This window comes from Lolium perenne, chromosome 7 (genome assembly GCF_019359855.2).
Source record: "Lolium perenne isolate Kyuss_39 chromosome 7, Kyuss_2.0, whole genome shotgun sequence".
NCBI classification, from domain to species: Eukaryota; Viridiplantae; Streptophyta; class Magnoliopsida; order Poales; family Poaceae; genus Lolium; species Lolium perenne.
The window spans coordinates 16,775,492-16,847,580 of NC_067250.2; the positions used below are offsets into that span (position 1 = coordinate 16,775,492).

At 45.3% G+C, this 72,089-nt stretch overlaps 1 protein-coding gene and 3 long non-coding RNA genes across 6 annotated transcripts; 3 read left to right on the forward strand and 1 right to left on the reverse strand.

Moving 5' to 3' along the window:
* The first annotated feature begins 31,172 nt into the window (after positions 1–31,172).
* Positions 31,173–36,758, forward strand: LOC127311316 (RNA-binding protein involved in heterochromatin assembly dri1). 2 transcript variants are annotated; one of them, XM_051341724.2, is made up of 5 exons: positions 31,173–31,504; positions 34,634–34,840; positions 35,536–35,879; positions 36,104–36,174; positions 36,433–36,758. In XM_051341724.2, exons 3-5 carry the CDS (start codon positions 35,548–35,550, stop codon positions 36,444–36,446), a joined length of 417 nt encoding a protein of 138 aa, XP_051197684.1. In that variant the 5' UTR covers positions 31,173–31,504; positions 34,634–34,840; positions 35,536–35,547; the 3' UTR covers positions 36,447–36,758. The 2 variants fall into 2 exon arrangements, with proteins under 2 accessions (XP_051197684.1, XP_051197683.1); XM_051341723.2 differs by having other exon boundaries at positions 34,639–34,840.
* Positions 36,759–38,233: 1,475 nt separating this feature from the next.
* On the reverse strand, positions 38,234–42,739 carry LOC127311315 (uncharacterized). Of its 2 annotated transcripts, XR_007857647.2 has the most exons (4): positions 42,073–42,739; positions 41,144–41,218; positions 39,112–39,250; positions 38,234–39,021 (listed from the first exon to the last, which is right to left on the reverse strand). It is a non-coding gene; the product is annotated as an uncharacterized lncRNA (long non-coding RNA). The 2 variants fall into 2 exon arrangements; XR_007857648.2 differs by lacking the exon at positions 41,144–41,218 and having other exon boundaries at positions 42,073–42,734.
* Positions 42,740–43,823: 1,084 nt separating this feature from the next.
* Positions 43,824–44,478, forward strand: LOC127313718 (uncharacterized). Its single transcript, XR_011749402.1, has 3 exons — positions 43,824–43,929; positions 44,005–44,153; positions 44,238–44,478. It is a non-coding gene; the product is annotated as an uncharacterized lncRNA (long non-coding RNA).
* A 1,414-nt stretch (positions 44,479–45,892) lies between these two features.
* Positions 45,893–46,544, forward strand: LOC127313717 (uncharacterized). The gene is made up of 3 exons (XR_007859182.2): positions 45,893–46,139; positions 46,217–46,292; positions 46,366–46,544. It is a non-coding gene; the product is annotated as an uncharacterized lncRNA (long non-coding RNA).
* Positions 46,545–72,089: the final 25,545 nt, after the last annotated feature.

Sequence of the window (72,089 nt, forward strand, 5' to 3'; positions counted from 1 at the left end):
TTGAGACGTATCAGTTGTCAATCTCACCGGCTTGCTGTAAACAAAGGATTAAATGTATAGTGTGGAAGATGATGTTTGTTTGCGAAGAACAGTAAAGAACAAGTATTGCAGTAGATTGTATTTCAGATGTAAAAGAATGGACCGGGGTCCACAGTTCACTAGTGGTGTCTCTCCGATAAGAAATAGCATGTTGGGTGAACAAATTACAGTTGGGCAATTGACAAATAGAGAGGGCATAACAATGCACATACATATCACGATGACTACTATGAGATTTAATCAGGGCATTACGACAAAGTACATAGACCGCTATCCAGCATGCATCTATGCCTAAAAATTCCACCTTCAGGTTAGCATCCGCACCCCTTCCAGTATTAAGTTGCAAACAACAGACAATTGCATTAAGTATGGTGCGTAATGTAATCAACACAAATATCCTTAGACAAAGCATTGATGTTTTATCCCTAGTGGCAACAGCACATCCACAACCTTAGAACTTTTTGTCACTGTCCCAGATTCAATGGAGGCATGAACCCACTATCGAGTATAAATACTCCCTCTTGGAGTTACAAGTATCAACTTGGCCAGAGCCTCTACTAGCAACGGAGAGCATGCAAGAACATAAACAACACATGTATGATAGATTAATAATCAACTTGACATAGTATTCCATATTCATCGGATCCCAACAAACACAACATGTAGCATTACAAATAGATGATCTTGATCATGATAGGCATCTCACAAGATCTAACATGATAGCACAATGAGGAGAAGACAACCATCTAGCTACTGCTATGGACCCATAGTCCAAGGGTGAACTACTCACACATCAATCCGGAGGCGATCATGGTGATGAAGAGTCCTCCGGGAGATGATTCCCCTCTCCGGCAGGGTGCCGGAGGCGATCTCCTGAATCCCCCGAGATGGGATTGGCGGCGGCGGCTCTGGAAGGTTTTCCGTATCGTGGCTCTCGGTACAGGGGTTTTCACGACGAAGGCTATAAGTAGGCGAAAGGGTAGGGTTGGAGGCGGCGCGGGGGCCCCACACCATAGGGCGGCGCGGGCCCCACCCAGGCCGTGCGGCCCTGTGGTGTCGGCGCCTCGTCGCCCCACTTCGTATCCCCTTCGGTCTTCTGGAAACTCCGTGGAAAAATAAGATCCTGGGCGTTGATTTCGTCCAATTCCGAGAATATTTCCTTTGTAGGATTTCCGAAACCAAAAACAGCAGAAAACAACAACTGGCTCTTAGGCATCTCGTCAATAGGTTAGTGCTGGAAAATGCATAATAATGACATAAAGTGTGTATAAAACATGTGAGTATCATCATAAAAGTAGCATGGAACATAAGAAATTATAGATACGTTTGAGACGTATCAATTGTGTAGGGCTACAAAAGCACACCTCAAGCCGGAGTTAACAAGCTCCACAACTTCATAAAGGAAACACACACGATGCACACAGTCACCATTACACCGTGGAGAGTGAATCTGGAGTTCATATTAAAGTAACCTCTAGAGTGCATAGTAATAGTTAACTTCATAATCTACAAGAGATCACAATCATAACCTACGCCAAGTACTACATGATGCACACACTGTCAACATTACATCATGAAGGAGGAATAGACTACTTTAATAACATCACTAGAGTAGCACATAGATTAATAGTGATACAAAGCTCATGATCACATAAAGATCACATGGGAGAGAGAGATGAACCACATAGCTACCGGTACAGCCCTTAGCCTCGAGGGAGAACTACTCCCTCCTCATCATGGGAGACAGCAACGGCGATGAAGATGGCGGTGGTGTCGATGGAGATGCCTTCCGGGGGCACTTCCCCGTCCCGGCGGCATGCCGGAACAGAGACTTCTGTCCCCCGAACTTGGCTTCGCGATGGCGGCGGCTGCGTAACTTTTCTCGTCCCGTGGCTTATCTCTTTAGGGTTTTCGCGACGGAGAGACTTTATAGGCGGAAGGGCAGAGTTGGAGGCGGCGCAGGGGCCCCACACCATAGGCTGGCGCGGGCCCCATGCTGGCCACGCCGCCCTATGGTTACGGCCCCTCGTGGCCCCACTTCGTAAGCTCTTCGGTCTTCTGGAAGCTCCGTGGAAAAATAAGACCCTGGGCGTTGATTTCGTCCAATTCCGAGAATATTTCCTTTGTAGGATTTCTGAAACCAAAAACAGCAGAAAACAGGAACTGACGCTTCGGCATCTCGTTAATAGGTTAGTGCCGGCAAATGCATCAAAACGATATAAAGTATGAATAAAACATGTAGGTATTGTCATAAAACTAGCATGGAACATAAGAAATTATAGATACGTTGGAGACGTATTAGCCGCCATCCCCCCGGCTGCTCAACAAGCTTCTTTCAGAGAATACGTGATGGTGAGTTCTAGGCCGGACGCAGAGGCGAGCGATAGGGGAGGCTGCACGCCGAGAGCTGTGGTAGCGAGGCTGTCGATCGATATGGTGGTCATGGCTGTTGTGCTTGCCCCTGTTCATCCAGATATCGCCATCGAAAGGGTCGGGTGGAAGAGTAGATGGGGTCAATCGACGGTGTGTAGGTATTGGTAGTTTCCATGGTGTTCGATCTTACCTCACCGGCTTTCAAAAAAAAAGATCTTACCTCATCGTATATGTACAAGGAAAGACTAAACGTGCTCGACGTGGAGTTGTTATCTTCACGATACGTGCGGGACGAGGAGGTTTGCTCCATCCGGTTTGTTCTCGCTCGGGAGAAGGAACGCTAACTCCTCCGGTTTTCCGTAGTTTCTTTGTTGGGCTTGTTTTCCGTGAGCGAGGGGCCAGGAGCGAGGGTGTGGCCCATATGTGCGATGCGCGACAGGATCGGCCCGGCCCATTATGAAGATGGACGCGCGAGCGAGGGGACGGGACGGGACGACGTACCATGGCCGTATTGACATTTAATAGTAAAGATATCAGGGGGCCTCCATGGGTAGAGTTGTATCTAATCTAGTTCTAATCTACGGGTTGCGCGATGTCTAGGCGTATCGCGTGTATGTTTTTCTAAATCTGAATCTATCTTCTAAGGGGTGCCCCTGCCTAGCTTTATATATCAACCATGCTAGGGTTTACAAGAGTCCTAGTGGAATTCATATTGGAGTCTTCTTTCTTGTAGTCTAAATTGATATTCCTTCTGGGTCCAGCTTGTCGAGTCGTTGCGTAGGTCCATCTTCATAATTTGTATCGGATATAGCAATGTCGGGTACCCGAAGGTAATGCCCACATCAGTAGCCTCCGAGTGTCTGGCCGAAGTAAAGCTTCGGGCAGGGACTAAATTTGTCATCGTCCAAATATCTTGATCATCCAAAGAATGTTGAATCTTGCGCTTGATGTAAAGTCGAACTTGTTTTGTATCGGGTGCGTGAAGCGCTTCCGATGGGAGTAGCCCCCGAGTCTATGGACGGGTGCTTGCAACTGTGCGTAGACTCAAGTTGTACTACTCGAAGAGCTTGATTGATGTGTTGATGACAACTTATTCAAATTATTCCTTCATTCGATACTTTTAATCTACCGGGTCTTCAAAACGGTGCAAGCTAAAGGAGCCAAAGAGCTGGATTATCAGAACCTTTGAGTTCGTTCTTAGGGAAGAAACTTAGGGTTTTCGGCGCTCGCCGACGAGGTTCTTAGGGCTAGGGTGCAGGGTTCGCCTGATACTAGGAGGTGGGGGAGGGGTTAGAGGGAGGTTTGAAGCGCCATCAGACCAGTGGAGGGCGGTGCAGTAAGAATATGCGAGAGCAGCGCAGACACGGGTGATGAAGGTGAAGTGACCGTACTTGAAGAAGACGATTGAGATGCACAACAAGAAGATGGAGTTGCGATGGTGGGCCTCGGCCCACTGTGGTGTTCGTGCGTGCGTTTAGTCGCTTCTCGATGCTAAACACGTTGAATAGGAGAACCCCCCTGTCGTGACCGCAAGATGAGTTTCCACGCCGAAACCGGCCTCAAATCCATTTTAAGATATCCATATCCGATTTTAAAGAATTCGACGGATAAGGATATCTGATTACGAAGTGGTCTTCGGTTTCGATGTAGGATATGGTATAGAAAATATCATGTAGATATGGATTATTTAAAATTTAATTAGAATAATTCAAAGATTTAAAACCAGATAATCTGATTACTAAGTCAAAAGCCAAGGCTAGTTATTGAGTTACTAAATTTATTTTTAGCTGTAAATTTCTAGGAATGCTTCAATTTTAGCATAAATTGTGTCTCTTTTTTTTAACTACACAAGACTGAATGTCTAAATCCCTCTTAAAATTTACAAGAACTATAACTATCTACCAATGGGAGCATATATCTGATTGTTTTTATTTTCGGTTCAAGTTTGCCCCATTTCCGATTAGAAATCGCAGTCCGGTGTATCCACATTCAAATACGAAACCGGTTAACATCTACTTGATCTGCATCCTGATGCGTGCAGTTAACACACATCCGTTGGGAACCCCAATAGGAAGGTATGATGCGTATAGTAGCAAGTTTTCCCTTAGTAAGAAACCAAGGTTATCGAACCAGTAGGAGTCAAGGAACACGTGAAGGTTGTTGGTGACGGAGTGTAGTGCGGCGCAACACCAGGGATTCCGGCGCCAACGTGGAACCTGCACAACACAATCAAAGTACTTTGCCCCAACGTAACAGTGAGGTTGTCAATCTCACCGGCTTGCTGAAAACAAAGGATTAACCGTATAGTGTGGAAGATGATGTTTATTTGCGAAGAACAGTAAAGAACAAGTATTGCAGTAGATTGTATTTCAGATGTAAAGAATGGACCGGGGTCCACAGTTCACTAGTGGTGTCTCTCCCATAAGATAAATAGCATGTTGGGTGAACAAATTACAGTTGGGCAATTGACAAATAGAGAGGGCATAACAATGCACATACATGTCACGATGACTACTATGAGATTTAATCAGGGCATTACGATAAAGTACATAGACCGCTATCCAGCATGCATCTATGCCTAAAAAGTCCACTTTCAGGTTATCATCCGAACCCCTTCCAGTATTAAGTTGCAAACAACAGACAATTGCATTAAGTATGGTGCGTAATGTAATCAACACAAATATCCTTAGACAAAGCATTGATGTTTTATCCCTAGTGGCAACAGCACATCCACAACCTTAGAACTTTCTGTCATTGTCCCAGATTCAATGGAGGCATGAACCCACTATCGAGCATAAATACTTCCTCTTGGAGTTACAAGTATCAACTTGGCCAGAGCCTCTACTAGCAACGGAGAGCATGCAAGAACATAAACAACATATATGATAGATTGATAATCAACTTGACATAGTATTCCATATTCATCGGATCCCAACAAACACAACATGTAGAATTACAAATAGATGATCTTGATCATGATAGGCAGCTCACAAGATCTAACATGATAGCACAATGAGGAGAAGACAACCATCTAGCTACTGATATGGACCCATAGTCCAGGGGTGAACTACTCACTCATCAATCCGGAGGCGATCATGGCGATGAAGAGTCCTCCGGGAGATGATTCCTCTCTCCGGCAGGGTGCCGGAGGCGATCTTCTGAATCCCCCGAGATGGGATTGGCGGCGGCTGCGTCTCTGGAAGGTTTTCCGTATCGTGGCTCTCGGTACAGGGGGTTTCGCGACGAAGACTTTAAGTAGGCGGAAGGGTAGGGTTGGAGGCGGCGCGAGGGACCCACACCATAGGGCGGCGCGGGCCCCCCTCTGGCCGCGCTGCCCTATGGTGGCGGCGCCTCGTCGCCCCACTTCGTAACCCTTTCGGTCTTCTGGAAGCTTCGTGGAAATATAAGACCCTGGACGTTGATTTCGTCCAATTCCGAGAATATTTCCTTTGTAGGATTTCTGAAACCAAAAACAGCGGAAAACAGCAACTGGCTCTTCGGCATCTCGTCAATAGGTTAGTGCCGGAAAATGCATAATAATGACATAAAGTGTGTATAAAACATGTGAGTATCATCATAAAAGTAGCATGGAACATAAGAAATTATGGATACGTTTGAGACGTATCACATCCGAAAAAAATTATGGTAAAGAAAATGGTATGAGCAAAATCTGATCCAATTCGTTTACTCCCTAGTTGCACTGAATGAATTGTTTTTTTAGCAAATACTACTAATTTATTTTTTAGTCTAGTATGAAGGGTAGGCCTAGGTATGAAGTGTTCTGGCCCAAAATATATTGAGTCTGGATGGAATCATGGAAGAGCGACTCTGGTGTTATCAGCCATTACAGCATCACTAGCGGTACCCTCAAACTGGTCAAACCCTCAAATTAACTATTTTTTTGAGGATTGAGAAAGTTAGCGTGGAACAGAGTGATGGCGCATGAAGCACATGTCCGTTGGGAACCCCAAGAGGAAGGTGTGATGCGTACAACAGCAAGTTTTCCCTCAGTAAGAAACCAAGGTTATCGAACCAGTAGGAGATGAAGGCCACGTGAAGGTTGTTGGTGAAGGAGTGTAGTGCGGTGCAACACCAGGGATTCCGGCGCCAACGTGGAATCTGCACAACACAATCAAAATACTTTGCCCCAACTTAACAGTGAGGTTGTCAATCTCACCAGCTTGTTGTAAACAAAGGATTAAACGTATGGTGTGGAGAATGATGTTTGCTTGCAAAGAACAACAGAGAACAATGATTGCAGTAGGTTGTATTTCAGATGTAAAAGAATGGACCGGGGTCCACAGTTCACTAGCGGTGTCTCTCCAATAAGATAAATAACATGTTGGGTGAACAAATTACAGTTGGGCAATTGACAAATAGAGAGGGTATAACAATGCACATATATATCATGATGACTACTATGAGATTTACTTAGAGCATTACGACAAAGAACATAGATCGCTATCCAGCATACATCTATGCCTAAATAGTACACTTTCAGGTTATCATCCGAACCCCTTCCGGTATTAAGTTGTAAACAACAGACAATTGCATTAAGTATGGTGCGTAATGTAATCAACACAAATATCCTTAGACAAAGCATCGATGTTTTATCCCTAGTAGCAACAACACATCCACAACCTTAGAACTTTCTGTCACTGTCCCAGATTCAATGGAGGCATGAACCCACTATCGAGCATAAATACTCCCTCTTGGAGTCACAAGTATCAACTTGGCCAGAGCCTCTACAAGCGACGGAGAGCATGCAAGATCATAAACAACACATATATGATAGATCGATAATCAACTTGACATAGTATTCCATATTCATCGGATCCCAACAAACACAACATGTAGCATTACAAATAGATGATCTTGATCATGATAGGCAGCTCACAAGATCTAAACATGATAGCACAAGAGGAGAAGACAACCATCTAGCTACTGCTATGGACCCATAGTCCAAGGATGAACTACTCACGCATCAGTCCGGAGGCTGGCATGGTGATGTAGAGCCCTCCGGTGATGATTCCCCTCTTCGGCAGGGTGCCGGAGGCGATCTTCAGTGTTCTGGAAGGCTCCGTGGAAAATAAGACCGTGGGCTTTTGTTTCATCCAATTCCAAGAATATTTCCTGTGTAGGATTTCTGAAACCAAGAACAGCAGAAAACAGGAACTGGCGCTTCGGCATCTTGTTAATAGGTTAGTACCGGAAAATGCATCAAAATGATGTAAAGTGTATGTAAAACATGTGAGTATTGTCATAAAACTAGCATGGAACATAAGAAATTATAGATACGTTTGAGACGTATCAAGCATCCCCAAGCTTAGTTCCTACTCTCCCTCGAGTAGGTAAACGATAACAAGGATAATTTCTGAAGTGACATGCTACTATCATAATCTTGATCAATACTATTGTAAAGCATATGAGATGAATGAAGTGATTCGAAGCAATGGTCTATAGTTTGTTAACAAATAGATAATGACTAAACAACTGAATCATATAGCAAAGACTTTTCATGAATAGTACTTTCAAGACAAGTGATACGTCTCAAACGTATCTATAATTTCTTATGTTCCATGCTAGTTTTATGACAATACCTGCATGTTTTGTTCACACTTTATGATGATTTTATGCATTTTCCGGAACTAACCTATTGACGAGATGTCGAAGGGCCAGTTGTTGTTTTCTGCTGTTTTTGGTTTCAGAAATCCTAGTAAGGAAATATTCTCGGAATCGGACGAAATCAATGCCCAGCATCCTATTTTTCCACGAAGCTTCCAGAACACCCGAGAGGAACCAGAGGGGGGCCACAGGGCCACCAGACGCCAGGGCGGCGCGGCCCATGGGGGGGCCGCGCCCCCCTACTGTGTGACCGCCTCGTCAGCCCTCCGACTCCGCCTCTTCGCCTATTTAAAGCTCCCTGACCTAAATCTTCGGGACGGAAAAACCACGGTACGAGAAACCTTCCAGAGCCGCCGCCATCGTGAAGCCAAGATCTGGGGGACAGGAGTCTCTGTTCCGGCACGCCGCCGGGACGGGGAAGTGCCCCCGGAAGGCTTCTCCATCGACACCACCGCCATCTTCATCAACGCTGCTGTCTCCCATGAGGAGGGAGTAGTTCTCCCTCGAGGCTAAGGGCTGTATCGGTAGCTATGTGGTTAATCTCTCTCCTATGTACTTCAATACAATGATCTCATGAGCTGCCTTACATGATTGAGATTCATATGAGCTTTGTATCACTATTAGTCTATGTGCTACTCTTGTGATGTTATTAAAGTAGTTTATTCCTCCTTCACGGTGTAATGGTGACAGTGTGTGCATCGTGTAGTACTTGGCGTAGGTTATGATCATAATCTCTTGTAGGTTATGGAGTTAATTATTACTATGATAGTATTGATGTGATTTATTCCCCCTTCATAGTGTAAAGGTGACAGTGTGTATGCTATGTTAGTACTCGGTTTAAATTGCAAAGATCTATTATGCTCTAAAGGTTACTTAAATATGAATGCCGAATGTTGTGGAGCTTGTTAACTCCGGCATTGAGGTGCTCTTGTAGCCCTACACAACGAATGGTGTTCATTATCAAACAAGAGTATATGTAGCACAAAGGAAGAGAATTTATTTATTTATGTGATCAATGTTGAGAGTGTTCACTACTGAAAGTATGATCCCTAGGCCTTGTTTCCAAATACTGCAATCATCGCTTGTTTACTGTTTTACTGCATCTTTACTTCCTGCAATATTACTACCATCAACTGCACGCCAGCAAGCACTTTTCTGGCGCCGTTACTACTGCTCATATTCATTCATACCACTTGTATTTCACTATCTCTTCGCCGAACTAGTGCACCTATACATCTGACAAGTGTATTAGGTGTGTTGGGGACACAAGAGACTTCTTGTATCGTGATTGCAGGGTTGCTTGAGAGGGATATCTTTGACCTCTTCCTCCCTGAGTTCGATAAACCTTGGGTGATCCACTTAAGGGAAACTTGCTGCTGTTCTACAAACCTCTGCTCTTGGAGGCCCAACACTGTCTACAAGAATAGAAGCACCCGTAGACATCAAGCACTTTTCTGGCGCCGTTGCCGGGGAGGAAAGGTAAAAGGCACTCATACTCCGGTCCCAGGTAACTAAGTACTTTTCTGTTGCCGTTGTGTGTGTGTGCTCGAAGCTATTTCCTTTAGATCCTGCAATTGCATCTTTTTGTTTCTTGTTTACACTAGTAAGGCATAATGGAAAACAACAACACAATGAGAGATCTTTATGAACTTTATCTTGAGTTAGGACATGATGTGTTTGAAGAGAGAATTAAAAAACCCATGGAACTTTATATGCATGCTAATGGGAATGTTATTAGTATGAATGCTTTGAACACCATTGTTGCTAATGCTATGGAAAATTCTAAGCTTGGGGAGGTCGGTTTTGATGAAAATGATCTCTTTAGCCCTCCGGGTATTGAGGAGAAAGTTTATGTTGATTATGATATGCCTCCCATATATGATGATTATAATGATAGTGGTCTTCTGGTGCCGCCTACTATGGAGGATAAAGTTTATTATGATGATACTATACCTCCTATATTTGATGATGAGAATAATAATGATAGCTACTTTGTTGAATTTGCTCCCACTACAACTAATAAAATTGATTATGCTTATGTGGAGAGTAGTAATTTTATGCATATAGCTCATTATAAGAATGTTTTATGTGATACTTATATTGTTGAGTTTGTTCATGATGCCTCTGAAAGTTATTATGAGAGAGGAAAATATGGTTGTAGAAATTTTCATGTTACTAAAACACCTCTCAATATGCTGAAATTTTTGAAGTTACACTGGTTTTATCTTCCTATGCTTGTTACTTTGCTCTTCATGAACTTGTTTATTTACAAGATTCCTATGCATAGGAAGCATGTTAGACTTAAATGTGTTTTGAATTTGCTTTCTGATGCTCTCTTTTGCTTCAACTCTTATTTCTTGGTAGTGCATCATTGAAATTACTGAGCCCATCTTAATGGCTATAAAGAAAGCACTTCTTGGGAGATAACCCATGTGTTTATTTTACTACAGTACTTTCATTTTATATTTGAGTCTTGGAAGTTGTTACTACTGTAGCAACCTCTCCTTATCTTATTTTATTGCATTTTTGTGCCAAGTAAAGTCTTTGATAGCAAGGTTCATACTAGATTTGGATTACTGCGCAGAAACAGATTTCTGTCTGTCACGAATTTGGGCAGGGTTCTCTGTAGGTAACTCAGAAAAATCTGCCAATTTACGTGCGTGATCCTCAGATATGTACGCAACTTTCATTCAATTTGAGCATTTTCATCTGAGCAAGTCTAGTGCCTCTAAAAAATTCGTCTTTACGGACTGTTCTGTTTTGACAGATTCTACCTTTTATTTCGCATTGCCTCTTTTGCTGTGTTGGATGGATTTCTTTGTTCCATTGACTTCCAGTAGCTTTGGGCAATGTCCAGAAGTGTTAAGAATGATTGTGTCACCTCTGAACATGTGAAATTTTGATTATGCACTAACCCTCTAATGAGTTGTTTCGAGTTTGGTGTGAAGGAAGTTTTCAAGGGTCAAGAGAGGGAGATGATATATGATTAAGAAGAGTGAAAAGTCTAAGCTTGGGGATGCCCCCGTGGTTAATCCCTGCATATTTCAAGAAGACTCAAGCGTCTAAGCTTGGGGATGCCCAAGGCATCCCCTTCTTCATCAACTTATCAGGTTTCTTCTATTGAAACTATATTTTTATTCGGTCACATCTTATGTACTTTACTTGGAGCGTCTGTGTGCTTTTATTTTCGTTTTGTTATTTTCATTCTCTGAATAAATGCTTGTGCGGAGAGAGACACGCTCCGCTGGTTCATATGAACACATGTGTTCTTAGCTTTTAATGTTCATGACGGAGTTGAAAACCGCTTCGTTAATTGCTATATGGTTGGAAACAGAAAATGCTGCATGTGGTAATTGGTATAATGTCTTGAATAATTTGATACTTGGCAATTGTTGTGCTCATATGGATCATGTTTAGGCTCATGCATCATGTACTTTGTACCCATTAATGAAGAACTGCATAGAGCTTGTTAAAATTTGGTTTGCATGATTGTTCTCTAAAGTCTAGATATTTTCTGGTTAAGGTGTTTGAACAACAAGGAAGACGATGTAAAGTCTTATAATGCTTACAATATGTTCATATGTGAGTCTTGCTGCACCGGTTTATACTTGATTTTGCTTCAAACAACCTTGCTAGCCTAGCCTTGTATTGAGAGGAATTCTTCTCGTGCATCCAAATCCTTGAGCCAAAAACCATGCCATTTGTGTCCACCATACCTACCTACCACATGGTATGTCTCTGCCATTCCAAAGTAAATTACTTGAGTGCTACCTTTAAAATTCTATTCTTTGCCTTTACAATACATAGCTCATGGGAAAATAGCCTTAAAAACTATTGTGGTGAAGAATATATACTTATGTATCTTATTTCTTAATAAGTTACTTGTTGAGCGGTAACCATGTTTATGGGGACGCCATCAACTTTTACCTTTGTTCAATATCATGTGAGTTGCTATGCATGTTTGTCTTGTCTGAAGTAAGGGCGATTTTCATGATCAAATGGTTTGAGTATGCATATTGATAGAGAAGAACATTGGGCCGCTAACTAAAGACATGAATCATGGTGGAAGTTTCAGTTTGGACACAAATCCTCAATCTCTTATGAGAATATTAACTGTTGTTGAATGCTTAAGCATTAAAAGAGGAGTCCATTATCTGTTGTCTATGTTGTCCCGGTATGGATGTCTAAGTTGAGAATAATCAAAAGCGAGAAATCCAATGCGAACTTTCTCCTTAGACCTCTCAGACAAAGTGCATAGAGGTACCCCTTTGTGACACTTGGTTGAAACATATGTTATGCAATGATAATCCGTGTTAATCCAAGCTAATTAGGACAAGGTGCGAGCACTATTAGTATACTATGCATGAGGCTTGCAACTTATAGGATGTCTTATACATAACACATATGATTTATTACTACTGTTGACAAAATTGTTTCTATGTTTTCAAAATGAAAAGCTCTAGCACAAAAATAGTAATCCATGCTTCCCTCTGCGAAGGGCCATTCTTTTACTTTATGTTGAGTCAGTTTACCTACTTCTTTCTATCTTAGAAGCAAACACTTGTGTCAACTGTGCATTGATTCTTACATGTTTACTTATTGCACTTGTTATATTGCTTTATGTTGACAACTATCCATGAGATATACATGTTACAAGTTGAAAGCAATTGCTGAAACTTAATCATCCTTTGTGTTGCTTCAATACCTTCTACTTTGAATCTATTGCTTTATGAGTTAACTCTTATGCAAGACTTATTGATGCTTGTCTTGAAAGTACTATTCATGAAAAGTATTTGCTATATGATTCAGTTGTTTAGTCATTGTCTTTACCATTGCTTTGAATCACTTCATTCATCTCATATGTTTTACAATAGTATTGATCAAGATCATGTTGGTAGCATGTCACTTAAGAAATTATCATTGTTATCGTTTACCTACTCGAGGGCGAGTAGGAACTAAGCTTGGGGATGCTTGATACGTCTCAAACGTATCTATAATTTCTTATGTTCCATGCTAGTTTTATGACAATACCTACATGTTTTGTTCACACTTTATGATGATTTTATGCATTTTCCGGAACTAACCTATTGACGAGATGCCGAAGGGCCAGTTGATGTTTTCTGCTGTTTTTGGTTTCAGAAATCCTAGTAAGGAAATATTCTCGGAATCAGACGAAATCAATGCCCAACATCCTATTTTTCCACGAAGCTTCCAGAACACCCGAGAGGAACCAGAGGGGGGCCACAGGGCCACCAGACGCCAGGGCGGCGCGGCCCAAAGGGGGACGCGCCCCCCTACTGTGGCACCGCCTCGTCAGCCCTCCGACTCCGCCTCTTCGCCTATTTAAAGCTCCCTGACCTAAATCTTCGGGACGGAAAAACCACGATACGAGAAACCTTCCAGAGCCGCCGCCATCGCGAAGCCAAGATCTGGGGGACAGGAGTCTCTGTTCCGGCACGCCGCCGGGACGGGGAAGTGCCCCCGGAAGGCTTCTCCATCGACACCACCGCCATCTTCATCAACGCTGATGTCTCCCATGAGGAGGGAGCAGTTCTCCCTCGAGGCTAAGGGTTGTACCGGTAGCTATGTGGTTAATCTCTCTCCTTTGTACTTCAATACAATGATCTCATGAGCTGCCTTACATGATTGAGATTCATATGAGCTTTGTATCACTATTAGTCTATGTGCTACTCTTGTGATGTTATTAAAGTAGTTTATTCCTCCTTCACGGTGTAATGGTGACAGTGTGTGCATCGTGTAGTACTTGGCGTAGGTTATGATCATAATCTCTTGTAGGTTATGGAGTTAATTATTACTATGATAGTATTGATGTGATTTATTCCCCCCTCATAGTGTAAAGGTGACAGTGTGTATGCTATGTTAGTACTCGGTTTTAATTGCAAAGATCTATTATGCTCTAAAGGTTACTTAAATATGAATGCCGAATGTTGTGGAGCTTGTTAACTCCGGCATTGAGGTGCTCTTGTAGCCCTACACAACGAATGGTGTTCATTATCAAACAAGAGTATATGTAGCACAAAGGAAGAGAACTTATTTATTTATGTGATCAATGTTGAGAGTGTTCACTAGTGAAAGTATGATCCCTAGGCCTTGTTTCCAAATACTGCAATCATCGCTTGTTTACTGTTTTACTGCATCTTTACTTCCTGCAATATTACTACCATCAACTGCACGACAGCAAGCACTTTTCTGGCGCCGTTACTACTGCTCATATTCATTCATACCACTTGTATTTCACTATCTCTTCGCCGAACTAGTGCACCTATACATCTGACAAGTGTATTAGGTGTGTTGGGGACACAAGAGACTTCTTGTATCGTGATTGCAGGGTTGCTTGAGAGGGATATCTTTGACCTCTTCCTCCCTGAGTTCGATAAACCTTGGGTGATCCACTTAAGGGAAACTTGCTGCTGTTCTACAAACCTCTGCTCTTGGAGGCCCAACACTGTCTACAAGAATAGAAGCACCCGTAGACATCAACAAGCATCAATAAGTCTTGCATAAGAGTTAACTCATAAAGCAATAGATTCTTAATAGAAGGTTTTGAAGCAACACAAAGGAAGATTTAAGTTTCAGCAGTTGCTTTCAACTTTCAACATGTATATCTCATGGATAATTGTCAACACAAAGTAATATGATGAGTGCAAATAAGCAAGTATGTAAGAATCAATGCACACAGTTGACACAAGTGTTTGCTTCTAAGATAGAAAGAAGTAGGTAAACTAACTCAACATAAAGTAAAAGAAAGGCCCTTCGCAGAGGGAAGCAGGGATTACTCATGTGCTATAGCTTTTTATTTTGAAAACATGGAAACAATTTTGTCAACGGTAGTAATAATTCATATGTGTTATGCATAAAACCTCCTATAAGTTGCAAGCCTCATGCATCGAATACTAATAGTGCCCGCACCTTGTCCTAATTAGCTTGGATTTCCATGGATTATCATTGCATTACATATGTTTCAACCAAGTGTCACAAAGGGGTACCTCTATGCCACCTGTACAAAGGTCCAAGGAGATAAATCGCATTTGATTTCTCGATTTTGATAGATCTCAACTTGAGGACATCCATACCGGGACAACATAGAAAACAGATAATGGACTCCTCTTTTATGCTTTAAGCATTCAAAAACAGATAATATTCTCATAAGAGATTTGAGGATTAATGTCCAAGCTGAAACTTCCACCATGATACATGGCTTTGGTTGGCGGCCCAATGTTCTTCTCTAACAATATGCATACTCAAACCATTTAACTCATGGCAAATCTCCCTTACTTCAGACAAGACGAACATGCATAGCAACTCACATGATATTCAACAAAGGTGTAACAGGTTGATGGCGTCCCCAGAAACATGGTTACCGCTCAACAAGCAACTTATAAGAACTAAGATACATAAGCGACATATTCATTACCACAATAGTTTTTAGGCTACTTTCCCATGAGATATGTATTGCAAAGACAAGGAATGAATTTTTTTTAGGTAGCAGGCAAGCAATTTACTTTGGAATGGCAGAAAAATACCACATAGTAGGTAGTTATGGTGGACACAAATGGCATAAGTTTTGGCTCAAGGTTTTGGATGCACGAGAAGCATTCCCTCTCAGTACAAGGCTTTGGCTAGCAAGGTTGTTTGAAGCAAACACAAGTATGAACCGGTACAGCAAAACTTACATAAGAACATATTGCAAGCATTATAAGACTCTACACTGTCTTCCTTGTTGCTCAAACACTTTTACCAGAAAATATCTTGACTTTAGAGAGACCAATCATGCAAACCAAATTTCAACAAGCTCTACGGTAGTTCTCCACTAATAGGTTTAAACTACATGATGCAAGAGCTTAAACATGATCTACTTGAGAGCTCAAAACAATTGCCAAGTATCAAATTATTCAAGACAATATACCAATTACCACATGAAGCGGTTTCTGTTTTCAACCAAATAGCAATAAGTGAAGCGACTTTCAACTTTCGCCATGAATATTAAAAGTAAAACTAAGAACACCAGTGTGTAATATGAAAAAGTGGAGCGTGTCTTTCTCCCACACAATGAATGCTAGGATCCGATTTTATTCAAACACAAACAAAAATAAAAGCACACAGACGCTCCAAGTAAAGCACATAAGATGTGATGGAATTAAAATATAGTTTCACTAGAGGTGACCTGATAAGTTGTTGATGAAGAAGGGGGTGCCTTGGGCATCCCCAAGCTTAGATGCTTGAGTCTTCTTGAAATATGCAGGGATGAACCACGGGGGTATCACCAAGCTTAGACTTTTCACTCTTCTTGATCATATCATATCATCCTCCTCTCTTGATCCTTGAAAACTTCCTTCACACCAGACTCAAAACAATCTCATTAGAGGGTTAGTGCATAATCAAAAATTCACATGTTCAGCAAACACAATCATTCCCAACACTTCTGGACATTACCCAAGGCTACTGAAATTTAATGGAGCAAAGAAATCCACTCAACACAGTAAAAGGGGCAATGCGAAATAAAAGGCAGAATTTGTCAAAATAGAACAGTCCGTAAAGACGAATTTTTTCGAGGCACTTAACAGGCTCAGATGGAAAAGCTCCAGTTGAACGAAAGTTTCGTACATATCTGAGGATCATGCATGAATTGTTTCAGCATTTTACAAGTTTACTACAGAGAGATCAACTCAAATTTGTGACAACTAAAAATTTGTTTCTGCGCAGAAATCCAAATCTAGTATCAACTTTACTATCAAAGACTTTACTTGGCACAACAATGCAGGAAAATAAAGATACAAAGGTATTGCTACAGTGGTAACAAGCACCTTGACTAAAATATAAAACAAAAATTGCAGAAATAAAATAATGGGTTGTCTCCCATAAGCACTTTTCTTTAACGCCTTTTAGCTAGGCGCAGAAAGTGTAAATCAAGTAACATCAAGAGAAGAAGCATCAACATCACAATTTGTTCTAATAATAGAATCAAAAGGCAACTTCATTCTCTTTCTAGGGAAGTGTTCCATACCTTTCTTAAGAGGGAATTGATATTTAACATTTCCTTCTTTCATATCAATAATAGCACCAACAGTTCGAAGAAAGGGTCTTCCCAAAATAATAGGACAAGATGCATTGCATTCAATATCCAAGACAACAAAATCAACGGGACAAGGTTATTGTTAACCGTAATGTGAACATTGTCAATCCTCCCCAAAGGTTTCTTTATAGAATTATCAGCAAGATTAACATCCAAATAACAATATTTCAATGGTGGCAAATCAAGCATATCATAGAGTTTCTTAGGCATAACAGAAATACTTGCACCAAGATCACATAAAGCATTACAATCAAAATAATTGACCTTCATTTTAATGATGGACTCCCAACCATCTTCTAACTTCCTAGGAATAGAAGCTTCAAATTTTAATTCCTCTTCTCTAGCTTTAATGAGAGCATTTGTAATATGTTTTGTAAAGGCCAAGTTTATAGCACTAGAATTAGGACTTCTAGCAAGTTTTTGCAAGAACTTAATAACTTCAGAGATATGACAATTATCAAAATAAAAACCATTATCATCTAAAGCAATGGGATCATTGTCCCCAATACTCTGAAAAATTTCAGCACTTTTATCACAAACAGTTTCAGCACAGGCAATTTTGCATGCTTTGTATTAGAAGTAGAAACATTGCCAACACCAATTATTTTACCATTGATAGTGGGAGGTTTAGCAACATGTGAAGCATCAACATTACTAGTGGTGGTAATAGTCCAAACTTTAGCTACATTATTCTCTTTAGCAAGTTTTTCTTCTCTTTCCCACCTAGCATGCAATTCAGCCATCATTCTAATATTGTCATTAATTCGAACTTGGATAGCGTTTGCTGTAGCAAATGACTTAATATCTTTATCTTCATTAGGCATAACTTTCAATTTTAAAAGATCAACATCAGCAGCAAGACTATCAACCTTAGAAGCAAGAACATCAATTTTACCAAGCTTTTCTTCAACAGATTTATTAAAAGCAGTTTGTGTACTAATAAATTCTTTAAGCATGACTTGAAGACCAGAGGGTGCACTCCTACTATTGTTCTAAGAATTACCATAAGAATTACCATAACCATAACCATTATTAGAAGGATATGGCCTATAGTTGTTGTTACCAAAATTATTCCTATAAGCATTGTTGTTGAAATTACTATTTTTAATGAAGTTCACATCAACATGCTCTTCTTGAGCAACCAATGAAGCTAAAGGAACATTATTAGGATCAACATTAGATCTACCATTAACAAGCATAGACATAATAACATCAATCTTATCACTCAAGGAGGAGGTTTCTTCAACAAAATTTACCTTCTTACCTTGAGGAGTCATTTCAGTGTGCCATTCAGAGTAGTTGATCATCATATCATCAAGAATCTTTGTTGCAGCACCCAAAGTGATGGACATAAAAGTACCTCCAGCAGCTGAATCCAATAGGTTCCTTGAAGAAAAATTTAATCCTGCATAAAAGGTTTGGATGATCATCCAAGTAGTTAGTTGATACGTCCCCGACGTATCCATAATTTCTGCCGTTCCATGCTTGTTTTATGACAATACTTACATGTTTTGCTTGCACTTTATGATGATTTCATACATTTTCCGGAACTAACCTATTAACGAGATGCCACAGTGCCAGTTCCTGTTTTCTGCTGTTTTTGGTTCCAGAAAGGCTGTTCGGGCAATATTCTCGGAATTGGACGAAATCAACGCCAAACCTCCTATTTTTCCCGGAAGGCTCCAGAACACCGAAGAAGAGTCGGAGAGGGGCCAGGGGGCCACCACACCACATGGCGGCGCGGGCCAGACCCTGGCCGCGCCGGCCTAGGGTGTGGCGCCCCCAGGTGCCCCCCTGCGCCGCCTCTTCGCCTATAAAATCCCTTTCGACCTAAAAACACCGTACCAATTGACGAAACTCCAGAAAGACTCCAGGGGCGCCGCCACCGTCGCGAAACTCCAATTCGGGGGACAGAACTCTGTTCCGGCACCCTGCCGGAACGGGGAAGTGCCCCCGGAAGCCATCTCCATCAACGCCACCGCCTCCGCCATGCTCCGTGAGTAGTTCCCCCATGGACTACGGGTTCTAGCAGTAGCTATGTCGGTATACTCTCCCCCATGTACTTCAATACAATGGTCTCATGAGCTGCCTTACATGATTGAGATTCATCTGATGTAATCGGTGTTGTGTTTGTTGGGATCCGATGGATGATACATTATGATTAGTCTATCTATAAAGTTTGTGAAGTTATTGTTGCTGCAATCTTGTTATGCTTAATGCTTGTCACTAGGGCCCGAGTGGCATGATCTTAGATTTGAGCTCTATATGTATTGCTTAGATTGTATCTACAAGTTGTATGCACATGTCACTGTCCGGAACCAAAGGCCCCGAAGTGACAAGAATCGGGACAACCGGAGGGGATGGCGGTGATGTGAGGATCACATGTTTTCACGGAGTGTTAATGCTTTGCTCCGGTACTCTATTAAAAGGAGTACCTTAATATCCAGTAGTTTCCCTTGAGGCCCGGCTGCCACCGGCTGGTAGGACAAAAGATGTTGTGCAAGTTTCTCATTGCGAGCACGTACGACTATATTGGAAAACATGCCTACATAATTAATAATCTTGATGTTCTTTCTTAATGCCTTTGATTCCTATCAATTGCCCAACTGTAATTTGTTCACCCAACACTTGTCACTTATTGGAGAGTTACCACTAGTGTAGATCGCTGGGAACCCCGGTCCATCTCTCATCATTATATACTTGTTCTACATGTCATTGGAAGTAGTATCAACTATTTTCTGGTGCCATCGCTCCCATATTGCTATTACTGCTGCTGTGTTACTGTTACTACTGCTCTCATATTACTGCTACTTTCACATCACCCCTGTTACTAGTGCTTTTCCAGGTGCAGCTGAATTGACAACTCAGTTGTTAAGGCTTATAAGTATTCTTTACCTCCCCTTGTGTCGAATCAATAAATTGGGTTATACTACCCTCGAAGACTGCCGCGATCCCCTATACTTGTGGGTTATCATTAGTCCATGGGTAGGGCAATTCTTTACCAAAGATTTCATTCTTTACCATGCTTGGGCAACATGTTCATTATCCAATTGCTTAAAATTCATAATGCTACTTCTCAAAGATATAATTTTAGCAGGAGGATAATATATTCCAATGAAAGCATCTTTACATTTAGTCCATGAATCAATACTATTCTTAGGCAAAGATAGCAACCAATCTTTAGCTCTTCCTCTTAAGGAGAAAGGAAACAATTTCAGTTTTATAATATCCCCATCTACATCCTTATACTTTTGCATTTCACATAGTTCAAAAAAATTATTAAGATGAGCAGCAGCATCATCAGTACTAACACCAGAAAATTTCTCTCTCATAACAAGATTTAGTAAAGCAGGTTTAATTTCATAAAATTCTGCTGTAGTGGCAGGTGGAGCAATAGGAGTGCATATGAAATCATTATTATTGGTGCTAGTGAAATCACACAACTTAGTGTTCTCAGGAGTATTCATTTTAACAATAATATAAAAATAAGTAAAGCAAAACCGAATTAAGTAAAGTAAAACAAGTAACAATTTTTTTTTGTGTTTTTGATATAAAGAAAGCAAACAAGACAGAAAATAAAATAAAGCAAGACAATAAACAAAGTAAAGAGATTGGATGTGAGAGACTCCCCTTGCAGCGTGTCTTGATCTCCCCGGCAACGGCGCCAGAAAAATGCTTGATGGCGCGTGAATCACACGTCCGTTGGGAACCCCAAGAGGAAGGTGTGATGCGTACACCAGCAAGTTTTCCCTCAGTAAGAAACCAAGGTTATCGAACCAGTAGGAGATGAAGGCCACGTGAAGGTAGTTGGTGAAGGAGTGTAGTGCGGTGCAACACCAGGGATTCCGGCGCCAACGTGGAATCTGCACAACACATTCAAAATACTTTGCCCCAACTTAACAGTGAGGTTGTCAATCTCATCGGCTTGTTGTAAACAAAGGATTAAACGTATGGTGTGGAGAATGATGTTTGCTTGCAAAGAACAACAGAGAACAATGATTGCCGTAGGTTGTATTTCAGATGTAAAAGAATGGACCGGGGTGCGGTGACCCAGCATACCACTGCATGTTGTAGTATACAAGTCGTTGATATGATCTTTGTGAAGGGACTTCTTCACAAATTGCCATATCCCTCAGAGTGGTACAACAGAAACATTGCAGGTCATAACACTCCATATATTATTACAAACATTGTCTTAACAAGTTGGTATTCTCACAGGTCCTATGAGAACACCCTAAGATACTACTTAAGTACGATTACAACTTATAACCATATATAAAGGAGAGCTCAACAACTTATTTAGGTAAGTTCTACGTTGCTCGGCTCTATGATGCTAGGGTTCATCACTACTCCTCCACCTCCGTGTCATCGGGTCCGTAGACTATCCCATAGTCTACTCCTTCAACTCCGCCGGTGAGATCAGGTTCCTCGTAGACCAGCTCGTAGCTTCCTTCCGGTGCTCCATCATTGATGGCCTCCACTTTCGGATCACAGTCTAGCAAGGGTGTCGAAAGAAAGTGAGTACAGAGGTACTCAGCAAGTTCTAAAAGAGTAAAAGGTGTTTGATGCACTAGCTATGACCATTGATCAGGAAATCGCAGGTCAATGCATGTTTTGCAATCATTTCTTCAAAAGGTTGCTTTTATTATGAAAACTATGCCCGTCAGTCTTCACAGGTTGACTAGAACTTCATGGAGTTCCTTTCCTGCCGCGTTCGTAGTTCCCTTCCCGGAACAAGGAGTGACAGCCACAATTTGATACACTCTGCAGAGGTGCGTTACTTTTCCCACAAGAGATTCCACCCCTTTTGCCATCCGCAGGGACTTGCCCCCGTTCACACTTCCTTTGGTGTGAGGCCAGGTATGAAAATCCAAGCCCACGCCGCCTTCTCCGCGACTGCAAACCCACCCTTTTGTCCAACCCTACACCCCCAGTAGACTTCTTCCGATAATACGGCTTTACTCACGGTGTACTCCGGACAATCCATCATAGATCGTAGAGCTTATCATCACTAATGGATGGGGATTTAAAAGGCTATCCCAACCTACGGCAGTGCCTCCAACACCCCGCCAGCTCTACCAATCCGTTGGCGTGCAGAAGGGAAAAGATACGGCTGGCTTCCCCAGAGCCATTATAGATCTCATGGTCAACGCGGTTTGTACGGCGCTAGAATCACTGGACGACATTGGTAATTAATCCTGGGGTGATATAACCCATGCAATGGAACCTCCACCATGCATATCAACACATACCATGGTTCCATTGCCAGCCACATAGTCATATTCATAGTTGGAAAGTAACATTTTATTTGCGATGCAGGAATGATAAGTATATAGCTTTGCATTAAAGTGATAGAAAATACTCAAGTTGGTATGAGCAAGGGTGAACTTGCCTATGGACTGCGAGATAGTGCAGTTCAATGCAGTTGATGGAACCTGGACCTCGGGTTCTGTAAGAAGCATCATTGTCCGGTAAAGACAATGTTATAAAATCCAAGTAATGCAATCATGGATGTATTATTTTATGTTGAATCCCTTTACCCCGCTGAGTTATAGCAATTTAGGGTTGAGTTAAGATTTATGCCTTTGGCAGTGATTTGCAATTGTTTTAATTGATAAATCACTTTAATTCTCATAAAGTAAAATAATTCAAGGTAAAACTACTTTACTTGATGATTTATTTTTCATTCCAAAAATAATTTGAAATAATAGAGTTATCTCTATATTTTCTGGAATAAATAGGGAATAGAGTATTTTTCTTTGAAAAAGACCTTTCTCAATAGAAATGACTTGGAATAATAGAATTTCATTTTGAAATGTTTGAAAATAAGTATTTGAACTTATTTGAGGTTTTTCCTTGATTTTTAAATACAAGGAAATAATAATTTGAAATTCCAAGTTATTATTTTAAATTCATTAAATTCATAAATTTGAATTTGTTTCTTAACTTTTTATTTTATATTTTATTCTGGTTAAGAATAATTTTTCATTTACTAATCCAATTCTTAATGGATTTTTAGAGTTGTAGTTTATTTACTAAAAATTGGTGAAATTCTGGCCTTTTTCTAAATTGTAAAAGGTCCAAAATACCCCTGGCCCCTATTGGGCCATCCCACTTAACTAAGGCCCATGGGACAGCCCACTAAGGCATGTCCCATAGTGGTTCGGTGGCGCCGAAGCGGCCCACCTCGCTCACTCACGCGTCCCTCTCTCTCACTCGTCCTAACCCTAACCTCCCGCGACGCCCGTGGCGATGGCGTCGCCGCCATGGCCGCCGCCCTACTCCGGCCACCTACTTGCTCCCCTGCCGTAGCCACCTACCGGATCTAGACCGCCGCGAGACGATCTATCGATCTGTCCGCGTGGTTTCTCCGATTTCTTCCTCTCCTGGCGAATCTCCTCCACTCTGGATCTCGTGGAAAATCGCCTCTGGCGATTGGCGATCTCCGGCGAGCCCTCGTCCTCACCGTCGACGTGTGCGCCTCCGAGACTGACCTGGCGCGGGTGCTGCTCGCAGTACCTGTGCCGTCGTCCCTGGTGCCCTGCTACGGTGGTGGTGTTCGTGTTCGTCGGCGTAACGCCGGCGCCTACCCTGGCTTTGCAGCTGCTATGGCCGCGCGAGCACTGCCTCGCCATGCCATAGCTTCTGCCACCAGGCGCGTGTAAGTTTCTTCTCCTCCTCCTTCTCTTCTCCATGCCTGTGCGCCTCCCTTGCTTCTGTACTTCTTCTCCCTCATGTTCTGTTGCTTTCTGGTGATCCTGTGATCACACAGAGCTCTGCCATCGCTGCTTAATCTGCCTATGCTTCCATTTGCTGCAAGCTATGGCCAAGTCACCAGTTTCTGGTACTGGCCAGTGTTGCCTTGCTTGCTGTACATGCTCTGTTTGCTTATCTGTTGCTCCTAACCTGCTCTAATCTTGCTATGCTCTGCTGTGCTTGCTTATGAGCTTGCTATGCCATGTTGTACTTGCTTATGGGCTTGCTTGTGCTTACTGGCATGTTATACTTGCTTGTCTAGGTGTACTGTTGTGCATTAGTGACACTTGTGAGTGCCAGTGGTGCTTGTGAGGTGCTTCTGTGCTTCCTGTGTAAGCTAATGATCCCTTGGATCAACCATTGCTTGTTGGCTAGCTTATCTGTGTGGCTTGACTTGATTTAATTGATCCATTTGATCAATGAAATGTTAGTGATTGCTTACTGATTAATTCTGTGACTAAGTGAATCCTTTTCCTTGGTGATGCTGATGCTCAAGCATCACTTATGCTTACTGTGTTCATGTGTTGTTGCTTGTCCTAGCTTACTGGACTAGATCCAGTGGCTATGATGCAGGGATTGGTGCTGGGTTGCCCTACAGTGTGCTACTGTCAATAAATAGTATGAATTTGTTACATATTCATGCTTGAACAAATTGATTCATGCTGAACTGCTTATGCAGTGATGATTTAAATGACTTGCTTGCATATGAATTTGCTATTCATGATTGTTTAGCAAGCAATTGAATCTGAATCCATTTCTGGATGATGATGTGCTATAGTTGGCTTTATTTTAAATGGTGCTAAGTGTGATGTGACCTCAGTAGCCTTGCTACTGATGGGTTTCTCACCTATTTGATTGGATCTTGTGGGCTACTCAACTTTGCTTGCATGTTTGGGGATCATACTAGATATGAATGCCAATATGCTTGCCTGTGATGAAATCTAGGGTTTTACTGATGGTTATGTGCCTAGGATTTTCTGTGTAGTCTTTACTAGCTGCTAAATATTGCAATACATCTACTGGTGCTATCTGTGCATAAGATCTTGCTTCTGTGCACAAGATCTGTATTTGGATGGTTTCTATTTTAGTGGCTTTTAGACTAGCAGTGATCCTTGGTGAAAACCAAGTGATGATTCACCCTGTTGAGCATCTGCTCAATCCCATGACTGTGTCATGCATAATTTATGGATCAGATCCATTGGATCTGTCCAGGAACTTGGTATACCTTGTTCCAGCTCCTAGAGTGAAATATTTGGTTGTTGAAGACTTGTGGTTTTGTGCACAGCCCTTCACCTCCAGATTCTGGTTGATCTTCTAGGTCACCATGATTCCTGGTGGCTAAGTGGTTGTGTGTTGGTTCTGTTCTTGAGTATGAACTGGATGAACTTTGTGTTGCTCTAGCTTCACCCTTACCTGGTGAATTATCCCATCTGGTCGACTGTCCTGGTTCTAGGGTTTGTGTTCCTTTTATATGATCCCTACTTCTACTCTGGCCATGACACACAGGCCTGACTTGCCTTGTGACTCAGCTGTTGCATTGCCTTGCTGTTGCTTGATCAGCACCAGCCCTCATATTCTGAAACTTGAGCCCCTGTGGCTGCTCAGTTTTGGTCTGCCTGTTCCTATCTTGTGCTGTCTAGGGATTTGGACAAGCACAAGTGTGCAATGACAGTGTTCACTGTCCAAACTGAATTTCTGTGATGTTGTGCTATCTGTCCAAACTGAATTTCTAACACTTACATTCTGGCTAGCACTTGTTATTTGTTTTGCAGGTTTGAAGTGGAATATGGCCAGAAGATATTCTTCAAGCATTTAGTCTAGGTTTTAGTTTAGGACAATATTGTAATTTTCCTTTTTCATTTATGTTTATTATTCATCAATTCTTGTACCAAGAATTCTGTAAAGACCATGTATTCTGTATTGATTATCAATAAAGCTCAATGTTTTTGTTTATGAGCTTTTGATTTATGTAATGTTTATATCCTGAATTAAATATTGTATTTGATATTCAATTTGAAATTCAAAGTCATTTGAATTTATATGTTGTATTTGAATTGTGAATTCAATATTCATAATGCTTATTGCTTATTGTTTAATGTTTTATAACTTGTCAAATGAATTCATTCCCCAAATTAATAAGATACAAAAGAGATCATGTCGAAATTTCCCTAACTCACATTGCCTAACCCTAATTGCAAAATGAGAGAGAACCTCGATCCCTCTTAGGTTTAGTTGCAATAAGGCGCGAAAATTTCCCCCGTTTTGCGATGAAATGCACAACCCATTTCTAAATCTACCCTTCGTTGTTCCTATGTTCTGGGTTATTACACGGGGTCCACAGTTCACTAGCGGTGTCTCTCCAATAAGATAAATAACATGTTGGGTGAACAAATTACAGTTGGGCAATTGACAAATAGAGAGGGCATAACAATGCACATACATATCATGATGACTACTATGAGATTTACTTAGGGCATTACGAAAAAGAACATAGACCGCTATCCAGCATGCATCTATGCCTAAAAAGTCCACCTTCGGGTTAGCATCCGCACCCCTTCCAGTATTAAGTTGCAAACAACAGACAATTGCATTAAGTACTGTGCATAATGTAAACAATACAAATATCCTTAGACAAAGCATTGATGTTTTATCCCTAGTGGCAACATCACATCCACAACCTTATAACTTTCTGTCACTGTCCCAGATTCAATGGAGGCATGAACCCACTATCGAGTATAAATACTCCCTCTTGGAGTCACAAGTATCAACTTGGCCAGAGCCTCTACTAGCAACGGAGAGCATGCAAGATCATAAACAACACATATATGATAGATCGATAATCAACTTGACATAGTATTCCATATTCATCGGATCCCAACAAACACAACATGTAGCATTACAAATAGATGATCTTGATCATGATAGGCAGCTCACAAGATCTAAACATGATAGCACAAGAGGAGAAGACAACCATATAGCTACTGCTCTGGACCCATAGTCAAAGGATGAACTACTCATGCATCAGTCCGGAGGCGGGCATGGTGATGTAGAGCCCTCCGGTGATGATTCCCCTCTCCGGCAGGGTGTCGGAGGCGATCTTCAGAACCCCCCGAGATGGGGTTGATGGCGGCGGCGTCTCAGTAACTTTTCTCGTATCGTGGCTCTCGGTACTAGGGTTTTCGCTATGGAAGGATTATATAGGCGAAGGGGCAGAGCCGGGGGACGCCCGAGGGGCCCACCCCATATGGCGGCGCGGCCAGGGGTGGGGCTGTGCCCCCCTATGGTGTGGCCGCCTCGTGGCCCCTCTTCGTCTCCTCTTCGGTGTTCTGGAAAGCTCCGTGGAAAATAAGACCGTGGGCTTTTGTTTCGTCCAATTCCGAGAATATTTCCTGTGTAGGATTTCTGAAACCAAAAACAGCAGAAAACAGGAACTGGCGCTTCGGCATCTTGTTAATAGGTTAGTACCGGAAAATGCATCAAAATGATGTAAAGTGTATGTAAAACATGTGAGTATTGTCATAAAACTAGCATGAAACATAAGAAATTATAGATACGTTTGAGACGTATCACAGAGCCCTCAAATCCATGAACCATCAAAAAAAATTGAAGGCCCGACCCTCATTTTCTATCCCAACCTGTACAAACACAGGTTGAGAGGCAAAATACACCGGGCCCTTCATCTGATCAACGTCGCGTCGCAGGAGGGAAGTTTCCTCAACTGCTCCTCCTTCCCTGCGCCCCGCCGCCTCTCGTCCGCCCGCCACCGGCCATGGAGGCCCCGAGTGCCCCCGTCCCCGTCGCCGAATCCCGCGCCCGGCCGCGGCTCGAGAAGCCCCGCGCCGCCGCCTCCCGCCCCGGCCCCGAGCGCCGCTGTGGTGGCCGGCATGGTGGCCTCCATGCACGTCGGCGTGAAGAGGAGGCGGGCACACGTCGTCACAGGCCCCGCCGCCGTCTCCCCCGCCCCGTGCGTCCCCACCCCGGCCCCCGGCGCCCCCGCCCCGAAGAGGAACAAGCCGGCCAGCTTGGGGCCAAAGAAGGCCTGACCGAAGAAGCCGGCCAGCCGCAAGAAGGCCACTCCTCCGCCCATGTCCGTCCCTCCGGCGTCAAGCGCCAATGAGGTGCTCGACGAAATGGAGGCCCTAACTGCTTCTTACATGGGACTGCTCAACGATGCCGAGGTGAACATTGGGGCTCCTCCCCTCGATTCATTCGACTTTGAAGGTGAGGAGGAAGAGGAAGAGGAGGAGGAAGTGGTGGCCGAGATCAATGAGGCGGCGTTCGAAGCCGCTCAAGAGGAAGGTGCTCACCGGCCCGTAATCCGATCGTCGAACTACATCGAGGTTGATGATGTTCTTTTGGTTCGTGCTTGGTCGGAAGTTGGGATGGATACGGTTCATGGCATGGATCAAACCGGGAAACGCTATTGGCAACGGATCGAGGACAAGTATTGCAAGCTCAAGCCCAAGACCGGGCGCTTGGTCCATCGTTCTTACCGGTCACTTCAAGGACGGTGGGAGGTGATAAAGCCCGCTTGTGCTCGTTGGAGTGCGGCTATGGACCAAGTGATCAACGCTCCACCAAGTGGCACCGTTGAGAGTGACTATGTGAGTAAACTCAACCTCACTCTTTGGTTCATGCCTATTTTTACATTATGCACGGTTGTGATCATGCTATGCTTCCGATTTTGCATATTGTAGGAGACATATGCGGACTTGCGGTACAAGGACATGGCTGGTTCCAAGGGAAAATCTTTTGCCTTCAAGCATTGTTGGGCATTGCTTAAAGATCTTGACAAGTGGAAAGTAAGGGATCAAGAATCTAACCCCAAGAAATTGGAATGCTCAATATGGATGATACCGATGATGAAGGAAGGAACCATGGCAAGCCCGAGGGATCCAAGAAGGCCAAGGAAAGGATGAAGTTGGAAGCAGATGCATCAAGCTTGAAGGACAAGCTTGATCAAATGATCAAGACAAAGGATACATTGACATTGAAGGCATTGAAGAAAAAACTCCTTATCATCGAGAGAAAGAAAGAGGTGAAACTTGCAAAATTGGAAGCTAGGCGGAAAGATGCCAACCGGAAGGCCGAAATAGAGGATAGGATGATCAAGCTCAAGGAAGCAAAGGCATGAAAAGTGATTATGTCCGAGGAGAAGGAGCACATGATGATGTCTAAAAAGGACATGGATGAAGAACAATTGACGTGGTGTAAGGAGACCAAGGCGGACATCGCGGAGAGGAAGAGGCTACTGTGTGGTGGTGGTGTGTTGTCTACTCTTCGAGGTGAGTCTCCGATGAGTGGTGGTGGAGACGGAGGTGTGGACAACTTCATTTGAGCCGCCGGCCATGGTGGTGATAATGGTCTTTTGGAAGGACAAAATGTTGATTATGTGATGTAAAACTATGAACCATGCATCATTTATAATCATTTGCAAGTTTGTTTCATGATATGTGTGTTTCATGATGTGTTTGTTTCATGATATTCTGTTTTAAGGGTTGGTTTGAGGGCACTGATCTGCGTCGGCTGTTTGGCCTTTAAATTCGTGTTTTCTCAACCCTTAAATTTGCTTTGTGGCTTTGAGGGTTCCCAATTTAAGGGCACTAGTGATGTTCTTAGAAAAGAAAAAAGGACTAAGAGCATCTCCAGCCGCGTCCCCCAAAGCGTCCCCCAAACTGCGCCGGATCGAGCGTTTGGGGGACGTGTTTTGTTCGTGCCGCGTTTGGGGGACGTCACTCCCCAGCCGCATCCCCCAAACGCCTCCCCCAAATGAATATTGGTGCACGAAAATAAAGGTTTTCATTCAATTTTGATTATATATTACAAAGTTTGAATGAAAACGGCTAGATTTCATCTAAACCTAGACTACTGACCGCCCGGCGGTGCGTTCGACGGCCCCGCCCCGTCGTCGCCTCCCCTACGCCGCAGCTCCTCCTGCGCGCGCCTCCTCTCCTTGCGTTCGGCGGTGGCTAGACGGCTCCGCTCCCGCCGCGCGTCCTCCTCCGCCCTCCCCTGCTGCGCCGCCTGGAGGGAGAGCTCGACGGCGCGACGAATCTGCGCCTCTTCGCGGGCACGGGCGTCGTCCTGGAGCTTCTTCTCCGACTCGAAGGACTCGACGAGCGCGCGTTGTCGATCGGCCGTCTCGTCCGGTGCGGCCCGTCGTCGTCGGACCACTCGAACTCGTCGTCGTCATCGTCGTCCTCCACCTCGGTATCCTCCGCCTCGGCCTCCTCCTCCTCCACATCTGTTGGCGCCTCGATCATCGCCGCCGCCAACTGGTCCGCCCGCCTCCCCCATATCGCAGTCAGCGCCGCCTCCCGCTGTTGACGCTCCTCCGCCGCCAGCTGCTGCTGGCGCTCGATCGACTCCTGCCGCCGGCGCTCGATCGCCTCCCGCCGTTCACGGTACAGCGCATCCCGCTCAACGCGCCGGCGCTCGTCAGCCCACCGCTGCTCCATCTCCTCCCGGTACCGGCGCCGTCGCGCCTCTTCTCTCGTCGAGGCGTCGAACGCCGCAACGGTGTCGCACTGCTGCTCGTGCCACACTGCTACGGCCGCGGCCTCGTCAGCAGCGGGGCCATGGGCGCAGAACGCCGCTATATCTGCCGCCTACGCCGCCTCACGGTGCTGGCGGGCCTGCTGCTCCATTGCCTCCCGCCGCTGCTGACGGTGTGCACACCACCGCTCTTCCCGGGCCGCGGGGTCGGTGTCGACCTGCGATTCCGGGACTGCAAGTGGAGGAGACGGCGGTGGAGGGAAGTGGCCAGCGCCAGGGCGGTTCGCCATTGCCACTGGTGGTGGCGGAGACGGCGATGGAGCGACGAGGGCTGTGTTTGTTGCCGGCGGGGTGTGGTGGCTACCATTGAGCCGGGAGACCTTTTATAGACGCCGGCGTCGGGAAGAAAGCGCGGGAACAGGCGAGAAGAGGCGGGAAGATCGCGCGGGAACGGGCGGTGGCGTGCGAACGCCGGCGACGCGTGGAGGCTGTGCAGCACCGACGAGACGTATCGCCTGCCCCTCCTTCGCCATTAAGGCAAAGATGCCGCCGTGTGTCACTGCCGCCGTGTGTCACTGCGCGCGAATAACTTCCGTTGTGAGGTAGGCGACGGTTAGGTTAAAATTAACTGTGCCGTTGACGGGTCGGCCCCGCCACTCCCCGCCTCGCTTTTCGTTGTGTCCGACGTGCCCGGAGCGTCCCCTGTGGGACGGGAACGGGCTCGGGGCGCCGAACACCGTATCAGGGCGCGCCGGACCAAAAAAAAAAAAATGTTTTCCCTGAAAAAAAAAAAAGCCATCTCGATGCTGGCGCATCGCGGTCGGCGGCCGCTCAGCGTCGCACGCTTCTGGCGGTGGCTCCGGCCATCGGCTGGGGTCTGCGGGGCGGCGAGGACGACCAAGGAGAACTAGCTTCGATGGGTAGCAGTGGAGCACGCGTGACGTGGTGATGCCGTTGGACCATCGGCCCAATCGGCGGCGACCGGATCTGATCGCCCGCCGTCATCGGCTGGTCCGCATCGCGCCGAGGAGCAAGAACGAGGAAATGCTGATGAGCCAAGATTTGCCCGCTTCCGAGCCTTCGCGTCGCGGGTCAAGCAAGCTTCATGCGAATTTGATTTAGGTACCCAAACAAACCAGCGCCTCCTTCACTATTATGCTACTAGTATTACCCTTTCCGATGCTTCATCAGGAAGATAGAGATAAAGGGTTCTGCACTTTTTTTGCGGGGAGATTCGTGGCTTCGTGATGCTTTCCAAGTGATAAGAGATCAGGGGATCTTTTTGAATGGACTAAATCAACTAGGTCGGATTGAGAAAAGGGAATAAAGTTTCATCAATAGTGCATTACATATTTCGAACCTGGAGAACCTAGATAAACGTCCTTGTCATTTCAAGATGAATCATATTTGCGTAAGCTAATATGGGCTCTAGAATGGCCATAGCGCGTGCTTTGCACAGGAGCTCCCTCTTAGGGAGCAGGCCAGGGAATAATATTCTTCTGGGACGCGGGGGAACAATCTTTGCAAAATCGTAATTGAATTAGAATCATAACCTGGAATCACTTACCTTTTTGAGAAAGCAGTGTACGGTTTAGCTGCAGCCTGGACTGAACTTCACCTTCACCAGATCAGTATCCATCCATAGCCAAAGGTTTATTAGATAGATCTTCACCAGTTGGTCTTTGATTTGCTTTGCCGACGACATCCCATGGATCGTGAACCAACATGATCTAGTGGAAACAGTCTTTCCCTTCGCACTTCTGTGTGGAATTGATTCCTCTGCTGGTCTGGTCAGCAACGCCAGAAGCATCAAACTCAACCTTGCTCTTGCTCTACCGTTTGTAGGCGTTCAAGTATCCACGTCCTAAATCCAAAAGTTGTATGATAAATGCTAAGTGAGCGTTCTCTTTGTTACAAAGTAAACACCCTGTTGATATGTCTACACTTGGTTGGTGCGAGCGGGGAAAGAGATAGGCTGATATTTTTCATGGTGGTCGACCTGGAAAGTTAATGTATGATCCTATGACTGCAAGTTCATGTAACCGTAAGCGGGTGACTCTAGTGCAGCAGATCAGTTCCCGTGTATGTTGCAGGAGTAATTTCTTCAAAATTAGCTACTCCCTCCGCCCCAAAAAGGATGTCACAGATTTGTCTAGATATATCCGAATTTAAACAAATCTGTGACATCCTTTAAGGGCCGGAGGGAGTATATTGGATTGCATCAAAGTTATGTTTATTCTCGATTTTAAAAACACAGATGAACTTATAAGGTAGTCGACTAGATCTGTCAACTTTTCAGTAAATACAATGTGCCTTGGTGCACATCCATACTTCTTTTCCTCAAAGACAGGAATCACTTTTTTTTTTTAAATCTCAGAACTGAGTTTCCTGTATGACCCTACTTGGTCTCTGATCATCAAGTTTTCCGGATGAAAACAGAGGGAAAAGGATGTAAATACAACTTAGGGCAGTCCCGGCAGATGCTTTTCATGCAAACATAACAGTACGGGTAGCTGACTAGAAGTGAACATGGAACCTCTTGCATTATTGCGGAAAGGTGTGATTTGGGAGAATATATGTAGATCGCAATAGGTTTTGTGAATGCCTATAGATCATGCACGTATGTGGAGAATTGATTCTCACGAGGCTAACTATATTTAACCCCAATAATACAATCTACCTCTGGCATATAGTGCGAACATTTAGCCAACTTTAGTACTATCTTTGGGAGGTTGCTCTGCATCTAGAATGGACAAGGCATTTAAACCGTCAATTGAATTACTAATTGGGAATTGTTAACTGAAGACAAGTAGCTCTTTATATATGTCTTGTTCACCGTTTGCCTTTGAAGTAGTCCTGATCTACTAATAGCTTCATTGAACAGTTGGTGTTATGACCAAAAATCTTGTAGAGCTTTTCCTTCAAAGTTACATATATATATATTTTCGCACCTCCATTGATTTTTTTTTCCTACCATTGTGCGTCACAGAACAGAGAGTGACAAAAATCCAGTATGCTATACTTGTTTTGTTTAGCGAGAAAATATATTATAAAAAGCTGCATTCTTCATCAGGGCTGACCATATAGGAAGTGGATAGTTGGTCAAAGCACATATATTGTTTTTCAGACATAGCAGTGTGATTTAAATGCAACACTTACAAGCTTTTCATTGAGCTCATATCAGTTGAGCCGTTTATTTATCTTACCATTTTGTATGAGCCGGAACTATATTTTACATTGATTGTGGATTTTGTTATACCTAATGTGCTTTCTTGAAGCTCCTTCTTTTCTATCCTTAGAATTCCTCAAGTCATCTGGCACTTTTTTGTAAACTGGGAACACTAGGATTTCTATTAGCCACATGAAGTGTGCATTATTGCTAGATCTGCACCTCCCCAGGTACATATTTGTGGGAAGGATCAAAGTCTAAACGAATATATTCTTTGATAAATATTCTTAGTTCCTCGCATCTATGTCTTATGGAAATTATCAGTGCTAATTAGCTATTCTCCATGAATAACTTAAATAAAATATTCCTCAAACAATGGCTTCTCAGGAGAAAAAGAAAGAGAAAAGATGGCCAAGAATATGCAACAGAAAACAACTTCTTATTCACGAAGAGAACCTCAGCGTCGAGCTATTTTTTAGTTTAACTAATTAACTGTGTTCTTAACAAGACTAATTAACTATTGAAACAACTTACATAGCTACATGAAAGGCCGGTTTAGAATATACTTGCATGTATTCTCCAACTAATAAGGTAGTATTATTTTAACTGGTTTAGCATATATTTGCAGGCACCGCATGCACCTTTTGGTCTCTTGTTGCCTGCGTGTGCAGTTAGTGCTGTACTATGTTGTAGCCCTAACTTCAGATCTGTATCATCATTATGTAAATATTGAAATATCCATGCTAATAAAGAATTTATTTGTGTGCATTATCTTCCTTCTAATTAATTGTATATATGTTTCCGACTCAAAAATACTTGACTGAATTGTATAGATATGATAATTATGCTACTGAGATAACTACTGATTTTCAGTGTAGTTACTTATACCAGTTATTACGTTTGAGTTTGCAAGTATCAGTTAATACATATTCAGTAGTAATATTCCACGGTGTAGATTCAATATGTAACACTGAAATTCTCCAGTCGCTGGCATCACTTTCTTGTTGCATTTTTGCTCTTTCTTATTTGCTCCTCTTCCCCATCTCTTTAATTCCACTCACCGCCTTGCTCAATTTGGATAGCTCAGTTAGAAAGTCTAAGATCGAAGCATCTCCGTGCCTCTATGGCCCACCCTGGATCCTCAATTATTGAGGCGTCTTCACTATAAAAAGGCAACCATCCACAAGAAGTAAGAACACAGCAAGCAAGCAAGCACACAACAAGCAAGCACACAACAAGGACAAGACAGCAACTGAAAACCCTAGTACTAAACGAAAAGTTTTCACAGGGTATGTGTCCCTTCCTGTTCCTCTCTTGTTCTGTTCTGACGACCTAGTACCTCTTGTTCTTGTGGCCCATCTATCACACTGGGACCATTTAATTGCTTATGTAATCTTCTTGAGAAGGAGAAAGGTCATATATTGTCTTATTGTGGCCATTAATCTGTTATTAATTGAATTTTTCTTTGCAAGGATAAGTTTTATACATTTGATCCTAGATAAATAGCTTTGTTTACTTTCTTCATAGATGAAATTACCTAGCTTTGTTGTTTCTTGTATGGCTAATGATTATGCTCTCTTATGCACATCTTCTTTTCTCCCAAGTGGGACACAATCTAAAAGTGTTTTCTAATGATCAACATGTGGGGATGATTGGTATAGAACACTGACTTAGCTAGTTTAGTTGAGGCAAACTTTGATTTATTTCTCTGTCCATATCAATGTGTATCCTATATAATATTCATTCTTTCTAGTTTCTAAACGCATCTTTCTCCTAGCTAGCTACCTAGACCATAATCTCATTGGCCCAGGACCATATTTCCATATATATAATTATGGCAGCATGATGTTTCTGTAAGACATCTATGCTCATACTACACATGTAGCAATGCACTGATGAGTAGCTAACTATATTTACAATATAACTTTTACTTAGTTCTCTTAACTTCATTCCACTTCACATATTCATGCATGCATGTATACAGGTCTAACTGCGAATGAACACCCAGAGGAAGCCTGGAGACTGGAACTGCTACTCCTGCCAGCACCTCAACTTTGGCCGGCGTGACTTCTGCCAGCGCTGCCGTGCCACACGCTCAGATCTGCAGCTCGGAGACGGCCGCGAGATAGGTGGCGTACTGACCTCCCTGGACGTTCGCCCTGGTGACTGGTACTGCAACTGCGGCTATCACAACTTCGCCAGCCGCTCAAGCTGTCTCAAGTGCGGAACCATCGTGAGGGACTTCCCAGCAGGCCAAGGTGGCGCTGGTGCTGCTGAGAGTGGTGGAGTTCGTGCTGGGTGGAAAACGGGCGATTGGATATGCACAAGGTTAACTATAGCTATTCTATCTAATTTGAACGTAGTTGCCAGCCTTACAACCAATATGTATATATGCCATATGCTATGCATGGCAAGAAACACTTTTATGCATATGCATACACTTTTGTGATTAACGTTTAAGTATAAAACAACATTTCTACAACTTAATCTTATGGAGTAGATTGAATCATCTTTGACACTTTTATTTGACTTTGTTTGTTTATTTTTCCCAGGCCTGGTTGTAATGTGCACAACTTTGCGAGTAGGGTTGAGTGCTTCAGGTGCAATGCACTTAGGGAAGCAGGTATATTTTCTCTTCTTCCATTTGCAAGCAATGGTCTTTACTACGACTCTTTGATCAAAAACATGCAACTTTGTTTCCAATCTATATGCAGTGATTGGTGCAAAAAAGCTAAAACTGGCAACATGATTAATTATAATGAAAATCACTCGGAGCCATCTAGTCAATCAATCCTGAATACATATTTTTGCACCACAATTGGCTTGCAACATCTGCTTTGTGAGCTAACATTGGCATTGTTCCGTTGTACCAAATATGCAGGCACCGGGAAGTAAGGACCAACCTGGCCGACCGAGACCGAGAGGTGTGACGAGCCGGCCAAGGATGAGACCCACCGTCGTCATACTTAGAAGCTGCGATCCAGAAAGAATAAATTTACATAGTAGTATGAATGCTCTATTGCTGCTAAGTGTTGTGCTACTGTTATTGCATGGTTGCGAGGGTAGGAGAAGTGCCCTTTGCTTCCGCATTGTATTATATGCGTGGTCTAGTCACGCCTCTTTTACACTGCTCTGGTCGTTGCTGAAATTGTATGGCTCGGTGTACTTGAAATATCAATCTTAAACACCCTTATAGGTATTGTGTAACAGTTGACGTGCTTCTGTCCTTGCTTCTTTTGGTGTATTAATTGTCAGAACCTATGATGCCATCATGCTGTTTCGGAAACCCCAGGATGTGCATCTTGTAGACACGGACTACAATTATGCTTTAGCTGTTGTGGATGTGATTAGGGTTGTCCAGCCCTGTTTCATTCATGGTTCTGTTTGATTACTAGGCTGTACTTACCAAAAAAAATCTAATTTTGAAAGTATTATTTTATAAATTGTGCAGATCATTTGCCTGCTATAGAGTTAATGGCCGAGGTTCTTGAGTAACCCTGTGTGACTTCGTCGTAACACCTCTCCGTGGCTTATTTGGAGCATCGAACATATGATTTTGCAGTCATACAAGTTTTTCTGGATTGACAACGCAGTTTCCATTATCTTTTTATCTTTCCTCTTCAAGGGTTGAAACATCTACTACCCAACCTCTTGTTTTATATAAAACTAGATAAAACATTGTTTTTCTTTTCATCTCTTCTTCAATCTACTTGAAGATGAATGGCCATACGACAGTCTTGATCGTGCTTAAGCTCCGCACTTCCCCTTGCCGGTCTCCAGTCTCCACTCTACTCCCTTCTTGCATGGCCGTCCTCTTCCCGTAGACATGCTCAGTATACCAACTATTTTGGTGGCATCGGTGGTGCACTGAAGATTAAAAATGCACTCAGTTTTCGAGAAATCTGAAAAAAAATTAACATCAAGATACAACGTACATTTGCCATCTTATAAACTTTCATTGGTGCTGGTCCCCTTTGCACTGGTACATATAATCTTCTTTTCTATCAATGCATAGAATGCAAAGATTTTTGCGTTTTTGAAAAATATCACAAATTTTCTTATTCAGACTCAACTTACAACTCGTGGAATATAGAATCCAAATCATATTATGAATAATAGTTATTTGGAAAGAGCCACAAGTTTGGCATATTTAATCAATGTTGAATTTGTTGTTTTTGTTTTCCAAGACCTGACTCAAATTTGGACTTGAAGTTCGTTGTATTTTTTTTTTACTTTTGAAAACATGTACAAAATATGTTTGATCTCTGATACACCGGTTGCACCACGGGGAAGGTGCATATCTGTCCCAGCGGGATCTAGTCAAACCCTCAACCAATTTTGTATCAGGTGTTGTAATTAGGATAAATCATAGAGAAAATCAGGTATTTTAGTATTACTAGTTGAATGCCCGTGCTTTGCCACGGTACCACAAAGTTAGACACTTACACATTGATCAAAACCTTTGTACTTCACGATATACACGTCACATACAAACTTATGACTGAATTGGAACAATTATTGCCTTAGATTTGTTTCCATCCAGTCCAATGAAGATCACCTCATCTAGTATCGTAGGTTCTTTCACGGTGACCTTTTATTTCGTAGGAATCATTGCCATCACACAGGTGATTTGAGCTCAGTAGAGATGGACTGAATCAAAGGCTTGCGCTGACAGTGGCAAGTGAAATAATTGAGTTAAATCATCATAGGCATATCTTTACTATTATATTTCAGTTGATCGTACGTCATACAACGCGTTTGGTGAAGGAGATTGAGAACATCCTGACCATTCGGTTTAATCTAACGTCTCATCTAACATCTCAAAGGTTACCAAATAATCTTTCCACGTATGCTCTAAGCCAAGTCATAATAATCTTTCCTTTCCCAGTGAAGTCACGCGGAAAAATATGGAAACCTCTGAAGTCACGGTCAGCAAACATGATTCTCTTTCCCACGGTCAGCAAACATGATTCTCTTTCCAGAACAAAGCTCATTTTGAACAAAACGCCCAGAATCGCTCAGGATCGCTGCACCGCCAGAATCACCCGCCAGAATCACCCGCCGCCGGGATCGCTGCACCGCCAGAATCACCCGCCGCCAGGATCGCCCGCCTTCCTCGCCCGCCTTCCAGGATCGCCCGCCGCCAGGATCGCCTGCTGCGTACGGTCGCCGCCTCCGAGTTTCGCTCCATCACCGCGCCGCCTCCGAGTTTCGCCCACTCACCGAGCCCACCGTCGCATCAGCTCGTTGCCATCATCAACTTCACGCCATTGTTTCAGCTATTGTTCAACACAGCAGTAAGTCAAACCTTCAAATAACTTTGCTGCTGGAGCTCTCTTCAAATGGGAACCTGGCCAACTTTACAATCACTAACAGTCAAATTATACGTTGCTCTGAATACTCCTAACAGATGATATATGAAGAGAATTCATCAGAATCTCCGCCGGATGGGCATACCCCATTTAAAGACCTAACAAACAAAGATACATGTGAGACAGGTGAACAAGCAAAGAGCAAGCATTGGTATAATCGAATGTCTGCTCACGAGAAAGAAGAGTACCTACAGAAAAAGCGGATAGCCCGGCAACAAAAAAAAGCGGAGACTCCAAACCATGAACGAGAGCAAGGTACACCATACCATCTTAAGTCATTTCCACACCAGATCAAATTTAGCCCGTGTATAATATCTGTATTATTTCCTGTCATAAATAAACAGGAAATCGTACCCCGTTTAGTGACATAACCAACAAAGCTACTGACGAAAACCAAGAACAAGGTAGTAATAGGAGTCAGTATGCTCAAATGTCTGTCCAGAAGAAAGAAGAATACCTACAGAAAAAGCGGATAGCATACCGCAAAAAAAAAGATGCAGCCCTGTTGGGTTCAGTTGGTAAAGTTGATGACCCAACGCTAAATGCAGGAAAAGGTATATACATAAAATCAATTTGATATCTCTTGTATACATACAAATCATGTTCATGAACAGATTTGTACTGGTCACTAAACATGTTATATCAAATTGATCAGCAGGAAATCATTTACGCGAACCATGTTCTAAAAACATTATTACTGGGAAAAATCTTCTGGTTTCCTTTGATCATGCGCAAAATAGGGATGGATCTCAAGTGTCAGTAGCTCCAAATGGAACCGGTACGAGTGCAGCTGAGGACCCAAGGCAGCTTCCAGAGCAAAGTATGAAACGTACAAATCAGAATTCAATTATTCATATCTCTTGTATACACATGCTAATTCATATATTGATATCTAATTTATCAGCAGGCACTGAATTACGTAAGCCATGTTCTGAAAACATGGCTGAGAAAAAACTGTTGCTTCCCTTTGACGATGCACATCTAACTGCTGGAGCTGGAGTGTCACCATCGCCAAATCAAACTGACACATATGCAGACACGATGCGTGACAATTGTACGGAACCAAAACAGCTCCCACAAAAAGGTAACACATAATAACCAGTATTATAAACGTTATGTGCGAAAACATTCTTATCTAGCTATTACTACTACTAACAACATAAACTTTGCTGTTAATGATGAGAATATAGAATAGAAACCAAGTAGTAGTACGAGTTGGTATTCACGGATGTCTGCTGAAAAGGAAAAGGAATACCTACTGAAACAGCGGATCGCACGGCAACAGAAAAAGGCTACAACTCTGCATCTTCCAGACCAAGGTAAGCAAACATATAAATCGTTATTTAATTATCTAAATTTCACTTATTCAAGTAGGTCAATCATGTTCAGGGACACATGACACTGACAAGAATCAAACTAGGCGGGATCGTGATCAAGCACGTCGAAATATGCTAACATCAGATGCGATAGAAGTCATAAATGCACAAAGAAGAGCTCGCAGCCACACCCTAACCCCAGGGGATAGGCAGAAAATGCTAAATAAGCGCAATGCAAAAGCCATGGCTAGGCGAAACACCCCATTCCCTGAATCCATCGCAATGATGTGCCCACATGTTCTAACTTTACATAATACATGCCCACCAACAGACACAAATGCATCATCGGTCATGGAGACATCCGGTCCACCTCATGCTGCACCTTCAGGGCGCACTCGAAACTATACCACTGAGACTGATGGTAAATTATCATCTTTGCTCGGTAATTTTATCAGATTTACTCCTAGCACCAATCGAACAATTGACGAGAGCCAGTTTGTCTTCCGGCCAGAAAGCCAGTCTGGCTACGCACTAGAAGCGTCCCGTGCAGCGTTCGTCGCTGCTCGGGGGCCATTATCACGCCATGTCAGAGAGGCCGTCGAATTAAGGAACAGGGTTGCAAGGAACGACAACCTCCATGTCAGCACACTATAGATTTGAACTACCACTGCCGTTTATCATTACTATTAAAAGATGACCTGATTAAGAAATTAGATAGGTTATCATAAGAGGCTTTTAGCTTTACTTTTTTATGCATCAAATAAGAAGTATATTTCTTGCTTGTGTATTGCCATGATGTATTACAAATAATTTGAATATTTTCTCAATACTCCATGTCAGAATAAGTATGAAGTTAAGAAAAATGGAAAATGACAGTTTCTCCATCATTCGTAGAAAAAAATACCTGAAGATAAATATTGGTATCTTGGCTTCTCATGGCATATTCATTATAGACAGAAGCCACTGATGAAACAGTTACCTACCCAATTCAAAGTTTCATCTCAATATACAGAAACAACTATAATTCCAGACTATTGAGAATATGTACCAGTCAAACATCAATATTATATGTCCTAAACTAAATATCTGAATTAGGGAGAAGAGTATTAAAGGATTTTATCCGAGGAAACTGAAAATGGATAGATGCTGCAAGCTGGAGTCCTTATAATGATTTGGAGTGCCAATAATGCAACAGATTTTGTAAATTTCATCTGCTTCACTAAGGAATAGAGAACATATTTAAACAAATGTCCGTGCTTAAACAATTATTTGAAAGACCATACCACCAAAGAATTAAAAAAAACTTAAATTATGCGGTGCTTGTTAGCATAAAAATCATTCTTATTTGTTAAATGCAGTCAAAAAATTACCGCCTTCTCTACACATACAAGGAGCTCCACATCTGTGGGTGGAAATTAAGAAATTAGATAGGTTGACATGAGAGGCTTTTTTGCTTTGCTTCCTTTTGCGTAAGATAAGAGGTGCATTTCTTCCTTGCAATAAAAATAGTTTCAATTTTTATGTTCGACCTGTGTATTGCCATGATGTACAACCAAGAATTTCAATATCGCACCATATACTCATACATACATGATGCGGTGAACTTTAAGAAAATCTAATTAAATAAATCTAAAAAGGCATGACAAAGTCTACCAGGGTGCAGCCGTCCCACGGTGACTCAACAAATTTGATATTCTATTCTATTTTATAAAGTTTAACAAAGATGGAAGCTACAAATACATTATAGACTACCAAAATAAACAGGAAATATTCTGTGCTACAACACCTACCAAATATCGATCATATGTACCAATATAAAACAAAAGAGATTACCTTATTACTCTCCTCGTTGATCAACCTTCACAGGCGTAGGTACCACGAATCATCATCGGCAAGCATGGACGAGAGGTGCGCCGCCAAATCCCTGTACCATCAACGCCGCGCTCTCGAATTCGTCGGTCAACGCCGCGCACCTAGGCCTTCCTCTCGGCCAGGTTACCGAGAGTTGCCGCTGCGGCATAATGCGGCACGGGGGAACTGCGGCAGCGCAGGGGAGCGGGAGCCTCTGGCACCGCGATACCAGGGTGGCCGGGGTTCAGCGCGGGCTCCGGCGTGCAGGCGCCGCGCAGTTGAGGAGGAGGACGGCCGCGCTGCCACCGGCGTGCAGGCGCCGCGCAGGCGAGGCCGCAGGGGCTCCGGCGAGCAGGCGCCGCGCACGCGAGGCGGGAGACGGCCGCGCGGGCTCCGGCGTGCAGGGGCCGCGCTGGGTCCGGCGTGGAGGCGCCGCGCACGCGAGGCGAGAGACGGCCGCGCGGGCTCCGGCCTGCAGGGGGCGCGCTGGCGAGGGGCCTGAGGATTGGGTGGGCGGGGTTGAGGGAAAGGGAGGAAGAGGAGGACGGCCGGGCGGGCGGGTGAGCGGGCGGGCTAAGGCGTGCTGGCGCGGAGGCGGAGGACGGCCGGGCAGACTGAGGATTTGGGTAGGATAGCCGCGCGTTTGGGGATTATAAGAGAAGGGAGTTAGTTAGGGGATTAGGTTTGGGAAGTGGATTTGTAGTGTCATTCCCACGTTTGATACAGTACGAGAGGTGTCCCGGGAATTACTAGTAGAGGGAGGGAGTTAAAATTATGTAGAGCTTGCAGACGTGCTCTGCTATGTGCTGGTCTCATTCATCGGCAACGCCGACCAGCGGTAAGAAGCGAACTTCCTCGTGCGTAGAGCTTGGAAACGTCCAGCGAGGCATTGCGGCCACACATGTCGACACGGCTCTTGTAGCCTGGACGTGCACAGCGAGCTGCGGGCAAATGACTTAGATCGCTGTAGATTTTAGCTTCTGCATTGAATCCTCAAGCATCTATCACCAAACACACACATGTACTCCGTAACAACTAACAAGCCAGGAGATGCAACTTAGACCGATTCAGCTTGTTGTTCAGGCTGGTTATTATGTACTTAAACCTCCTTTCTGCTAGGTCTCATGCAAGCGACGAGCCGGACCGGCGATGGGGAGGGGAATAGGATAGAGAGAGTGAGAGGGTTATTATTTTTTTTTCAAGAGATTATTACATGTATACTTGTCATTTATTTCAGCTATTTCTATTTTCTAACTCTGTTATATGTTTTTTTTAGATCACATAAACATATGGAGACAATAAACCCCGACGGGATGATGCTTGACGGAAACAAAAGCTCACCGAATTTGACACGTTCAGAGGAGGTGCAATGAAATAAATGTGTTTAAATGCATTTTTTTCATATTTCGATATGTAGAGTTTTTATTTGATAATATGTTTGACCTTTGTAGATCATGGCCGGGGCCAAAACAGATATTGTCGACACTCCGATAGAACACGCCGCCATAGGCACGGATGTGATGTTGGTAGAAGAGATAGAAAACTCATCGACTATTAAACAACCGAATAAGGTGATTATCTTTATTTTCTACTCATGTTTCCATATGCCAATATTTTAAGTTTTATTTTGTTCCATAAATTTTGCACATAAAAATGTTCCACTTTTGCAGGTCATGAACAATATAGATATGCATGTCATTAGTGTTCCAGAACTAGGTTCCATCAAAGAGCCAAACACGATGTTCTTGGAAGAGACTTCACATGCTTTTACACACTCAAAGGAGGTGCATTCACGGCATAATAAGCCCAAGAAAGCAAACACACATGTTATACCCGAAGGTACTCAGTTCTGCTCTGGTTGTCCTCATTTCCTTTATGCTTGATTATTTTTACCGAACTTATATATCATGGCAGACTACGTCTGCACCAGTGAAGATTTTGCTATTATTGAATCAATCATGTCTGCGCCTAAAAATACTAAGTTCGTCGACATCGGTGATTCTTTATTATCTAATGATGACTTGAGATGTCTTACACGTGATGATGCATTCTTGCCAGGCGACGTAAGTCAACAACACAGAGACCACTACTTACACATTATCTAAAATTATCTTGAACTTAAATATCTTTTATGTATTCGATTATAGGTTATAAATGCATATATTTATTGTATAAGCGCATGCGATCATCTGCGGGAGAGACCAGGTGGAAAGGTATATCTCGATACCACATTCGCAGCTGCCGTACTGAAAAAATCAGAACATCGCCGCGCCATGAAACGGGTGCATCTTTATCTAAAGCATGACATGGTAAAAATTAACTCACTGCCTATGGATCTCATTCATGTGTTTTGAATATGTGTATTTCTTAGTTTTATACAATATTTACTTCAGGTCTTATTTCCTATAAATATAAGTAAGACGCATTGGTATTTACTGGTCGTAAATGCAAAAAAAACGTGTGATTCAAATATTGGACTCACTTGGTGATTCAATGGGGCGGAGTGACATCAGTGTGATGGTAAATAATTATTGATTTTGATTCGCTCTTTACATTGTGTTTGCCTCAATATCTAATACCTTTTGTCTCATATAAAAGTTGCAGGGCCTTGAGAAGCATTTGAAAATCGCATCCCAAATGAAAGATTTTGACAAACGTGACAGGTGGATGGATCTCGATGTCACAACATGGCCAGTAGTAGAACAGTTTCAACAATGAATGCAAACTGATGGGTATGTTGACCTCTTTTTTTAGATGAATGGTTTATACGTGTACCAATAGCGCATTCGTACAATTAATTTTATGCATGTCCAAATGTTATTTACGTTGATTTTTCTATACGAATTACTAAAATGGTGCATCATAATCTTGTAGCGCATCGTGCGGGTTATTCATGCTTAATTATATGGAATATTGGACAGGTGATGTGTTGTCTGATATTTTTAAGGATAACATTAGTAGCGCTTACATTTTCAATATTTGTCTTAAGGAGATGTTTTAAAATATTATATTTTGCAGAACGATATGAAAGAATTTCACCGAAAATTAATCGTTGTACTGGTGGAGTTCGAATTGAATAAGATAAAAGGAAAGCCAATATACTATAAACCTATCAGTGAAGAAAATATGTCTACTTCTGATTGTATGATTGTGGAGGGTCCGAAGAAACTAGATTTGAGTGATAAAGTTCACATCATACCCATAAACCCACGCAAGTTAGTTGACGAGCTTTTCCAACACATCATGTCGATTCAAGACCCCAAATTATTGGAGTACGTAAGCAGTATGTTAAAAAATACGATAATATGCATTGTTATGGTTTTATCATTTTTAACATTTTCCTCACAGGCAGGAATGGGTGCGGAGCTCCAAACCATATCCAATAGGCTTGAGTCTTAAGAAAATCCAGGACATACTTAGGATGGACCAACATATGGACAATGACTGCTTCAACTTAGGAATTCGTATAGTGGCATGCGACGAGATCTTACAGATAGCAGAGACTGATCTGCACTACATGGATCTACGCTTTTGTGTAAGTTACTACAATTTGGCATTTTCATTGTTGTCACTATGTTTCTAAACAATTTTTTTTCTCAGACGGCGATGGTGGATTCCACACGAGGTAAAAAAAACCCGAGTAAAGCCAAATATACAGTACCTAGCAACATTGTTCAATAGTTGGCCTGGAATAGACTACAAAATCGCATCACGGAACTTGGTAAATATATTCACTTATCCAACGGTGTCACATTATATGTGTTTCTAATGGTTGTCCTTTTGAAGGTTTTTCTTCCTTATGCATCCGCGGGTCACTTTAACTTGTTCTCCATCGATAAGAATGCATGTATTGTGTCTATTATTGATCCTTGGTCCATGCCGCCATCGTCAGAGGGTAAAATGGTTCGGTCGCATAAGATGAAATTGATCTTACAAAGAATTGCAATCTACCTAACCGACGCACTTGCATTAGCACAACCTGGTTGGGATGCCGATATATTTTTCTGGCCACGCACATCGCCAACTGATATTCCGTAAAGTTCAAGCATGTGAGTATCTCTAGAATAAAACACATATGTTTTAATTTCTTCGGTAATTAAGATAATAACGAGTTATTTATCTACAGGAAAGCGTCTGGTTATTTCATTTTTTATATTATGTTCTCATGGAATGGTAAAAAGTTGGTTCATCCAATATGCACGGTGGGTACTTTACGCTGCACTTTCTTTTTTTTCACTAAAACTGTACATGCTAATGATAAGTATTGTTGTGCAGAATGTTATCGACCCGAGGAAGAATTTTTTGGTACGCTTGCTCAAGTACCATCAAAATGAAGCACTCGAAAATATTTCATACATTGTACGACATACTCTAAGGAGTATCGAGGAGGACATTTTTTTAATATAAAATAGTTAATTAGTAGAGTACTTATTGCATATTCAAACGATGTCAATTATATGGTTGTTAAATATATTTCAGACTCATTAGAATCTTATAAGTTTTTCTAAATATCTTGTGATTTTAATACACGTGATTTTTTGCAACTATTGCATTGACACAATGTGAGAAAAAAAGAAGCCGTAGCAACGCACGGGCATTCAACTAGTACCTCATAAGTTGTGAGTCTAGCATCTAAAACATATGAGGAAAATCTAGGATATCTAGAGGATATATATATATACCTCATAAGCCGTGAGTATAGCAGCTAAAGATTTCATAAGCCGCGAGGATATATGTTTCCTTGCAATTGAAGGAATGTCTTCTTTGTTGTTGAACTTGTCTAGGTATTTCAATACAGAGCCTCATTCTGTTTTGGTAAATTCACAATTCCCACATCTCATGTATGTTTTGGCCTGCACAATATTTCCTAAGCAGCTAAAGATTTCATTTGCAGGGTGAACATCGGCTGCCCCCCCCCTCGGGCTACTCCTTGGAAAAATCAACTTAGATGTTAAAAAAAACATTTATGTCATTGTCCTCAATGAGGCTATAGCTCACCTACATTTGTTACGCAGTTATATTTTCGTTCAGTTGATTATTTCCCAACCATGTTTTTTAGATGCTTGATTGGGTGCATGGGAGAAATTTCGCGAAAGGAAACATGCGAAAAAATCAATGTGTACTTGTTTATTGGACCGGTTACTAAAAAACTGTTGCTAGCAATAGGACAATATACACGCCATCTTCTTGAATAGTGAAAGTAAATATATGTGAGTACTGGGTAGGCACCATTAGAGAAAAATTCCTCTTCTCTTGCTTTCCATAGGATTTGCTATATCAATCTGGCACTGTTCTAGCCCTCGCTCAAAACGACCATCGAAGAATAGCTTCAGAGCCCAAGCACAGCCATCTATTCACCCTACGTACCAGTGAAAGAATCTATGATGGTATTGAGAAAGTTGGACACATTTTATAACATATAATCGGGGACATAATGTAAATGACCAGAGACCAATTTACCTCTACCATACTAAGCAGACGAATGAGGTGGGGGAAGAACTCGACTGATCTCTCGTGCTCCTTATCCTCTAGAATGCATAGTAGGAAAGATTTTTTTTTTTTTTTTTTTTTTTGAAATAACCAGGGGTCTGGCTTTCATTGATTAGCAGGGGGAAAAACTTTACATAGATGATACGATGGCGTAATTACGCCTCGGATGACCTGGGAAAAAGAGAGAAAAAAAGAAAAGAGAGAGAGGAGCAGGAGTGCGATCGCTCAAGGAGGCTCGAACATGAGCCGTCTCAGAGCTTTGGCATTGGCGAAACTCCATTCTCTGGCCTCGTCACGGATCCATGAAATGATGGTGCGTAGTGGCGATGATTTGCCGCGGAAAATCCTGGCGTTTCGCTCGCTCCAGATCGCCCAGCACACGAGGATGAAGAGGGACGCGACTCCTTTTCTGGCCGGTTGATGACAGTGCTCCATCATCGAATGCCAAACATCCGTCATGGAAGAGTTGTGTCTCCAAACCGACGGATCCAGCGCCGAGCAGTGAGTCCAAGTGGCTACCGACGCCCATATTGACCTGGTGAAAGGGCACTCGAAGAACAAGTGCCATGACGTCTCCAGATTTCTGATGCACATGGGGCAGAAATACGAATTGGGGCACTGTCTTCGTTGCAAACGATCGGCGCACCAAAGGCGGTTTTGGAGCAACAGCCATGCAAAAACTCGGCATTTGGGCGGTGCCCATGGCGACCAGATCATCGCTGGAGCAATGGAACGGGTTTGCCCCTCGAAGTGGAGGTGGTAGGCGGACGCTGCGGAGTAGCAGCCATCGGTGGTGAGGATCCATCTGATCTTGTCCGGAGTTTCTGGGCGCAGCACGACGGTTTGCAGGGTGCGCCAGAGGTGGAGGAACTCTGGCAGCAGCTCCGGAGGAAAATTCCGACGCATATCATGGACCCATCTGTGGTCGTTGAGCGCCATGGCGACGGACTTGTTCTTTCTTCTTGATCTATGAAATAGCCGAGGGAATTGCATGCAAAGCGGCGCGTCTCCGAGCCAGGAGGATCGCCAGAACCTGGCACGGTTCCCATCGCCTAAACTGACTCTCGTGGCTTGATGGAAGAGCTCAAGGTCATGCGCGTCGCAGGGAGTTTCCATGCCCACCCAAGGCCGCAGCGGCAGGCTCCATTCATGCCACAGCCAGCGAAGCCGTAGCGCACGGCCAAAGAACTCCAAGTTCGGCACGCCGAGGCCGCCGACGTCCAGCGGCGAGCAAACCGACTTCCACCGTACCTTGCATTTACCCCCCACGTTGGTTTCTTCCTCGATGTCCCACAGAAAGTTTCTTCGGATCTTGTCAAACTCCTTCAGAAACTTTGGAGGAAGCTTGAGCGCTGTCATGGCGAAGGTCGGGAGCGTGCTGATGACCGAAGTGACGAGGGTTTTGCGTCCACCCGCATTGGTCCAACGCCCCTTCCAAGAGGTGAGATGAGAGCGCGCCCGATCGAGAATGTGTTGAAGATGAACCAGGCGCATCCGGCCGAGGCAAAGCGGCATGCCTAGGTAGCGGATGGGAAACGTGACGCGCTCTCCGGCGAAGGGTGAGAGGACATCGTCGAGGTTGACATTGTTGCATCTGATCGGAGCAATGGAGCACTTGGCGATGTTGATGCGGAGGCCTGTAGCAAGCCCAAAGTCGTGTAGGATCCGAAGGATGGCCACCACCTCGGCACGCACGGGATTGAGGAATAACACCGCGTCATCTGCGTAGAGGCTTGTGCGGAGCTTGGCCTCCCGAATAGGGAGCGTAGAGAGAACTCCGGCCTCTGTAGCCAGCTGGAGGATCCGTTGGAGCGGGTCCAGCGCAAGTATGAAGAGGAGGGGCGACAGAGGGTCGCCCTGGCGTAGACCACGCCGGTGCCTAATGGGCCTGCCGTTTGTGCCGTTGAGGATGATCTCCGAGGCCGCCGAGGATAGGAGCAGGGAAAGCCAATCCCGCCAGCGAGATGAGAAACCCAGGCGTTGCAGCAGCTCCAGGAGATATTCCCATGAGACCGAATCGAAAGCCTTTGCGAAATCCAATTTGAAGAGGAGCGATGGCCGTTTGCGACGATGAAGGGTTCTGGCAGTGTTTCTGACGTAGAGGTAGTTGTCATGCAGGGCCCTATTCTTCAGAAACGCACTTTGCGCCGGCGATATCATCGCACCTATCACCGGCGACAGGCGTCGGGCGAGAACCTTGGCGAAGAGCTTGGCCACGGAGTGTATCAAGCTAATCGGCCTAAAGTCGCTGATCCGCGACGCACCAGCAGACTTGGGGAGCAAGCAGACGAAGGCGCGGTTGAGAGAAGCGAAATCGCCGCCGGCGAGGCGGAAGAGATGTTGAAAAACGGCCATGATTTCTGGCCTGATGATTCCCCAGCATCGTCTATAGAAGATGCCGTTAAACCCGTCGGGGCCGGGGGCTTTCTCGGCCGGGGAGTCTTTGATGGCCTCCCAAACTTCCTTAGCCGTGAAAGGGTTGTCGAGGCCGGCGTCAGGCAAGGTGGCAAGGTTCAGCGCCTCCCAGTTCATCGAGCGTTCATGAGGGACCGATGTACCCAGAACGGTGTTGAAGTGCTCAAACAGAGCGTCTTCCTTGTCTTTGTGCGTGGTGGCGATGGTCGCGTCCGTAGTTAGCGCTGAGATGAAATTCTTGCGTCGTCTGGAGTTGATCTTCACGTGGAAAAAGCGGGTGTTTGCATCCCCTTCCCGAAGCCATGTGATCCTGGAAGCTTGTCGTCGTCTCGACCTCTCGATCGCGGCGAGGCCCAGCACCCTCACCTTGGGGGTTTTGCGGAGGTGGAATTCAAGATCAGAGAGAACCCTGCTCTCCTGCGCTACGTCCAGCCGCAGGATGACTTCGTTGGCTAGGTGTAATTGGAATCTGACATCGCCGAACTGCCCTTTGCTCCATGCTCGCAGAGCACGAGCCGTTCTTCCTAACTTGACACGAAGGCGAGTGAAAGGGTTGGTCGATCGCAGGTCTGCGGACCATGCCGATTTGACCGTGTCGATGAACCCTTCCTGGCGCGTCCAGAAGTTCTCGAACCTGAAGCGCGGTTTCCTCGGCGGCGCGCAGATGCAGGACAGAAGTAGGGGGCAGTGATCAGAGTGTGACGACGAGAGGGCTTGGACCGTGCTTGGCGAAAAGAGCGCGTCCCAAGCGACGTTGTAGAAGAAAAGGTCGAGGTAAACCAGCGTCGGGTCGGCACGCTCGTTAGACCAAGAGAAGCGGCGATTGGAGCAGCGGAGCTCCATGAGCTCGGATGCATCAATGGCGGCCCGAAATTGGCCCATGAGCCTACGGCAGAAATTCGTGTTGCTTTTGTCCCTCGCCTCATAGATGAGGTTGAAATCCCCAACTATGAGCCACGGCATGCCCGCCGGAGGCCGAATCGCGGCCAGCTCCTGCAGGAAAGCTGGCTTATCTGCATCGACGGAAGGACCGTAGACGACCGTGAACAGGAAGGAGGAGCCAGAAGAGATCATCGTGACCGTCGCCGTGACGGAGTGGTTGCGATTTTGCGAGTTTGTCAGCGAGACTACCGCAGAGTCCCAGAAGTTGAAGACCAGAGCCAAAGACCTGCACTTCATCCATTGCTCTTCATCGCTGTTGCATAACAAGCATGTGGTCACCTGAACATTGGCAGCATTAGCAATTATTTTCTGCCCATATCAATGATCCAGCATTACATGGAACAATGCAGCCAGAAATCCAAGTAATGGAACAAAAACTGTAGACCACGCTGCACATCCTTGCTTGTGGGAGTGTGTCTAGTGTTGGCTAGCTGAAGCCCGTTTGCTTGGCTGGCATGCGCGCATCAGTCCAGTCGACCGATCTTCGGCCGATTCGCCTCTCCGTGTGAGTGTATGCATACCATGACGAGCAGCACGGGAGGCAGGATGGAGCTGGACCGGGAACACTCGTGTATGCAGTTGGACCAACAATACGCGTGGATGCGAAGTCGAGCCGCCCCCTCCAGGCCGCTTCGAGCGCAACCTCGGATGCCAGCCGGCGAAGGCGGCCGGGCGTTTTGCCGGCACATCCATCCGCGTGCGTTTTGCCGGCGCGTCCCTCCATGCCGCTTGGAGAACAGCCTCGGGCACCATCCCGCGCCTTGTCCACGCGCGCCTCGGCGGAGGTACGGGGAGACAGTCGGTCAATTTGGCAGGGCGTTGCCACCGGCAGTAGGTGCGATGGCCAGATCGACGGTGAGCAGAAAACAGGGGAGCACTCCGGCAACCTCCAGGCGAGCGGTAACAGCTTCGCATGGCGGTACTTGGGAGCTCGATGCAATGTCGCGGCGCTTGGGATCACGACCGAAGGTGTTGGTATAACTTGGTGAACGGCGTCTATTAATTACCAAGCGGGATTTATTTCCTTGTTAAATTCAATTGCGACATGTAATCCATGATTTGTGGGTGGACCGTTTAGATCTCGCTATTTTTGTTCTGAAATATATGTGCGGTCAGATGTAAATCGAACGGTGCAGATGTGCTAGAGAGATTTTTGCTTGATTGACGCTGTTTCCTTTGATTAGTGACTGCTAGAAGTAAAGAATGTGATTGATTTGCATTGGACGTGATTGTTTCCTTATTTTCGGTGATCTGATTGGTATCTATTACACTTCCATGAGTCTTTTTCTTCCATTTCGACGGGATATGATTCTCCTGACGTTTGATGGATGACTTTGCGATGATGGATGGCTGGGATCTTCTGAATGTTTGACGTCAAAGTGACACACCATCCCCAGCTCCAATATAATAGTAAAGATAGGCAGAAAATATGAAGTGATGGAGAAACAGAATCAGCTCCATTTTTGTGTATGTGATCTTCCTGCTCTGAGATTGGAAAATGTATGGGTCTGGTGCGTTGATGTGATTTAGGCTGAAATCATGGACTCGGGCGTCTCTTTTTTTTGGAAAATGAATGGGTGTGGTGCGCTGACGTGATTTGATTAGGAAAGCAGTAATACGTTTTGATCTCCAATTAGCGAGTTGTGCTGTAAAGGAAGGAAAGCAATGACTTGCTTTGATCCAACGGTGAACATTGAAGCGGAGATGTTGAAAATAATTGGATGGACAGGATGGTCTTAATCTCCTTCACCAAACGCGTTGTACGACCTACGACCAACTGCAATATAATAGTAAAGATATAGGTGGAAAAAAATTACACCGAGTGAGGCCCAGGCTTTTTTTTGAACAGGACCAGGGTCTAGAAGACCCCATAGAAGCTATAATTCCACACGTGGTGGGTACAAATTACAAAAAGAACCTTTAACATCTCTCGCCCTGAGAAACCTAGAATTTGAAGAAAGGCCCTCTAGATTAACAAAAAAAAACCTATGACAAAAACTAGAAAAGCAATCAGGTCCCTGGTGCTGCCGCCACCACTCGCCGGTGATCTCGAGACGTTCCCATCAAGATACGATGCCAAAATGCTCAATAGCATTCTTCCAGTGAAGTACCTCATCGGCCGGCCACTCCTCCTCCTTCGGGGACGAACCACTTGTCGGTGAAGGAGTGTTGAGCTCCGACGAACAACGCGTTGAGGAGCCTCCATCTTGGAGGTTGAAGAAGGGCCACCTTGCCGGCCAAGGATCACGGCGCCGTTGGGGGACACCGCGTGTTTCGCTCGAAGGAGCTCATGTCTAGAAGCTCCATAGCACCACACAGGCGAAAGCCAATGAGCATGGGGCGCAAGCGCAACGCCACCGCTTCTCTCCTGACCACCATGGCAAGGGAGAGGAAGCTGCAAGCGAGAAGAAAACGACCACAAGCCACATCGACAGAGAGGACATGATCCCCCTCCTAGATCCAAAATTAGCACACCACGCTTCTGCTCCTCCTCGCCACCAAGGCCGGCCAGGAGAGAAGCAGTAGCACACCTAGCAGCTCCAAATTGACTCCCCCCTCGCCTCCACGGCTGGCCTAGAGAGCTCCATCTTCACTGCAATGAAGGGAATGAGAAGAACCTGCAGCCGCCGATTTATTGAAGAAGACGACGTCGCTCTCCGCAGCACCTCCCTCCGACTACCGGAGCAGGGGTAGTGCGAGCAGCAACCCTAGTCCGGCCAGGATCCGGCGGCGAGGATCTAGACCACCGCCTCCTCTACGACGCATACGCCCAAACGGTGGCAAACAACCACAAACAGCAAAGAACACGTACAAATCTACACCTAAACTACTCTGTAACCCAACCTAGACCAACTCCATCCAGCAAATCCGGCGGAGTGGTTGGCGGCGGCCCGGTCAAGGGTGGAGGGGAAGCAAGGCTACTCTAGAATGAGGAGAGCAGGAAGGGGAGGGGTGGGGGGATGAGCGGTCCTCCGGGTCCAGGTTGTGGGGTTTATAGACCTGCCCCTGCTTGTCCTCTTTAAAGCCTCATCTACAACGTCTCTTTTCTTCCTAATCCTCCTCATTTTTCTCTTGTTCTTTCATATTTTTTCCTTGAACACTCGCCAAAGCGTCAGTGTTTTTTCAGAATAAGTCGTGAAGATGACTGTGAGCCGTTCAAACTTAGCAAGCAAACTGAAACAAGCAAAAATAGAGAGAACAAAAATAGAAATTTGTATTCTTTTTTACTATTCTAATAAAGCATTTCCAACAAAGATATTTAAAAAAGAACTCGAGGAGCCGTGACAAGGCCCCACGCGTGGGTAGCTGTGACCGCGTGTGAGATGTGACTGTGTGTGCTGAGATCAAGGTTATCAGTATCGAGATACTAGGCCGTATTGTTTTTCTACTGGTATCGTATCGTAGGAGCGTATCTTAGTATCACGATACTATAAGATTTCTATTTTTCAAAAATAAAATCAACTTTTGTGCTAATTAAAATAGTTACCTAGCATATATTTCTAGAAAAACATAATGCCATATCATATATGTTCTCGTAAGGGGGTGATATATCATATTCTAGACTTGGAGCATGCCAACATCACATGGGGGATCTTGAGGCGACAAATAGTATGTTTAGTCCACAATAAAAACCTGTACAAGCTAAATTTAGGGGTTATAACTCTCCTCCATAAGAAAGAGAATGCAGTGGAAATTCAACAATATATACTGATCTGTCTGTTAAATGTCAGCTTCAAAATCTTTACAAAATATTCCAGAAACCATGTTTCTGATATAGCACATAAGGTGATTAGACCTACTTAGACGACGTTCATCCCTGGGCGCCACATCTTGGAGGGTGTTGTTGTGCTCCATCAAACCATTCACGAACTTCATCATAAAAAGATGGATGGGATTCTTTTCAAAATTGAATTTCGAAAAGGCTTATCATAAAGTCAAGTGGAATTTTCTTCAACAGGTCCTCCGAATGAAGGGATTTGACCCTATTTGGTGTGACTGAACTAAAAGCTTTGTGCAAGGAGGAAACATTGGAACTAAAGTCAATGGTGCTATTGGCCATAATTTTCAAACGCGTAAGGGTTTAAGGCAGTGAGATACTCTTTCGCCAATCATTTTTAACATTGTAGCTGATATGTTGGCAATTCTCATTGCACGAGCTAAAGAAGAGGGGCAGTTTGGTAGCCTCATACACCATCTGGTTGAGGGAGGCGTGTCAGTTATTCAATATGCGGATGATATCATCTTATTTATGGAGCATGACTTAGAAAATGCGGTAAATATGAAGCTTAATTTGTGCATTTTTAGAAACTATCTGGCCTGAAGATTAACTTTCATAAGAGTGGAATTTTCTGCTTCGGTAAAGCGACACAGATGGAACACCAATATAAGGAATTTTTTGGGTGTGAATTTAGAGTTTTGCCTTTTAGGTATTTGGGGATACCTATTCATCATAGAATGATCCGTAATTTGGAATGGAATCCGGTAGAAAATTGTTTTGCCGCAAAGTTAGGATGCTGGCGGGGCAAACTTCTTTCTTATGGTGACCGACTTGTCCTTATAAATTCCACCCTTACAAGTTTGCCTATGATACGTCTCCGACGTATCGATAATTTCTTATGTTCCATGCCACATTATTGATGATATCTACATGTTTTATGCATACTTTATATCATATTTATGCATTTTCCGGCACTAACCTATTAACGAGATGCCGAAGAGCCAGTTGCAGTTTTCTGCTGTTTTTGGTTTCAGAAATCCTAGTAAGGAAATATTCTCGGAATTGGACGAAATCAACGCCCAGGGGCCTATTTTGCCACGAAGCTTCCAGAAGACCGAAGGAGTCACGAAGTGGGGCCACGGGGCGCCGCCACACTAGGGCGGTGCGGCCTACAGGGGGCCCGCGCGGCCCTAGCGCGTGGGGCCCCCGTGACGCCCCCTGACCTATCTCATTCGCCTACTTAAAGCCTTCATCGCGAAACCCCCAGTACCGAGAGCCACGATACGGAAAACCTTCCAGAGACGCCGCCGCCGCCAATCCCATCTCGGGGGATTCAGGAGATCGCCTCCGGCACCCTGCCGGAGAGGGGAATCATCTCCCGGAGGACTCTTCACCGCCATGGTCGCCTCCGGAGTGATGAGTGAGTAGTTCACCCCTGGACTATGGGTCCATAGCACTAGCTAGATGGTCGTCTTCTCCTAATTGTGCTTCATTGTCGGGTCTTGTGAGCTGCCTAACATGATCAAGATCATCTATCTGTAATGCTATATGTTGTGTTTGTTGGGATCCGATGGATAGAGAATACTATGCTATGTTGATTATCAATCTATTACCTATGTGTTGTTTATGATCTTGCATGCTCTCCGTTGTTAGTAGAGGCTCTGGCCAAGTTTTTGCTAGTAACTCCAAGAGGGAGTATTTATGCTCGATAGTGGGTTCATGCCTCCATTAAATCTGGGGACGTTGATGAAAGTTCTAAGGTTGTGGATGTGCTGTTGCTACTAGGGATAAAACATCGATGCTATGTCTAAGGATGTAGTTGTTGATTACATTACGCACCATACTTAATGCAATTTTCTGTTGTTTGCAACTTAATACTGGAAGGGGTTCGGATGATAACCTGAAGGTGGACTTTTTAGGCATAGATGCATGCTGGATAGCGGTCTATGTACTTTGTCGTAATGCCCAATTAAATCTCACAATACTCATCATATCATATATGTGCATGGTCATGCCCTCTTTATTTGTCAATTGCCCAACTGTAATTTGTTCACCCAACATGCTATTTATCTTATGGGAGAGACACCTCTAGTGAACTGTGGACCCCGGTCCATTCTTTTAATCGAATACAATCTACTGCAATACTCGTTCTACTGTTTTCTGCAAACAATCATCATCCACACTATACATCTAATCCTTTGTTACAGCAAGCCGGTGAGATTGACAACCTCACTGTTACGTTGGGGAAAAGTACTTTGGTTGTGTTGTGCAGGTTCCATGTTGGCGCCGGAATCCCTGGTGTTGCGCCGCCCTACATCTCGCCGGCATCAACCTTCAACGTGCTTCTTGGCTCCTACTGGTTCGATAAACCTTGGTTTCTTACTGAGGGAAAACTTGCCGCTGTATGCATCACACCTTCCTCTTGGGGTTCCCAACGGTCGCGTGTTGTACGCGTATCAAGACTGTTTTCTGGCGCCGTTGCCGGGGAAATCAAGACACGCTGCAAGGGGAGTCTCCACTTCCAATCTCTTTACTTTGGTTTTGTCTTGCTTTTATTTTATTTACTACTTTGTTTGCTGCACTAAATCGAAACACAAAAAAATTAGTTGCTAGTTTTACTTTATTTACTGTCTTGTTTGCATTCTCCACATTAAAAACACAAAAAATTAGTTACTTGCATTTACTTATTTCAACATGTTTCCTTTTAATTTTACTGTAAAAGATATACATGTGGGACAAGGGTCTATAATTGGAAGAGATAATATAGAAGAATTTTTCACCCATGTTAGTATGTGTTGGCGTCCGAAACCCACCGGCGAGCAACGGCTGGCAACACGTAGAGCCGGGAGGCTCCCAGAGCTGCGGATGGCCCTGGTCCCTCGAGCGACGGCCCGCAAAGCCTCGGCACGCACGTCCGATGCTGGTGCAAGGGCGTGCCACCTGACCTAAACCTGGTCAGGAAGGTGATGGATTGCTTCGCTTAGTTTCCTGCATGGCATACACGTAAACATTAAATACGAGCCTCGATCGGCTCTCAGGTTGTCCTGTGAATCGGCTCAAGGAGCCGATCCACCCATGATTCGTATGAGGTCTACGATCACATGGTGGTCCTGCTTGATCAATATAAAGCTAAAACGACCTACGACGATTTAGGGTTTTCACCACATAATCGGAACTTCCTACACGTGATTGAGCCTGGCAGCCACGCATGGTGATAATAAACCAGCCCTAGATAAGGCCTAAAAACCAACATGGAGTTGATTCCCGGAACATCTGTTATCACCAGAATTTGACCGAGTCAGAGGTGGGCCGCGATCAAGATGGATTTGAAGAATATACATGGAAGAAATACGTGAATCGACCTGTTATGCAAAGTTTGGGCTAGTTGGCCCGTGTATCTGTAATATAGTAGGATACGTGTCGGTTAGTTAGAGTTTGTCTCGTGCAAGGTGGGGATTATTCCCACGTTAGAAAGTCCCCTGGACTATAAATATGTATCTAGGGTTTATGAAATAAACAACAACCATCGTTCAACACAAATCAATCTAGGCGCATCGCCAACTCCTTCGTCTCGAGGATTTCTTCCGGGTAAGCATCATGCTGCCTAGATCGCATCTTGCGATCTAGGCAGTACAAGTTTATTCGTTACCATGCATTGCTCGTACTGAAGCCTTTTTGATGGCGAGCAACGTAGTTATCTTAGATGTGTTAGGGTTAGCATTGTTCTTCGTATCATATGCTGTCGTAGTGCAACCCTTATACATCTAGCCGCCCTTACACCTATCTTAGGTGTAGGGGCGGCACCCCGCTTGATCATTATTTAGTAGATCCGATCCGTTACGGTTGCTCCTTGTTCTTCAAGGATTAGTTTAATATCTGCAATAGTTAGGCCTTACAAAGGGTTGGAGGATCCAGCGACGCGTAGGGTGTAGTTTGCTAGCCCTAGACAGGATGTTCCGGGGATCAACCTCGTGTTGGTTTTTAGGCCTTGTCTAGGATCGGCTTACGATCACCGTACGTGACCACGAGGCCCAATCGTGAGTAGGATGATCCGATTATGCGGTGAAAACCCTAAATCATCGTAGATCGTTTTAGCTTTATTCTGATCAAGAAGGACCACCATATATTCGTGCACCTCGTACGAATCATGGGTGGATCGGCTCCTTGAGCCGATTCACAGGATAACCTGAGAGCCGATCGAGGCTCGTATTTAATGTTTACGTGTATGCCATGCAGGAAACTAAGCGAGGCATCTTCATCACCTTCCTGACCAGGTATAGGTCAGGTGGCACGCCCTTGCACCAGCATCGGACGTGCGTGCCGGAGGCTTTGCGGGCCGTCGCTCGGAGGGACCAGGGCCAGCCGCAGCCCTAAGTTGTTCCCGGCTCTACTGTGTTGCCCGTCGCTACTCGCCGGTGGGTTTCTGACCGCAACACATTCTGGCACGCCCGGTGGGACAATCTTCGACATCAACCACCTCGCCATCTACATCTGAGATGGCGGACGGCACCCCAGTCACGTACGAGGATCTGACCGACGAGCTCAAGAAGAAGTATGACGAGGTCAAAGCTATCCTCAAGGCCGACCTCATCGGCTCTTTTCACAGAACCCGTTCCCATGGCATCAGGTGGAAAGGGTTCTCGCCTGATGGTGCGCTCGATGGAATAGACCTGTCTGCCCCATCGGAAGAACGCACCAGGTCCCTGCGTCAGGAGATTAACTACATGGTGGCTCACTCGCTACACCACCACTCTGAGAACCTGGTGAACACTTTGGAGCGTGTCGCTCTTCGGGTGATCCAGGAGATCATGAGGCACCAGTACTCTCCGTCAGGACCAGCTCTCGGGACACACCAAGGAGAGATGCCACTCCAGTCCCGTCCACCGCTGCCATTTGCGTTGGCAGCACCAGAGGTGCCGAATTCACCGGCATTCGTCGTCTACAAGATCGGTGGTGACCCTAGCGACTGCCAGTTCTTGCACGAGGCGCCTAAGGAGATCCCTCATGGGTACATGTGCACATACGTGCCAGACTGCGGTAACTGGGCGCTCACAAACCAGGCCGCGACAGCAGGGACTTCTGGAAAAGCAGGAGGAACGTCAGCGACAGATCTTGAGAAGCAGACGTGGCTAGCTAAATATGCCACCCCGACGAACCTCCAGAGCTCAGCTCCTGCAGTTGGCTCAGAGCTGGAAAAGCAAGCATGGCTGGCTAAGTACGCCACCCCGGCGAATCTTCAGAGTTCGACTCCTGCAGCCAGCACCGTGGATCAGATCAGTACGATCCTGAGGGACCAGTTCGGCATGGTGCCGAAAAGGAGGACAATCGGCTATTCCAAGCCGTACCCCGATGAATACGAGTTGGTCCCGCTGCCACCCAAGTATCGGCTCCCTGACTTCTCCAAGTTCAGTGGATCAGATGGTTCCAGCTCCATCAAGCATGTGAGCCGATACTTGGCACAGCTAGGAACGGCCTCAGCGTCGGATCCACTACGCGTGAGGTTCTTCGCACAGTCCCTCACGGGATCGGCTTTCGGGTGGTACACTTCATTGCCACCGGACTCGATCCGAACTTGGAAGCAGTTGGAAGAACAGTTCCACATGCAGTTTCACTCAGAAGCTTCCGAGGCCGGCATTGCCGATCTAGCTCAAATACGTCAGAAGCGTGGAGAAACCGTGGCGGAATACATCCAGCGCTTCAGAAATCTGAGGAACCGATGTTATTCGGCTCGTGTGACTGAAAAAGAAGCAGTCGAGTTGGCAGTGGTGGGCCTTGCCTCACAAATCAAGGATATGGCCTCCCAAGCAGACTACCCTTCACTGGCGCACATGGTTCAGAAGCTGTCAGCATATGAACAGCGCCATCCGGACTTGTACCAGGACAAATTCAAGCGTGCGGTAGTCCTGGTTGAGGCAGATGAAGACGAAGGCTCTGCGGGAGATCAAGAGGTAGCAGTGGCTGAATGGACTCGGGGGGCAAACCCCGTGTCCTGCAAATGGGTAAAGCCACCAGGTCCGCCCAGAGGGTTCGATTTTGACGTGACCAAAACTGAGCAAATCTTCGACCTCTTACTCAAGGAGAAGCAGTTGAAGATACCCGAAGGCCTCAAAATCCCCACGGTTCAGGAGCTGAACGGAAAGCCATACTGCAAATGGCATAACTCGGTCTCCCATGCCACCAACGACTGCAGGGTGTGGCGTCAGCAGATCCAAATGGCAATAGAACAAGGACGTCTGATTTTCAACCAGTACGCCATGAAGGTCGACACTCACCCCTTCCCCGCCGTTAACATGGTGGAGTGCACTTACCCTGAAGGTTGCCAGCCAGGATCCTCGTTCAGTATCAACATGGTAGGACCTGGGCACCACTCTGGCAAGGATGGAAACGAGGGCAGCTGCTCTCGTAGCAAGGACACAGAGGAGGCCGCTCCACGCGATCGGCTCCGTCACGATGGCAAGCGCTACGTCACAGAGGGAGAAGTGAAGAACATAAGATATCAGCGACCTCTCTCTGATCACCTCCTCAATAAGTATGTGAGTCAATATAGCCAGCACCGACGATCCAGCGACGATGATGATAGAGACCGTCTGGCTAGGGACGCTAGGAGACATCGTCGGCATGATCGCAATGAGGAGAAGTACGAACGCCGTGCCAAGGAAGAATCGAGTGAGCAAGACGACGAAGATAGGCACTGGGACTGCCCTTTCTTCAGACACTGCTGGGATTCAGGAATGAGCCGATTGCCTACAATCGGCAACTGCCCAGAATGTAGACAGAAGAGGAAGGATGCAGCTAACGTGTCCGTGTTCAAACGTCTAGGGCGTCTCCCACCACAAAGCAAACGCGCTGAGTCCCCTCGGATGGAAGATCTCGAGGATTTGGAAGACGAGGGAGAAGAAGAAGAAGACAGGTACCACCGACCAAGGTGGTGCCCTGATGGACTCAGCCGTTCCCAAAAGCGTAGGGTTCAGCGATTGCGCGGCTTGGAGGAAGCCGAAAGGTTATACCTGCACACGCTAAGAAAGGCGCGGCCTGATCTGGCCGCGAAAATTCAGCGAACCCTGGATGAAGAGGGTCGACCACAAAAGATGGTGTGGCGCCCCAAGCAAAGGAAAGCCGATGATGAGACATCGGCTGGCACAAACATGGTGTTCGTCCTTCCGACGGAGCTTAGTGCTCCAAGATTACACGAGGCACCCAATTTGGATGACTGCGAGTACATCGACGTGACGAAGGGCAGGGTTAGGCTGGTCTTATCCACTGGCCTGACCGTGTAGCAAGAGCAAACCGATGAGCAAATGTGGCGAGGCCGATCCTTGGGATCGGCCCCCAAAGATATATGAAGGAAAATTACAAAACCTTCATTGAGCGCTTCGATCAATATGGAGGCCGATTCCAGCAATCGGCCAAAATTATCCTCACCACATGTTCTGCTTGTATGCAACGTCGATCTACTGGGCAGCGGTTTACGTCGGCTGATGAGTCAGGGAAAATCAACATTGGTCCTACCGAAGCCGATGTGCAAATACGGTGCCTTGGCTAAACTACAGAGCCGATATCTGCAGTTACCTGACAGGTTCGGCTCGGGGGGCACCTAATCAGGTGAACATGTGAGGCGAACATGTGCAGATGAACATGTGCAGATGAACATGTGTGCAGTGAAACACTGGGGGCCGATTAGAAAAATCGGCCAGTAAAAAAAAATCAGCATCACGATATACAGTCGATGCAAGGACATCGACTTTAGAACTAAGAAACGAAGCCGATGCGCAGCCATCGACTCTAGTGCAATTACACAAGACCTACCGGCAATGTGCTCAAGGCCCAGATTTTCGCCAAGATAGTTTTCAGTTCGGCTTCAAGAGCTTCTGTTTCCTTGAAGGGAATGTACAATGAGAACAGCCTCGGCTGCAATGAGCCGACAACCCTTTGCGCCAGTTCAGCAGTAACATCAGTTTGGCATGCAAGGCAGCCTCTTTCTCATTAAGTTGTTGGTGTTTTATCTACAACATCGGCGTTCAGTGGAAGAAAGCTGATCAATGGGGGCAAGTTGGCTGACTCTTCATGGTGGCTATCTCGGATTACCAGATTACCTGAGGTCAGGGCCTTTTTGTTTGACCTGTGCATCCTCGCCGGTATTCTCGCCTTGATTAAGGCTCGGGGGGCAGCTCGCCCTGAAAAATCTTTGCTCTGGAGAGCCGATTTTGTTGGAATCGGCCGGTTCTGCATTATAACTTGGAAGCCGACGGTGATACATTTGGCTGATTCATTACTGTTCTCGCCTTGGATGAGGCTTGGGGGGCAACTCGCCCGAAAGGTTCTTGGCTCTGGGGAGCCAGTTTGGTTGGAATCGGCTGACCCTGCATCATAACCTTCTCTGAAAGCGGTGAGTTGTTCTAGAAGAAGATTGCTAAAGCTACGGAGAGGAGCCGAAAAGGGGAGCCGTCGTCTTTTATAGGGTTTAGACCGTCCTGTTGCTGCAAGAAAAGGAAAGAGACTGGATTCTCAAAATAGCCGATGAACAGTCATCGGCTATAGGATTGCGAGATATTATGGTCAGGTATCAAATCACAGTCTGAATTTGAGAAGTGCTTGACTGACGGTCTAATCGATATCTGAGTCCGGCTTCATGGGCGTCTAAGGGGAGAAAATCCGATACGTTGCTATCGGTCTTGGTGTGGCAAGCGGAAGGGTTGAAATTGGATTAATTGAAAGATAAATTGGAAGAACAATTTTCATTAATTCAAAGGAGCGGCTTTACAAGAAAGAGCCGATGGCTCTCAAAAGGGGGATCTGGTGCCTAGTGCACTGCTACTACTAGTCCTACTCTACTAGTCGTCGCTGTCCTCATCGTCGCCGTTGTCGATGCCGTCGGCGCTGCTCCTAGGAAGTTCCTCGTCGCTGCTGCCCCAGCCCTCGGCCGGAGCTTCTTCTTCCTCGTCATCATCATCATCCTCGCTGTCCGCCCAAGAGCGGAAGCGCTTTGTCGGCGGGTATCCGATGGAGGAGGAGGATTCATCCTCCTCCTCGTCCTCCTCGTCATCATCATCGTCTTCGCTGTCCGCCCAAGCGCGGAATCTCTTTGCCGGCGGATGCTTAGCGGGGGAGGAGGAATCATCCTCCTCCTTTTCCTTTTCTTCCTCTACTTCTTCTTCTTCCTCCTTCCCGTCGGAGGAGGTGGGTTTCACCCAAGGATGGAGGTCGTCCTCGCTTTCACTTATCAGCTCCCCTTCGACGAGGAACTTGAGGTCGTCTTCCCCGTCGGTCAGAGGCAGGTCGCCATCTGACCCGACGAATGCTTCGGGTGGACCGTCTGGCACATGGTCGAAGTTCCACTCCGGCTCGCTTGAGGAGAGAGACTGGAGGGAGAGGCCGGAGGAGATGGAGGAAGAGGAAGACATTGCTACAGGGAAAGAGGGTTTTTTGGTGCCGATAGCTAGAACAGAGGAAGGGGATGAAGAGGGCTAATCAATCGGCACGGTTAAATAATGAGGAGCCTAGTGGAAATTCAATGCCACAACAGTTTCCGAGGAAGTGGTGCCTAAAAGAAAAAAAAACTGCCAGGTCACGCGGAGAAGTTGAGAAGGCAAGGCATCATGATGAAGGATACTGCGACGGTTCTGCCACGACATGACCCGACGAAGAAAAGGCAGAGTGATTTTGGAATTATCAATTCCAAAACCAGGGGGCATGTGTTATCACCAGAATTTGACCGAGTCAGAGGTGGGCCGCGATCAAGATGGATTTGAAGAATATACATGGAAGAAATACGTGAATCGACCTGTTATGCAAAGTTTGGGCTAGTTGGCCCGTGTATCTGTAATATAGTAGGATACGTGTCGGTTAGTTAGAGTTTGTCTCGTGCACGGTGGGGATTATTCCCACGTTAGAAAGTCCCCTGGACTATAAATATGTATCTAGGGTTTATGAAATAAACAACAACCATCGTTCAACACAAATCAATCTAGGTGCATCGCCAACTCCTTCGTCTCGAGGGTTTCTTCCGGGTAAGCATCATGCTGCCTAGATCGCATCTTGCGATCTAGGCAGTACAAGTTTATTCGTTACCATGCGTTGCTCGTACTGAAGCCTTTTTGATGGCGAGCAACGTAGTTATCTTAGATGTGTTAGGGTTAGCATTGTTCTTCGTATCATATGCTGTCGTAGTGCAACCCTTATACATATAGCCGCCCTTACACCTATCTTAGGTGTAGGGGCGGCACCCCGCTTGATCATTATTTAGTAGATCCGATCCGTTACGGTTGCTCCTTGTTCTTCAAGGATTAGTTTAATATCTGCAATAGTTAGGCCTTACAAAGGGTTGGAGGATCCAGCGACGCGTAGGGTGTAGTTTGCTAGCCCTAGACAGGATGTTCCGGGGATCAACCTCGTGTTGGTTTTTAGGCCTTGTCTAGGATCGGCTTACGATCACCGTACGTGACCGCGAGGCCCAATCGTGAGTAGGATGATCCGAATATGCGGTGAAAACCCTAAATCATCGTAGATCGTTTTAGCTTTATTCTGATCAAGCAGGACCACCATATATTCGTGCACCTCGTACGAATCATGGGTGGATCGGCTCCTTGAGCCGATTCACAGGATAACCTGAGAGCCGATCGAGGCTCGTATTTAATGTTTACGTGTATGCCATGCAGGAAACTAAGCGAGGCATCTTCATCACCTTCCTGACCAGGTATAGGTCAGGTGGCACGCCCTTGTGAAAGGATACGGATGTCGCCTAGAGGGGGGGTGAATAGGCGATTTAAAACTTTTGCGAGATGGGCTTAACAAATGCGGAATAAAACTAGCGTTTACTTTGTCAAGACCAAAGCCTATATACTATGGTTCACCTATGTGCACCAACAACTTATGCTAAGCAATACAAGCAAGTATGATAGCAAGATATATATAACTTCAAGCACGATGGCTATCACAAGGTAAAGTGCATAAGTAAAGAGCTCGGGTATAGAGATAACCGAGGCACGCGGGAGACGATGATTTATCCCGGAGTTCACACTCTTGCGAGTGCTAATCTCCGGTGGAGAGGTGTGGTTGCTTAGTGCTCCCGAACGCCACAAGAGGCTCACCTTGAGGTGTGGTTGCTCGATGCACACCAACGCCACAAAGGCCTCACCCCAAGATGCGGTACTCACACCACACACCGAACGCCACGAAGGCGCCTCACCTAAATCTCTGGTGACCCTCGCCACAAAGGCCTAGGTCACGGTTCCACTAAGGGATTTCCTTCGAGGCGGAAACCGGGCCTTACACAAAGATTGGGGCACACATCCACAACTTAATTGGAGGCTCCCAACAAATCACCACAAAGGTCTAGAATCCGTCTAGGGTTCCAAGAACCCAAGAGTAACAACTTCCTTGCTTTCACCTCCACGAATCACCGTGGAGAACTCAAACCGATGCACCAAATGCAATGGCAAGAACACCACAAAGATGCTCAAGTCCTTCTCTCTCAAATTCCAACAAAGCTATAAAAGCTATTGGGGGAATAAGAGAGGAAGAACAAAGAGGAGAACACAAAATTCTCCAAGATCTAGATCCCAAAGATTCACTCACAAAGAGATGATTTGGTTTGGTCAAAGTGTGGATCTAGATCCCCTCAATCTTTCTCTCAAATAGATGCAAGAATCATGGGAAGGGGAGAAAGATCTCAAGCTTCAAAATGTCAACAACAATGGAGGAGAGAGGCTTGAGAGAGAGAGGAGGAAGAAGTGCCAAGGTGAGAGAGAAGGGGGGATAAAAAGGAGACCACCAAAAAATCTGCCCGTTGGAGGCGCTGTGGGCTGGGAGGGGGAGGCCGGAGGTACCGGCCAGGAAGGGCCGGTACTACCGGCCATGGTCGAGCAGCGCGGCGAGGCTTGGGGCGCGCGGGCCGGGAGGGGAGGCCGGAGCCTCCGGCCGGGGTACCGGCCAAGGTACCGCCGGGGCTCCAACCTCCCTGGCACATGTACTGGGCCACAATTGGCTCCCCGGTACCACGGGCGGTACCAAGCCCGGAGGCTCCGGCCGCTGCGTGGCCGGTGGTACCACCCGCACCACCGCCGGCGACCACCCCTCCTCTTCTTTCCTTTTCTTCTCTTTTTCTTCTTTCTTTTAAACTCAAATATGGAAATGCAAATATCTTGAGATTGAAGAATCAGAACGAGATGAAACTAATTTTGTTGGAAAGAGGACAACAAGAGCTACCCAACAAAAAGTGGAAATATGGAAATCAGTGGGGGGTGATTTTCTATGATTTTTAGAGGTGCAATACCTCAACATGAGAAACCGAGAAAATCACCAAACTCGAAAACGCAACAAGTGATCTATGCAAAATCCGTTTTCGATGAACTAGAGCTTGTCATGAGAATAAGCACAAGCTCTAAAACATCACATGGATAAGATCTAAATAACAACCAAGAAAGATGATGCAAGGATGCAAAGGTTTGAGCTCTCTCCGAACGATACGATCGAGTTACTCACTCGAGAGCCCTCTTGATAGTACGGCAACTAAACTATAAACCGGTCTCCAACTACACCATGAGACCGGTGAGAAAGAAACCCTATCAAGAGCAAACCTTAACCTTGCGCATTCCACTTGATCTCGATGATGACGATCTTGACCGCAACAAGATGGAATGCCTTTCTTGCTTGTGCTTGCTTGACGACGTCTTGTGGATTGTTCCCCCATAATCCACCATGGGAGAGCTTCTTCTTCGGCGCATCTTCACATATCCATGAACACCATATGGATGGCAAGAGTCAATCAAAGGATCTCTTCGAGATGGCTCATCTTGAACTAGCACTTCATTTCTCCATGGCAAGCTTCAAGCTTATGAACTCGTCGAGTTGGCTCATCTTGAACTTGCACTTCATTTCTTCATTCTTCATCATGTTGATGTCTTGAAGTAACTTGAGGGCTCACTTCATCTTCATCTTCAAGACATACTTGACACTTGATATCCTTCATCAAATTCTTCTTATTGCAACCTTGAAGCCAACATATGGTTCAAGAATTGCCTATGGACAACTCCTACAAATATAACTCAATGCAAACATTAGTCCATAGGGATTGTCATTAATTACCAAAACCACACATGGGAGCTCCATGCACTTTCACCTTGCACCAGCATCGGACGTGCGTGCCGGAGGCTTTGCGGGCCGTCGCTCAGAGGGACCAGGGCCAGCCGCAGCCCTAAGTTGTTCCCGGCTCTACTGTGTTGCCCGTCGCTACTCGCCGGTGGGTTTCTGACCGCAACTACACCCTACGTGCTACTGGATCCTTCAACCCGTTTGCAAGGCCTAACTATGCAGATATTAAACTAATCCTTTAAGAACAAGGAGCAATCATAACGGATCGGATCTACTAAACAATGATCAAGCGAGGTGCCGCCCTTACACCTAGGATAGGTGTAAAGGCGGCTAGACGTCTAAGGGTTGCATGGATAAAAGCATGTGACACGATGAAACAATGCTAACCCTAACACATCTACGATAACTACGTTGCTCGCCATCAACAAGGCTTCAGCACGAGCAACGCATGAACAACGAATAAACGTGTGCTGCCTAGATCGCAAGATGCGATCTAGGCAGCATGATGCTTACCCGGAAGAAACCCTCGAAACAAGGGGTTGGCGATGCGCCTAGATTGGTTTGTGATGAACGTGATTGTTCTCTTTCTCAATAACCCTAGATACATATTTATAGTCCGTAGACTTTCTAACGTGGGAATAATCCCAATCGTGTACGAGCCAAATTCTAACTAACCGACACGTATCCTACTATATTTACAGATACACGGGCAAACTAGCCCAAACTTTGTGTACAAGGCCGAATCACGTATATCTTCCGTGCATATTCTTCAAGTCCATCTTAATCACGGCCCACCTCTGATCCGGTCAAATTCTGGTGATAACACATGCCCCCTGGTTTTGAAATGATAATTCCAAAACCACTCTGCTTTTTCCTCGTTGGGTCACGTCGTGGCAGGGCAACACCGCCGCAGTATCCTTCATCATGATGCCTTGCCTTCTCAACTTCTCTGCAAGATTTGACAGCGTTTTGGCATCGCCTCCTCGAAAACTGCCATGGCATTAAATTTCCACTATGTCCCAGTTATTTAACCGCGCCGCACATTTCACCTCTTTATCCCCTTGCTCTGTTCTGGCCATCGAAAAAACCCTCCTCCACCATGGACTCATCCTCCTCCTCTGCTTCGTCGGCTCTCTCCTTCCAATCTTCTTCCTCGAGCGAGCCGATGTCAGAGCAAGAGTGGGACTTTGACTTCGTGCCAGATGGCCCACCCGAAGCCCTCGTTGGGTCAGATGGCGACTTGCCCCTGACCGATGGGGAAGACGACCTCCGGTTCCTTATCAACGGGGAACTGGAGAGAGAGAGCGAGGACGACCTCCACTCCTGGGCAAGCTTCACCTCCTCCGACGAAGAAGAGGAAGAAGAAGAAGAGGAGGAAGAGGAGGAAGAGGAGGAAGAGGAAGAGGACAACTCCTCCTCCTCCGCCGGGTATCCGCCGGCAAAGTGCTTCCGTGCTTGGGCGGACAGCGACGACGACGATGATGACGAGGAGGAAGAAGCTCCGGCCGAGGGCTGGGGCAGCAGCGACGAGAAAATCTCTGGAAGCGACGACGGCAGTTACGATGCCGACGACGAGGCCAGCGAGGATTAGTAGTATAGGATTAGTAGTACTCGAGCAATCAGCTCTTCTTTTGTTCTTCCTTTCTTGACCAATCGGCTCTTCATTGTAAAAACCCCTCTTATTAATGAAGAAGTGCTTCCAGTTAATTTTGCCGATAGTCAAAGTCAAACAATCCCCAAAAGAGCCGATGGCACCGCATCGGCCTCTACCATAAAACGCGAGTAAGGCCAACCTAGTTGCCCCTTCAAACGGTAACCTGCGACCTCCGTCGGAGAAAGCAAACTCAGATCCCCAAATCGCCGCCCGAGCAGATCCAACTCCCGACCACACGAATCTCAGATCTCGACCGCGCCATTCCAACTCCACAACGCATCCAATGGCGGAATCATCCAATGTCAACGCCATGGTCTCCGGTCTGAAGGTAATCCTTAACCGCCCCTCGCCATCCGAGTAAATGTTAGGATTAACAGCAATCACCTGAATTAATGTCCTATTTCGTTATTAATTTAGGTTTCAGACATCCTGCTGCCGCATCCTTCTCTCCCAAATTCTATGTGTCTTGGCCCCCGTTCTTCCGAGAGTCCCGCTCACTTAATCTCATGCGAGGCCAACAAAATCCCCTTCGTGAACCAGAATTTAGTTCTGACTTCCTGGGCCGACTGCCTGCGAGCCTGGCCTAATCCTCCTGAGGGTTGGGTGGCATGGTACAATAGATTATCTAAAACCCATTATGCCACCTGGGAAACTATAGGGATAGCCGATGCCTTGTCATTATCATTGTCTCCTCTTGAAAAGAATGAGAATATTCTGAAAACCATCGGCTACTTCTGGTCTGATGCACTGAACTGCTTCATGTTTGGCCACGGCCCCATGACACCAACTCTGCTGGACGTGGCCATGATCACCGGCCTAGACATTGCATCCTCAAGCCCCTCTGCTTTTAAGCTGCCAAAGGTCCCTTTCACCCTTTCCTCCAAAACAGAGTGTACTAGCTGGGGTGCCTACCTCAGACGTTACATGAAAACCAAAGGCCCTGTGACAGAGAGAGAACACACGGCCTTCCTGAACTTCTGGTTGGAGCACTTCATATTCTGAGGCCCATCACTCGCCCCAACCAAGAATTACCTCTCCCTGGCCTATGAACTTGCCAAAGGCACTCAGCTTGGCGTCGGCAAACTACTTCTTGGGGAGGTATATCGATCTCTCCAACAAATGTCTGTCAAACTGTTCTCCCAAAAGACAGTTAAAACAGGAGGTCCTTGGTGGTTTATTCAGTTATGGGCTCAGCTGTACTTCCAACACCAGATCCCAAACTTTCCACCTTTGGCCACCTGCACCTTCCCAAATGCTAGTGGCAAGCAGATCCGATGCACTAGCTACGGCCAAGCTCTGTATAGTCTCCCAGGCAGCAAGTTGATTCCTAAGGAAGCATCAGAGTGGTTCAGAACTTTCTTCCAAGGCTTGGACAATCCTCTGTTCTTTCCTTATACTGAGTCTGAAAATTTTGAGAACCCAGTTTCCTTCAGGTTAGACAGCTTTGCCGATGACCCCAACACTCGGCATTTGTACTCTATCATGATCCGTCCTTGCTTTCTTCCAGTTGGCATGAGTACCTCAAACAGGATCATCAAGCCTGGTTATGAATCTTACCAGCCGGTGGTAGCAGCCCGGCAGTTTGGTCTTGGGCAAGTGCCTCCACACTTCTTTCTCCACCACCTGACAGAAAGCAGAGCTGAACTGCCTGACATCCTTACTAGCCAGAGGTGCTATCCCTTCTTTGACGCTCTGTCCATTCCAATTCCTCACAACCTCCGTTTCACCACCACTACCGATGGTTTTGAGACTTGGTGGTCCTTGTGGAAGACCCACGCCTTTAGAAGAGCTCTCGTACCGCTGCTGAAGCAACTTGATGCTGAATACGACGTTCCTGCAGACCAGGTACCATCACTTATAAATTTCTTGCAATGGCTCACGATGATTGTTTGTAACCTGGCTCTATTTCTTTGCAGCAGCAAGATGGCCCAGAACCCATGCAAGCTGATGGCTCCCCCTTCAAATTCCTTCCACCAGCCCCGGTGGTTCTCTTCTGCCAAAGCTCGCCACCCCTGAAGAAGGTCATAATGCAGAGCCAGCCGATTTCACCGAAATCGGCTCCCAAGAGTAAAGCATCCTCGGGGCCAGTTGCCCCCCGAGCCTCAATCCAGGCGAGGAAAGCAGTGAGGAAAGTGGTGGCCAGGAAGACTTTGAAGCGCCAAGCCCCTACTCCTGCTCAAGAAAGCCTGCACGTAAGTTGATCTATGCCTTGACTAACTTCATCTGTCCTCCCAGGCTTTTGCAACATGCTTGTATTTCTTTTACAGACCTCCACCGAGGAGAACCCCAGCGAGGAGGCACAGTCCAGTCGAAGGGACTCGAGCTCAGGTGATTCTGGAAGAACCACCACATAGAGCCAGACGGACTCGCCAGCATCGGCTTCTAAGAAAAGGTCAACTCCCGAACCTGCTGCTTTTCAAGCTCCGATCAGAACAGGGTCACGCGTGAAGCGTCGATGCGTCAAGAGGGCTCGCAAAGACCCACGAGCTTCTCCATCAAGCCAGGAGGTTTCACATGTAATTACTCCCCTAGTTTATATTTCATGCTGTCCCATCGCCACTCGGATCGGCTAATCACCTCCTCTTGTAGACTAATGAGACCTCTAGTGGGGACGTCGAAGAGATACTGATGCCATCCGCCACGCTGGACCTAGCAACTTCAAAGAGCGCGGCTGACAAGGAGGCCATCCTA

What these genes read in the sequence shown, in the direction of transcription:
- LOC127311316 (XM_051341724.2), top strand. Translation starts at nt 35,548, where the DNA reads ATGAACACCCAGAGGAAGCCTGGAGACTGGAACTGCTACTCCTGCCAG. An exon ending in GGCGATTGGATATGCACAAG is followed by an intron (nt 35,880 to 36,103) that starts GTTAACTATAGC and finishes TATTTTTCCCAG; the next exon opens with GCCTGGTTGTAATGTGCACA.